We start from the raw sequence: 72,089 nt of genomic DNA, 5'->3' as shown, positions 1-72,089 counted from the left end.
GTTTTATTATTGATTTATTCATTATTATTAATGTTATTATTGCTGTTTTCTTTTTATGTTAATGGGCAGGCTAGAATTAGCAGAGGTAAGTCCCATTTGTACAAATGTAAATACTTGTGTGCACTTCTTTTATTCATTAAACTTCATTGAACTGATTATACAAGATAATGAAACATTACTAATAAAAAATACATGTAAGTAATCAAGTTTTTCATTTACCTTTTCATGAACAGAGGCGGATTTAGGGGGGGGGGGCAGGGGGCCCGGGCCATCCCTTTTTCAGAAAAAATTTTGGTTGGTTATATAGGGAATCACTGAAGCGTGACAGAATCGGCCTCCCTTAGGCAGTCAGTGGGCCCCCTCTTATGAAAATTTCTAGATCCGCCACTGATGAATTCTTCATTTTTCAATATACCTACTGTTTTTAATGAGTGATAGAGAGCAAACATATCAATTCCGTACATAGAACGTTTTTGTATACTGCTCTTTTATATTCAATTAGTCCTGAAACATCACGTAGCGTTTTTTGAAAAAGTTAATACTTCACAATTCTGAGAATAATATTCATGTTTTGTATAGTATCAAAATGGAGTTTGTATACAGAAAGTGCAAACTTATTATTCCGTATATTACAATGGCATTGTTTCTTTCTCTGATATTGTACTTCAAAACATTTAGACACGTTTGTTTATATTTGGCCAGAAATTGTGTACTTGAATCGTGCTGCTTCTCAATTAATAGATTGAAGATACCAGGATTAACATTTTGTACGCTAGTCAATGTTTTGGTTTACAAAAGACGAATCAGTGACGCGCAAATAAAAAACAATTATAAACCCAAAAGAGTACGAAAATTGAGGAGCATGTAGGACTCAAACTTGTGAATGATTTTTAAAATTGTTTTATTATTGATTTATTCATTATTATTAATGTTATTATTGCTGTTTTCTTTTTATGTTAATGGGCAGGCTAGAATTAGCAGAGGTAAGTCCCATTTGTACAAATGTAAATACTTGTGTGCACTTCTTTTATTCATTAAACTTCATTGAACTGATTATACAAGATAATGAAACATTACCAATAAAAAATACATGTAAGTAATCAAGTTTTTCATTTACCTTTTCATGAACAGAGGCGGATTTAGGGGGGGGGGGGGGGCAGGGGGCCCGGGCCATCCCTTTTTCAGAAAAAATTTTGGTTGGTTATATAGGGAATCACTGAAGCGTGACAGAATCGGCCTCCCTTAGGCAGTCAGTGGGCCCCCTCTTATGAAAATTTCTAGATCCGCCACTGATGAATTCTTCATTTTTCAATATACCTACTGTTTTTAATGAGTGATAGAGAGCAAACATATCAATTCCGTACATAGAACGTTTTTGTATACTGCTCTTTTATATTCAATTAGTCCTGAAACATCACGTAGCGTTTTTTGAAAAAGTTAATACTTCACAATTCTGAGAATAATATTCATGTTTTGTATAGTATCAAAATGGAGTTTGTATACAGAAAGTGCAAACTTATTATTCCGTATATTACAATGGCATTGTTTCTTTCTCTGATATTGTACTTCAAAACATTTAGACACGTTTGTTTATATTTGGCCAGAAATTGTGTACTTGAATCGTTCTGCTTCTCAATTAATAGATTGAAGATACCATGATTAACATTTTGTACGCTAGTCAATGTTTTGGTTTACAAAAGACGAATCAGTGACGCGCAAATAAAAAACAATTATAAACCCAAAAGAGTACGAAAATTGAGGAGCATGTAGGACTCAAACTTGTGAATGTTTTGCCAAATACAGCTAGCCTATATGGCAATCTATTCCTGTAATATTGTGTACGGTAAAAAGGCGAAAGATCTCAAATGGACATGCAATCTATTAGGTCGAAAGCGAACGTACAATGATACCGTCGAAAAATAAAGAAAAAGACAAACGAAAAGACAAACACAGGTAAACAAAATACAACAAAGAAAATTTAAGAATAAGACGATCCTCACTAAAACCCGGGATAATTGCATGTGCCCAATAAGGATAAGAATGTTCCTCATTTAAGTACAAACCCGGTGATGACTGCAATGTCATTTGATATAATGGACAAGTATGTGCACCATTGATGACAATGTATGTTCAAATCCCTCGAAGTCAATCATAGAGAGAATGAAGGCTTCGATCTGTTGATACGTCAACTCATATTTGTATAACCCCATGGTTAAAATGTTCGGGAGTAAATAGATTTCTAGATCATAAAACAGGAAAGCTCTAACTGGTATCAATTGATAATCGGCAACTCATGGTAGACATGATATGATCTCCACAGAACTTCCTGCAAGAAAACAGGAAAGTAAAACCTAAATTGATCCGATTTAGAACACATAAAAAAAAATGTTACCCTTTAATTTTGCCAGATCACCATGTATGCTAGTATATACACACACATGGAACGTCCAAGCAAAATACGAAGTTGAAGAGCATTGAGAACCTAAAATTCTGATAGATTTGCCACATATAGCTAAAATAATATATTCCTATATATTCGTTAAAGTAAAATTCGAGCAAGTTAATGTATCGGCTTAGTTCTTTCCTTGAGTGAATTCAAATGTCATATTGATACCAGCTTTCTTATTGACTTACCAAAATACAAAAGAGCAGCTGAAAAAGAAATATATTGAGTTGCCAGGACAGGAGGGAGAAATTTTGAAAAATCCACTTAACCTACAAGGGTAGTCAGATCAATGCAAGTGTAACGTGTCACGGGACATTAGTTGGAAAACAACAAAACGGAACCTAGTGCATTTAGTTTTTACGGAAAACATATAAGAATGTATCACATCTCTATTATCAAATTCGTGCATCTTATATATAGAAAAGAAATAACAAAAAACTCCAAGGAAAATTCAAAATTGAATGTCTTTTATCAAAATGGCAAAATCAAAAGCTCAAACCCAAAAAACTAATGGAAACAACCGTTTTATTCCTGACTTTTAACAGACATTTCTTTATGAAGAAAATGGTAAATATAAAACATATGAGATACTAGTAGATCGTATAAATAAAAAAATATGACTAGTCTGTGCACCATTGTCGACAACCGAAGCCCAAGTTCCTAAATAAGAAAAGCTGTTCAAGAAAATGAACAATAATAAATACTAGTTCATAAAACAAACAAAAGAAGCTATCAACAGAACTTTCTGCGAGAACGCAGACAAGAGAATTCAGAATATAATCCGACGTAGAATACAGGAAAAAGAGTGTACCCTTAAGTCATGTGAGTCTTAACACACCAATGAGAAAGACACTCTTAAAGTTTGGGAGGTAATGACTAATATTAAAACCTCAGGAAAAGAGCGAATTTTGTCAGATTATAACTGTGGACACATCGGATTTGTATCAATGCCTTGCATTAAATCAATTGTTTCATTGTACGCAACTAGTTGGAACCCACTTCAATGATTTTCATTACCTGATTAGAAACAAGCAGTTGAATATTTGGGTGATTCCATAACATAGCCCTTTTTGAAACCAGCATATGTAGGCTACTCTGGTCACGGAATGGGTCCCATATCTTAATTTTGCATTTATCTGACCCTAGTAAATGATTGATGGTCAGAAGAAACTATTCCTCTTGAATCTAAATTGAGTCATATGGATTATCATATAAAACGAAAAATGTGTGTTCGTAATAACAACAATAATAACATCAACGATACCAATGTTACTGCACCATATGCGCATTTCGACAATACATGTCTCTTCAGTGATGCGTGTGGCCAAAATATTAGAAATCCAAAGCTTATATAAAAGATGAAGAGCTATAATCCAAAAGGTCCAAAAAGTGTAGCCAAATCTGTGAAAGGAATCAGAGCTTTGCATGAGGGAGATACATTCCTTAAATTATATTAATTTCTAACATTTCGTTACAGCAAATTTTAATAATACAAAAAATCCGTATTTTCACGTAACCTATCATAGACAAAAGGCATAAATACGATTAAAACGTAAAAATGAAACGGATATCCATCGACTGCACTGACCGATAAAGTTATCTTTAACTTAATACTTTACCATATCTGTAGATCGTCATATTCTTGAAAAGTGGAAAGGAAAGGAAAAGAAAATATTACAAAAGCCCAAACATTTTTGATGGAGAGAATAAAACTGATGTTTTGTTTAGATATGGCCTTAAAATTATATAAACAGTTTATTTGAAACGACCAAGAAGAATCTTGTTGAATTGGACCAATGAACGTGCCTTCTTGTTGCGATGCATCGTTTCTGGAACTCACAACTATAGAGAATGGGCGTCAGCTAGAGGATTCTAATGACATGGGATATGCTTGGTTGAATATGACACATTCCAAGCTTGTCAAAAAAGTTTCCTCACCAGAGGATTGGACGATTGTTAATTATAGATACCACGCCTTGAATCTAAGTGAATTAAATCTTCTAGCTATAGTTACATTAATAGAATTCCAACATATTTTACACCATAGGTATCGGGTAAAATTCTTGAAAGTACCTACTTGCAAGGCCGACACGCCTATGTTTATAGGTAAATCCCAAAAACTGTTTTCGATACAACTTGAAAGGTCAGTGCACAATTTGAGATCAGAATACGGTGCCCAGAACTTGTCAGAAATTACAGTTGAACCGTTGCATTTCGCCAGTAAAAAATCAGATTTATGTCTTCTTTTACATCTCTGTTTCTGTAATATGACAAGCGCAAAATGGTGCAGAAAAATTTGTACCATTAATGTTATTACTACAATGTATCACTGTTACGGCACTGTATCACTGCCTATGCTAGTGGACTTGTAGTCCCTCGCGGGTATCACCAACCAGGTATCGAGTATTTCGGTACTGGCATGAATATACGGATATTGTGTTATTCAAATTTACTGTTAACAAATGTTTGAAATTGTTTTGAATTAAGGAATGTATATATGTCATGCAATGCTCTGATTCCTTGTCTGGCTTTTGCATACTTTTTTGTCCTTTTTGGTTTATAGCTTTCATCTTTTAAATAAGCTTTGAATTTTCAAATAGTTTTGTCTCGAGCATCACTGAAGAGACATTGATTGTCAAAATGCGCATCATATGCAGAACAATTGGCACCGTTTCTGTTATCGCGAGGGAATCGACGACAAAAGAATTCAGCCTTGATATGTGCAATTGAACATACTATTTTAGTAATTAGGATTTCGATAAACATAGCTGTATTTTGATTTACTTCAGGATGATAAAATGCTGGTTTTTGTTCTACCAGTTTCTTTTTATATAGTCACACTAAGTGTACATGTGTAATAGTCTATACCTAGGAATAACGTCTGTGTTTTGTTCTACTTAATGGTCAGCTACAGTTTACAAGATTTCTGATATATCTTCAATGAGCCATGACACTGTGAGGTTTGGGCTTCTCCGTCAAAGAAAACCGTCGTCAAAATAATGTGAAATACTATTGGACTTTATTTAAACAAACCAATGCAAATAAGAGGAACGTGATTCTATTACTACTAATGCTAGCGCCATTCGGAAAGCATTTTAAAAGAAGTATTTTAGAAAGTCAATATAATGTCGCATTTATAAAGGAGCATATTTTCCCCAAATCATAGTAACTATGTCGTCTCTGCTGGAGTACAATGTATATCACCGAAATTCAGTGTTTGTCAACAAATTCATTCACCAAATTATGTAAAGGAAAGGACAAATATGAAGCATCATGACTTCGAATTTATTTTTAAGGGATAACTGAAATGGGGGGAAACCGAAAAATTCGAAAAAGAGGTGTTGAAAGAAGTGTATCTGTTTCAAGAATTTGTCTTAGGCAATGGCAGCTTTATGTCTTCAAAAACTTCAATATGCAGCAAGAATAAAATTGAGAAAGGAAATGGGGAATGTGTCAAAGAGACAACAACCCGAATACATATACGTGAACTATGGAGTAAGGGAGATAATACTAATAAATAAAATATACTGGTGCAACTTCTTTTCTCCTTTTAAGTCTATATATCTAAATTATATGCCCTTCATTGCTATTAGCAATGTCAGTTATCTTAAGAATATGAATGAAAAAAATGTAATCAATACGAATAAAATAAACACATTGGTGCATTTCAAAACGTTTTAATCCGCTTCATTTGTTTGCACCTGTTCTAAGTCAAGAAGCTGTTGTTTAGTGGTTGTCGTTTGCTATCATGGTTATGTGATTCATAATAGTTTCTCTCGTTTTTCCTTTTTATCTAGATTAGACCGTTGATTTTACTGTTTAAATTGTAATGATCGAGTCTTTTGGTGTCCCTTTATAGTTGAATGTTCGATGTGAGCCATGGGTCCATTTTTACTTTGACCTATACTTGTTTACTGTTTACATACACACTGTGATTATGATGGAGAGCAACTAATTTGCACTCATACCACATCTTCTAAATTCTACAGAATTATTATTAAGAATACAAAACAATTCTTACATTTCTTTATTATTTCAAAGTCCATATCTATATCAAATGAGATATATAGGTTTTAAACAAAACATATAAACCAGTGAAATATGTTTTCAACAATTGCAAAAGATATAAGTCTTGAGTCCACGCTTCGTTGTATACATTGGAAAAAAGGACAGTTTGAAGAGGTCATACGAATAATTAAATTTAGTTCCGACAACTACTATTTGAATAGTCACGAGGCGAAGATATATCGGGTCAGTGACTGTATATGACATAGAAATATACATTCAACGCATTTTAACTGCTCAAATGGAGAAAGAACAATTTAATAACAGATATCTTACCTACAAATATATTACATCGTTAAAATTTTAAACTACACAGACATAAATTTCGAAAAGACAATATTTCTATATTGAAATCCACATGACAAGAGCAAACAGGTGTACTCGAAAACTAAAGAATGAAACATATGTATATTTTCGGAAAAACGTGGTCAGGGCTATTTAGAACACTCTTAAAATTGATGACATGAAAGATTTTTAGAGTTTGTATCTTCAAGAACATCCTTTTTCAATTTTTTTTTGTCAATATGCAGCGAATACATTTTCACAAGCTTCTAAAATCGATGCAGAAAGAACATTTAATATCGTGTATTTATATATATATATATTTCTGAATACAGTTTAATACATGATTTCTTTAAAATTTACAATTGTCGTTAAGAAATAACTTTGTCACTGGTATCGTTGTATTCATGATTTTCTCGAAACTGAAATGTTTATCAATCTTATGTCACATAAAAGCGACATCTCGATGGTTGACAGGACAAGCGTTTCATTTTGTCATTCTAAAACCTCCTTGTATTGCGAACTCACATTCACAATATTTTTTCTGTCTAGAAAAAAATAACATAAAAACATGTGATGTACACTGAATAACGCGCGTAGCGGGTTATTTAACAGTGTGTACCACATTTTTTTATGATATTTCGAATAGACTGACAAAATATTACAGTTATTTCTCTAAATTCCATTTCAAACCAGTGTAAATCATGAGAAAACGTTGATGACGTCATGGTCACATGTCAAAATGTTGTCTATGATATGATAAACAAAACGACGTCAACCAATCAGAAGACGCGTTACATCCAAAATTAAATCATTGTGATATGTTATGTAGATATCTAAATAGTTGTCTGATCTGTGCCAAGTGTTTCCTATTCCCAGTTTTGACATTTTTAGTGTGAAACTTCAATAACAGGGATCCGTTGCATTACAAGAAAAATTACGTACACACTCTTCCAATCTTTTGAATTCAACAATCTTGGTTTTTTTTTATTTGAAAGGTTCTAATGGAATTATGAAAATTGAACATTAATACAATAATAGTTATCAAAGGTACCATGCTTATATTTTAATACGCCATATGCGCGTTTCGTCTCCATAAGACTCATAAGTTGTCATAACCTTTGTTGTTCTATTATAATACGTCGTGATAACAGTGCTTTATATTATATTAATATTTTTAAATTTTTTTGTAAGTATAAAAAAAAAGATATGGTATGATTGCCAAGGAGATAAGAGACCAAATGACAAAGAAATTTACAAGTATAGGTCACCGTTCGTCCTTCAACAATGATCAAAGCCCATACCGCATAATCGGCTATAAAAGGTTTGTAAGGTTTGCTCAAAGCAACAATGCATAATCTATTATATACGCAATACTTTCATCTGTCGCATGTTTTCAAGTACACACATGTAGCTAAAATAGTTTTGTTGAACTTTTGATGTCTTGATCTACTTTTGAGAAGAAATACAAATTTATTCACGCAATATTTTCAGCTGTCAACGTTAACACATTAGCGTTTTTTTTTTCTTCTTTTTTTAGCCAAACATATTCATTCATTTTAACGTTTTTCTTGTTTTATTCTGCTTTGTCTAAGCAATAAAAAAACTGCTCAGCCTACCTGAAAATAATAGATCTATCAGTTATTGATAACACTCGAGTACAAGCCCCGAGGGGTAGTTCTTGATTTTACAGAGGCATCAATAGTCAATTAGAAAATGTGCTGACCCCGTTATGGTTATATGCGTTATATAGACATGGCAAAGTACAAAGAAATTCAGTATTTAAAAAAAAAAATTGAATAAATTAATTCGACCAAAGGGATTTTAAATAAATATCAAAAGTATTCTGAGGGAGTACCAAACTTAAGTATCTTATTAATTTCAGAATTTATAACAAAACATGAATAGCGAAAGCGCTGACCCAACGCATGTTGATATCCTCGGGAACACACAATCTTCTAACAGTGATATCGACCTAGTTCTAGTAACTGAAAATAAAACTTACATAAATCGTTATTAACACAATTATATTCGTGACAAAATTTAACTTCATTGCCTGTTTAGTATAAAAGAAATAAAGAAAAAAATATACAAGACTAACAAATGACAGAGGCACCTGACTTTGGACAGGCACACAAATGCAACGGGGTACGTTAAACATGCTTTGTGAGATCTCAACCATCTCCAATGTAGATTGAACACACAGAATAGGTAACTGAAGAAACTGAACAAAATGACAATAATACATAAATTTACAAACGACTAGTAGCAGTTACTGATTATGTATTTGATTTTTGTCGAGCCTTCGACTTTAGTCGAAAAAGCGAAACTAAGCGATCCTACATTCCGTCGTCGTCGGCGGCGTCCACAAATATTCACTCTGTGGTTACAGTTTTTGAAAATTTAATAACTTTCTTAAACTATACTGGATTTCTACCAAACTTGGACAGAAGCTTGTTTATGATCATAAGAAAGTATCCAGAAGTAAGTTTTGTAAAAATAAAATTCCATTTTTTCCGTATATTACTTATAAATGGACTTAGTTTTTTCTGCGAGGAATCATTACATTCACTCTGTGGTTAAAGTTTTTAAAATTTTAATAACTTTCATAAACTATCCATGATTTGTACCAAACTTGGACAGAAGCTTGTTTATGATCATAAGATAGTATCAAGAAGAAAATTTTGTAAAAATAAATTTCCACTTTTCCGTAATTTACTTATAAATGGACTTAGTTTTTTTGCCAGAAACAAAACATTCACTCTGTGGTTTAAGTTTTTAAAATTTTTATAATGGCCTTAAACTATCCTGGATTTCTACCAAACTTGGACAAAAACTTGTTTCTGATCATAAGATATTATTCAGAAGTAAATTTTGAAGAAAAAAAATCCACTTTTTCCGTATTTTACTTATAAATGGACTTAGTTTTTCTTCCAGTTAACATTACAGTCTGCAGTTAAAGTTTATAAAACATTTATTAGATTCATAAACTATCCTGGATTTTTACCAAACTTGGAAGCTTCTTTCAATCAAAAGACAGTATCGAGAGGGAAATATTTATTGATGTTTTTCCTCATTTTTGTTGAGTCTGCGATTAACAGGAAAAGTAGGCGAGACACTGGGTTCCGCGGAACCCTTACGAATTGTTTTCTTAATGAGTTTATGAGGCAAAGTGGTATATAAGGTAGACAATTTTTCACAGATTTGTAATAACTTATATAAAAAGTAAAATCACAAAAATACTGAACCCCGAGGAAAATTCAAAACAGAAAGTACCTAATCAAATTGAAAAATCACGAGCTGAAACACACCATACGAATGAATAACAACTGTCATATTCCTGACTTGATGCAGGAATTTTCTTATGTAGAAAATGGTGGATTGAACCTAGTTTTATAGCGTTTAACCTCCCACCTGAACGACAGTCGCATTAAATTTCATATTAATATTCTATATTAACACGATGCGTGAACAAACTAGATAGACATAATGGGTAATAAAGTAAAAATAAGGGTTACAGCAGTCAACACAAGTCTGGCAATATCAATTTCTTCCAATTAATGTTTGAAACTCCACTATTTTTAAAGGCCTTATTTTAACATTTTATTATCAGGTTTTTGGTTGTACCAATTGTTCTCGTAAGCTAGAATAGACAGTTTGGTAGTGGAACAATGATGAACTAAATCTATATTTGTAAGGTGTTTTGTGTGCAGCTAAAGAAGCAAGTTCATAGTTAGAACTTTCATTTTATTTGGTTCTGCCTGTGAAGATATGAAATAAGTAATTAAATTACAGATGTTATTTTCCGAAAATGGAGTCAACTGGAATGTAGGTGAATTCGTGATTTCCTTTTGAGGATTCAAATCAAACATTAAGATATTATCAGCCTTGCAAATAAATTACTTTGCAAGTTCTTTTTATCTTGTGTTTGATACAAGTAATAGGGCTATTATGGTTGGTGTTAGGAGTAAAATGTTATTTAAATTGTTTAATACGTTTACATATGTTTATTTATGAATTTAAAAGGAATACAAATATCTTTGTCAGCAATTTTGCACAGAACGTGCGTAGTGAGTCATGGATGATGTAAAGTTTAGATAAACAATAGACGGGGGCAATATTTAAGTTTAAGTCCTTTACTGAGTATTGCTTTCAACACTCTGCCATGAACGATGTTGAGGTCTCCTGTTATAAAATGAGGACATAAATGTATTCTAATACGGTGAGGTTTCATGACGATGGTGAACTGTCACCGATATTAAATTTTGTACAAACTTCCCTATAATTGAACACATATTTAATTTTCCCGATATAAAATTTGTAAACATATTAAAATAATCAGACGCTCAGTATTATAAAAAAAAAGCCAGGAAGTTGTTCTTTAGGACTCCAATATGGATTTGTGTTGCTGTCCTCTTGTACACGATGTAGTTTATTAATAGGCAAAGAACAGAGCTGATATCTACCCTTTTTTTATATACGTTGATTAGGTGTAGAATATCTTGTTGCAATGATATTTTCTCTGATTTCGATAAATTCTACGCCCATGAGAACGTTTTTTTATTTTACCTAAAATTGTTTACTTTTTACATATTGTGAACATTATTGGCACTCACACAACATCTACTTATTTCTAAAGAAAAACTATAACCAAAATGTTAACAGAATCGGTCCTTGCTATTTTACGTATTCCCATGATATTATCATTAAGACCGAGAGTATAGACTGTTTGTGACTTTTAATTTTTATCCGGTTTAATTATTTTAAGTGATCGAACAAACTTTGAATGAGATTTCCCTAGGCTCCTTATTTACTTTTTCTAAACTTTGGATTGTTAAATATTCAAAAGGATGAGTGTGCCTCATAATGATGTACGTAGTTGAGGTGTTGGAATTTGTTTCAGATTTTCTGACTCCTTGGTTTTATATTATGAAACAGGGAAACACATTTTGCCCCATTACAGCCATTTTTCTTTTTCAGATAAGACTGCAATAGCTCATGAAAGATCATTTACTAAAATTTAGGCAACAGATTTTGTTTCTTTCGATTTGATATCCAAATACTAGTAATACCAATGTAAGTTAAGGTAAAAAGCCGAGCTAAATAAACCATCAATACTTTAAGCTTATTTTCTTCCTTAACAAATGCTTTGACGACTTATAATATGAACATTTTTTCACCTTAGTTTCGTTGTTTTCTTCTTAAAGTTGATGCATGTGTTTCCCTCAGTTTCAGTTTGTAATCCGGATATGTTTCACTCAATCAATTTATGATTTTCGAACCGGGGTATACTACTGTTGCCTTTATTTAGTAAACATATACTAGTTTTGTTTAATTGATATCAATTTTGCGATGCAAGAAAATGTGCGACCATTCAATGATGACCTTATCGTATTGCGAAAAGACGGAGATATGCAAATATTTTTTTTGACATAAGGTAGAATTGAAACCATGATTTTTATTATCAAAATGTGAACAAGTGTAATATGTATTTAGATAAGTGATTTAGAAGATTGAGACGTTTAGAAACCATTCTAACGAGTCTAGTGTTTTCTTTTCAATTCTGCAGTTTCATTTTGTTATCTATATTTCCAATTGAAAGTAGAAAAGACTGGCGTCCAGAATATGAACCAGCACACAGGAATTTAATAATCTAAAAAGGTAAAACTGTTAGACTAAATAGAAGTTCTGGCTCGGACACACACACACTCCATTTTCTTGTATATTAAACCTATTGCCATCGACTGAAGTTTGCCCGACAACAGTTTGCAATAAGAGGCTACTCGCCCTGGGTTCATTTTGGTTTCTTTTTAATACTATATTTATAATTATGTCACACTCTCTGCACGTTGAAGAATTGTGGCAAAAATTCTTTGCATGGCTTTTTCTGCATCTGTCCAACATAAAAAGAAAAAAGAAAGATGTGGTATGATTGTCAGTGAGACACCTCACCTAGAGATCAAATGACACAGACACATTTATGGGTCATCGTCCGGCCTTCAGCAATGAACGAAAAGCCTCTTCGGATTACTATATAAAGCCCGGAAATGACAAATATAATACTAACTTGCAATATAAAAAAAAAACAATGAAAAACGAACACAAATATTTTACACAGCAACAAAGGCAACCTTTTAAATACAGGCTCCGGACTTGTTATAGGAACATTAGAATGTTGTGGGGTTAAACTAGTTTAAATTCGCCAATCCACTCCTTATCTAGGACAGTAGTGTAACAGTACAACATAAGAATAAATTATAAAAATCAGTTTAAAAGGCTTACTCATCATATGGATACAAATAGAAATACATCTAACAAAAACACAGAGTGGACATGGATGGGTACGTACAAAAGTATTAACAAAAAAGAGATCTGAGAGTAAATCCTCCAGAGGCATACTAAACTATTGGTTAAGTGCAGTTACTGACAGCTAGTTCAAAGACGTTACGCTATGTTTTATGCTGCATGCGACAAGCTTCATTTAAAAAAATACCGGCTATTTTTAGGCTGTCCCGCGTAACATATTTCATTTATTGTTACCACTAAACTATGATTTCGTCTAAACTATTTAATATTTTGAAAAACTGTTTTTTTTTCATTATTTAACAGACGTCATAGGGAAAAAAAAACCGTTCCATACTACAAGGGCAAATCTTTCCTACGGGAAAAAAATTGGGATTGCAGATTTTAGAACAAAAAACACTTATCTAACATAAAAAAGTTAGTATATGTATTTACTACATCAATGTTAATTGGCTTAATTTTATGAATTTAAAGACAAATATCCTGAATGAAAAATGAGATATGTTAATTCATGAGCGATTTTTAAAGGCTTACAAGGTTGTCGCATCTCCATTTTTTGACGTAAAAACGACCTCAACTCAAATTTAAGTCAATTGTTTGCTTATAGTGCTCTTATAAATGGTAGAATTTTATGATGTTTTAAAATGTTATTTTTCTTAATTTTTCAGAAACCTAAAATACATCGATTTCCAATAAGTAGTTAAAAAGCACCGTCGATTTTGCGGAGTCTTACAAGAATGTCGCACTTTCTTAAAAACAACGTTTCAGTCAAAGAATTGGTTTGAACGTTACGAAATATTGTTTTAATTATTCCAGAAATTATGAAAACGGTTATTATATGAATATTTGTCATATTTAAATACTTTCAGTTGATATTTGTATAAATAGATGTAACTTTGACCGAGACTCTATAAACTTTTATTTACAGAAGTAAAGATGTCTGCCGCAGATAGAATAAAACTTCAAATCGCGACGTTGTGTTACTCTTACATGTACGAACATCGCGCGTAACGTCAAAGCCAATAACAACAAAAATAAAAGTCATGCATCTAAGATTTAAAAAAGGGGCGAAAGATACAAGAGGTACATTCAAATTCATAGATCGAAAATAAACTAACAAAGCCATGGCTTAAAAAGAAAAAAGATAAACAAACGAATATTAGTACACAAGACACAACATAGAAACTTTGAGAATAAGCTACACGAACCCCCCAAAAAACTTGAGGTGATCTCAGGTGCTTCGAAAGGGTACGCAGATCCTGTTTCAGATGTGGCACCCGTCGTGTTGCTCATGTTATTACGATACCGGTAAATAGTTTTATTCGGTAGGTCGCATTCGTGAAAAGGTAGGGGATTGTAGTTACCACATAAGGTATAGAATTACTTATTCAGGCCCGGTTGGAAAGAACATACAAGAAAGAAGCACATATTTTATACTAAATAGGTACTACAATAGCTGTATCTTTGCCAATAAGTGGAATATTTTGGTAGTTTTTGTATCAAATGAAAGCTTGGGCACTTAAAAAAGTCACTGTAGAACCTTGTTGAAAGTTCCTTTTGAATAATAAATAAGTTTATGCAATTTTAATTGGAGGTCATATTTGCCCCTCAGAAGTAACGGTTTTGTACTGTCAAACTTCCGGGAATCTGTACGCTTTAATATGCAATTAAAGGTGTGTCGAATTTTTCAGCACACGTCATAAGGTATAGTTCTGACATGAAATTACTGCCAATTTATTTGAACTTAACCATTAGTGCTTGAAATTGCAGAATTTAGCAGAAGTGGTTTTATATCACAAGGAACATATCCGATATCATATGTAAAACGGATATTCCATAAGATATCACTAAGTACATATTCAACATCCAATGAATTAAGTGTAAAGACGTCATAAACAATCAAAGAGAAATCATGACCTTGTTCAATCCCACGATACAGGTTTAGACAGATTGTAGAGCCATACATGAACATATGTATATGACATTAATAGTAAGTGTGTTTTTTTGTTTACTGATAACTATATCAACATAAACCCCAATAAAACAATATTCAAAATATAATTACAGTATTGAAGTGGAAACCTTTTATAATAAGTTATCTTTATTTCGCGGAGCACTCCAAATTCTCCGCCTTTCATCCTACTTTACAGAGTAATATTTATTTGTTGAACTTTCTCAGCCTTAGCTGAAATTTTCATGAAAAATTTGCAAGCTGACGTAACGCAAAAAAATAAAATAATAACAAACAAACAAACATGCACATATCGATATGAATTATTTTCGAGCATAACATGTACAAAGAGAGAGCAGTGGCATACACACTTATCGAAAACAAACTGACCATGCCATGACAACTAAAAAATATCGAAAGGCAAACAACAGTACTCCAAAAATACAACATAGAAATCAAAAGACTTAGCTAAACCCAAGGGTGCTCTCAGATACCCAGGACAGGGAAGCAGATCATTATCTAAATGCACGAGAAAAGGGGATCTGGAAGTCATTAAATATTCGCAATAAATGAAAACAATATGTAGACTATTTTCCAAGTTTTTCAACTTGACTTCAAATTTAATTGTTTCTGATGTATTCACTACAACACATGCATTTAATTGATTTTGGTATTATTTTTAGGTGCAACTAAAATAATATTTTACTGATTTTAACAAGTAGGTGAAACATGACATTTGGTTTTCTGTTAGTTTATTATGTAAATCAACACGTACTAGTGACATGCTTGTATTCAAATGAAATCGATTAAATGTTTGCAAGTTCGTAAATATGTAAAACGTGCTCCTGTTGCATACTCAATTATTGGTAAAAAGTGAAAACAAAAATACTGAACTACGATGAAAATTCAAAACAGAAAGTCCCTAATCAAATGGCAAAATCAAATGATAAAACACACCAAACGAAAACAACTGTCATATTCCTGAATTGGTACAGGCATTTTCAAACGTAGAAAATGATGGATTGAACCTGGTTTTATAGCGCTAAACCTCTCACTTGTATGAGAAACACAAAAGTACCGAAAAAGAGGGACGAAAGAGAGACAGTCGATGAAATTCTCCTTTACATTATGTAAAAATAAAAATCTCATGATGTATGATTCTCACATACATATTTGAATGCAATTTGGTGACAATGATAAATGTTTCTCATACATGTTTCTCGCATATATATTTGGGTTGCAATGTCTTGCAAATATTTAATGTTTTAATAGTTACTATTTAATATAAAAATTCATTCTTCGCAAATTAATTTCATGTAATTCAGTAAATTGACGTTTCATATTGTTGCTTTGAAAAACACATGACTCCCATTAAATTTAACATTGTACATATTATTTAAAGGCACTGGCGGCGGTTACATGGAAACGAACAATAATTAAAAAAAATATTGTTACATTGAAGACAAATTGCCGGAATTCCGGGATGGGAAAGGAACCGATTAATTACGAATGTAACAATAATATGTGTCTACGGTTACATTGAGTTATTGTGTTACATTGAAGACTACAATGTACGCAACTTACTTACATTAACCTTCTATAGTATTGTTGCTTAATTCTTCGATATGTACGAGATAATATTTGTAATAATGATAATAATACTAATATTATTATTCAACAAATAGAAGTTGAGCGTTTGAATAGTTTTAAGTATTAATTGTTTTGGTGTTCTTAAAGATACTCCTACAGTTGAGTAGTGGCAAGGGCGAAACATTTAGCTCAATTGTTCGTTGTTAGGAAATTGGGCTGAGAAAAGTGTTCACTGACTTATATGTAATTAACTGCACACATACCATTTTTACCCACGGTCATTTATGGATGAAGTGATGCCTATTACCAAATTTTATACAGTTATACAAACGTTGTTCTAAAAAATTTGATACATCAAAAGAAAACAGCTTGCTAACAGTGAATTAAAATTAATACTGTGAACTTCTGAATACATGTATTCATGGAGGACATAATTTCGTTTTAAAATCTTTAACTTCAAAAAGGAATAGTGCAGAATGGAATTGTACAGTATGCAATACACACGTGCGCAATGCCGCATCACTGGTTTGTGCCGATGGCAGCTTTGAGTGGTTTCACCAAAACTGCGTCAAACGAAAACATGCTTCAAAAACAACATACTGAATTTGCATAAACTGTCATTGTACATAAAAAAAAAAAATTGTATGCAATACTTTAATTATCAAATATAGTTTTCAAGTTTTATTTTAATGCATATTATTTACTAGTCTCATCGTACATTGCAGTGTAATAATAAAAAAAAGCAACAAGTGATTAAAAATTTTACACATTTTATACATTTGTATGGTGTCAACTGATCTCTAAAGGTTTCAACTGTTTGACATGCTACCACAACTTGTGGTAACATGTTCCATTGGAATATTGTTTGTGGAAAATATGACCATGTGCAACTGTCTTTTGAGGTGGATATTTGACGAAATGATTGAGTTTGTAATTTTCTTGCTCTAGTATCTGCTGTTATAAGGACTAGTGATGGAATTGCAATGAGTCCATGGATGACTTTGTAGAACACAATTAATCTGGTTTTGAGGCAACGCTCAGATCGTTTAACATGGATGTAGCACTACTGGTGTTGTGGTAGTTGTAACATACATAGCATTCGTAATTAATCAGTTCCTTACCCAACCATACATTCCAGCAATAAGTCTCCAATGTAAGAATATATTTTTTTTTATTATTGTTACATTTCCATGTAACCGTAGCCAGTGCCTTATATTAAAGATTGTAAAGGTGAAATTCAGAGATGGCTTTTTCATCTCATTTCTCTTCGTATTTATTATGCGCAAACAGTTTATACAGTGGACGCATTGTACACAATTGGCACAGCAAAAATGCAGATATGTAAACATTACCTGCATGGAATGATATAAAAACTACATAGATGAAAGTTCGATTGTAATATTGGATTTCCTACTATTTAGGATACATTCGCAGTCTACTTTGCATTAGACAAGTCTTACGTTGAAAATGAAAATGAAAAAATCATTTTTAACAAGTTTAAGAGGTGTTCCCGTAAGGTCGAGAAGATATTCGAGCTTATGAAGTCAGTATAACCACTGGTAATAAAGAGATAATCGTAACTGGAATTACGACTATCCCAATATGGCGACGGCAGATATAGGTAAAATCTTTACAGTCATGTTTCTCAAGTTTAGAATTTTTGTCAATAGTTACTCAGCTGCAAGGTTTTTTCTATACCATTGCATCATATTTGAATCGTAACGGTGCACTGGAATTGACTAAGCGCTTTGAAAATTGCCGTTGAAAAATTCGGGATGATAATCGTTACTCTATGGAATTTTTCTTGTTTGATAATCGTCATTTCTTTATCGGATAATAGTAACTGAAAAATAATAAATGTGTCTTTCAGAATTTCAATGGTATTTTGTGTGTTAAAATGCAAATGTCCAGTTAATTGATGACATTAAAGGAAAATAAATATAATTGAAGAAACTTACAGGTTAATATGTAGGACAATTTACTTATATATCTCGATAAATGGGAGTTTTTCAATACAACCATGATTTTTTTTCCCAGCCACTTTAAAAAAAATGTGTTTGATCTTTACACGTGAAGAAACATACTATTTTTAGAGGAATTATTAGAGAAAATATTAATTCCTGAATGATTCAAAATAACCAAAATGGCATGTCCCGAGACGCCCTGTTCATCATTCATACTCATTGTTTGCAAGAGATATCAACATAAGGGTCTTACAAAAGAAGTTATGATTTCATAACGGTAGTTGAATTGTTGAATAAAAAAGAGCACATCAAATGGACAAGAGTGATACCGTATTTTTGTTAATTTCCACTACGAAACGGTTCAAATCTCCTTCAGTATCTGGTTTTAAAATTGTGAACAAAATATCAGTGTACAGCTAAGTACGTGCTTTGATGAATAGAATAATTTTTGTTACTATTGCAATATAGGGATTGTGGGGAAAAATAAAACATGTAAATATGTCCACTACAAAACGGTTACCTCCAAAATAATATTGGAGATTTTGTCTTTTTTTCAATTATATTCGTGCAAAACAAATAACAAGGATTAATTTCATGTAATTTTCAGTATGTTTTTTATCAACATAGAATAAGGTTGATGTCAACTACGAATATTTTTGTCCACTACGATCGAAACGGTTTTGTCCACTATACGACACTAATCAAAATGTCCACTACATAACATGAGTTTCACGTTCATATGTGAAGTACTGTCTAATCTTTATCGATAGAAAATGGTTCTCAAATTCAGAAAAAATGAGATCTTTCTAGTTTATAAAGTAAAACAAACTGGAATGTCTATAGGAGACATTGAAATGCAATAAGATGTGCGTTTAAAAGCAGTTTCGTAGTGGACAAATGATCCCTACGAAACAGTTCACAACTTACAAACAGGTCTATAATAGAGGTATTCAAAATAACCCTAGAAATTTTGTTTCGACAAGTTGATTTTTCATTTTTTTTCGGTCTAAAATTCACACTTTTATTGATAAACGCACTGACAACAATATGCATAACCTTTTAATATATATACATGTATATACAAAAGTCATGTACCTGTTAAAGATATGGAAAATGAAGCCGCTGTCGAGTCAGGTATTGCGGTAAGTATATATTTTAATTTCTTTCAAAGTTTCAATGTTATGTGCGCGTTTAAGGGTTTTTTGTTGATAAAATGGAGGAGGATTAGCAATATCCCATATCCCAAAAGTGCAAATCTGTAGTTCCTAATTTCTTGTCAAACTGTCTCTGGCGAATACTTAACGTTTTTCCTACTTCATTATGGCACAATAGAGTATGGGCTAGAATTGAATCAGCAGTGAATTCCTGGGGACAGAAATAGCACATATAGCCACCTGCAATAAATGATTTAAAACAATATGTTCTACATTTACTATGTTTTTATTCAGGACAAATCAATGTTTTTAACAATCTTAATCACAAATCTGATGTAGGGTGACACATGCATTTCGCCCGACAATTATTGTCATATATATATATGTCGTGTACATGTTATTATTTTGTACAGGTTATTACTTGTACAAAATTTTTATACAAGTAATTACTTGTATGATGCCATCACACAGGTTATTACTTGTATAAATATAATTGTACAAGTAATAACCTGTACAAATTTTGTGGAGAAAAAGATTATAACTTGTACAAATCATTATTTTACCTTGGCCTATTTGAAGTTCACAACACATCGTTTCCCTTTTAAAATACAGTTCATTACTTTGCCTAAAGGTATAAACTCTCAATATGTGAGTACATCTAATATATCAAATATATGAGCAAAACTGTTCATTTAAGCAGTCAAAACTAAAGTGTTAAGATGGAAAACAGTATAGAAAAGAAATTTCATGATGAAATAATTAAATTGTGTGATGACAATAAATCTTCTAATAATTCAATATTTACACGTGAAAGATACAGAGAGACTAGTGGGAATGTAAAGGAAGCAAAATCAAGCTCCAAAAAGACTGCTCTTCAAAGATATTCATTAAGGCAATATGATGTTTTGAGTGTAGCAGGCATTGAAAAACTCATTCACAAAGGTGACGAAATTATTTACTATTGTACAGTAGATGAACTTTATCCGTTGATTAGAACTGCACATTCTGGAGTTGGCAATGGAGGCATCCACAACACATATAAGGAGTTAAAAAAAAAGAAATTATCAGACTTTTCATTCAGATGTGTGACCAGTGTATTTTGAAGAAAAGTCGTACTGAAACCACAAAATCAGTTGTTCGTCCTATCACTTCTACAGACTTTAATTCCCGTTGTCAAGTAGACCTTGTTGACTATTAGTCATGTCCAGATGGAGAATACAAGTGGATCATGCACTACCAGGACCACTTAACCAAATTCAGTGTACTGCGCCCTTTAAAGACAAAAAGAGCAGCTAAAGTGGCTTACCAACTCACTGACATTTTTCTACTTTTGGGAGCTCCACATATACTGCAAAGTGATAATGGAAGGGAATTTACGGCTAATGTAATTACAGAACTTAATTTCCTTTGGCCAGGGCTGAAATTAGTGCATGGTAGACCACGTCACCCTCAAAGTCAGGGGTACGTCGAAAGAACAAACGCTGACATTAAGAGTATGATGATTTCTTGGACACACGAAAACAACAACACACACTGGTCGGAGGGATTAAGATTTGTGCAATTCCATAAAAACAGGTATATATTTTATAAAAGAAATGATTAAAAAAAAAAATCAAAGTTATAAATTTTTGTTTAATAAAAAGAGCCCCCCCCCCCCCCCCACCCCCCAAAAAAAAAACAAAACAAAAACCCCAACAAATATTTCACGGCTAATGTAATTACAGACCTTAATTTCATTTGACCAGAGCTGAAATTAGTGCATGGTAGACCACGTCACCCTCAAAGTCAGGGGTCCGTCGAAAGAACAAACGCTGACATTAAGAGTATGATGATTTCTTGGACACACGAAAACAACAACACACACTGGTCAAAAAGTTAAATTTTTGTTTAATAAAAAGAGCCCCCCCCCCCCCCCCAAAAAAAAAAAAAACAAACCAAAAACAAATAAAAACAAATAAAAACCAACAAACATTTTAAAAATAATATTAATTTTTTCTAAATAAATTTTTGACACAGAGATATGTCTCACCTGTTTACCCAAAATTTAGAAAGGGAATCTGATGCATCATTGCTTATTTATACAATGTTTGATATTGAACTATTGGCATTCCCTGATTATTTTTTAAAATCATTCCATGTTTTTATTTTTTTTCCGCAGGTCACACCATAGAACCATTGATCAGTCGCCGTATAAAGCTTTTTTCGGAAGTGACCCTAAAGTTGGCTTGTCATCGTCAGCCCTTCCAAAAGAATTACTTGTCACTCTAGAAACTGAAGAAGATTTAATTGCATTGACAACAGCTACTAGTGACGACAATGTCAGAACAAACATTGAGACAGAAACTGATCTTGACACAAACACTGAAACGGAAACCGATCTTGACACAAACACTGAAACGGAAACCGATCTTGACACACACACTGAAACGGAAACCGATATAGAGACAAACACTGAAATGGAAACCAATCTGAACACAAACATTGAAACTGAAATTAATGTGGACAAAAACACTGAAATTAATGTTTTAACTAGTTCGAGCACTGAAACTGATGTTGACACAGACACAAATTTCAAAATAATACGTGCGATAAAACGAGCCCCGTCAGGCCAACAAATACAAGCTGATGAGATAATGTCTTCTTCCAAAAAAAGATTAAAAGATTTAGAAATTGGAGACAATGTCATAATACGAGTACAAAGAGTAGAACGTGGTCCGATGAACTTTAAAAACATCAAAGGTGTTGTGCTTGATATTGCAGAAAATGGATATAAAATAGGTACAAAAGTTAAATTCATGATCGGTTTCATGAGTAGAAATCAAACTGAAAAGATTCAGAGAAGGGAATTGACAATATTGGACATACCGGATAACACAGAGGTGAACGTCAGGAAAGCAGTACAATTGCTTTCTTTAAATGGTGGCCAAGGTCATGTTTACTGCAGCTGTCGGGTGGCTGTAAAACAGGCAAATGTAAATGCAAAAAAATGAACTTATTGTGTAATTCAAGATGCCATGCTTCCTTGCCTTGTGCAAACACATAGATTTTTTTAATCCATTAGGCTTCACTTATATTTCCAATGTATGATATTATGTATGCATTTTTTTGTCATGATATATGTTTGAAAATAAATTGATGAAGGGTACCAATTCAATCTTGCTTTTAACGACCATTTCACTTTGCACCAGAAGTCCGTATTTACGTGGCATCTAGCTGTATAGCTGAATTTGCACAAGGTGTCACGTTAGCTTATGTTATTACTTTGCGTCCTTCGTTTATCTGTAAACTTCTAACTTTTCAAAACTAATACTGATAAACACTTGAAAATAAGAACAGAAAAACAAACACAATATAAATTTCAAAAAAATACGAAAGATAGTGAGTTGTACAAGTTATTATCTTTTTCTCCACAAACTTTGTACAGGTTATTAGTTGTACAATTATATTTATACAAGTAATAACCTGTATGATGGCATCATACAAGTAATTACCTGTAAAAAGTTTTTGTACAAGTAATAACCTGTACAAAATAATTAAATGTACACGACATATATATTATAACTTCCTTTAAAATTGCCTCTTCGCTCATTCCCATATTTTGTGACATTCCTACTTCTTGGAGTTTTCTGTATTTTAACATAGTTCGTGTTTTTCACATTTCCAAATTTCTTGAAGCTTGTTCACCCTTCTAATTTAATGATATAATAGAATGTAGCTGTTTTCATTAGAACTATTAATAATATATGCACAAAAAGAAATGTCATAAGATGTTGAAACGTGATTAATTCATCTCCATAATTTCATCATATGCTATAGGATATACGTTTTTAGTGTCAATATCAATAAAACACTATCCAGTTACGATTATCTTCTCATTTTTTAATACCATAATTACGATTATCTTTTTCCCGAGTTACGATTATCATCCCGAATTTTTCAACGGCAATTTTCAAAGCGCTCAGACAATTTCAGTGCACCGTTACGATTCAAATATGATGTAATGTTATAGAAAAACCTTGCAGCTGAGTAACTATTGACAAAAACATGCTACATTTGAGAAAAATGACTGTAAAGATTTTACCTATATCTGCCGTCGCCATATTGGGATAGTCGTAATTCCAGTTACGATTATCTCTTTAATACCAGTAATAACGTTACTTTAAATCAATATTACAAACAAATCATCATAAAAAACAACGCAATATCTCCAAAGAAGTGAAGCTGGTCATGCGAAAACTATTGAAGACCTATTGGTGACCTTCTGCTGTTGTCTATTCTATGGTCGGGTTGTTGTCTCTTTGACACATTCCCATTTCCATTCACAATTTTATCTCAGTAAAAAGTGTCACAATCGGATATAATTAACACTTTCGTTAAAATAAAAGATTAATTTCATATATCGGTTTCTGAAACTCTAGGATAAATCTACTGTTTCTGAAAAAGAAAACATTTTCTCAAGGTAAGGATATTTATAAACATAATTTGCACCAATTATCGATTTTTATAATGCACAGAAAAAAATACATCCGATCAATGTTAATTTCATCTACATAGAAGTTATTTTCGTCGTAAAGTACTACATATACAACAGCCTGTATGACAACTGAATTACAAATAAGAGGTTTAGAAAAGTAATGAACATCGAAAATGTCTAGCTAGGACACATACTTCATTATTTATTATTTTAAAAGAGCATAAACCTATCTCCATTAATTAATTTTGCCCAACAACAGTTTGCCCACAGAGTCTGCTAGTCTTGGGTCCATTTGATATCTTTTTTGAATTCTACAACTCTGTAAAAATGTTCATTTACTGCACATTTTTGAATCTTTGTATAAACTAAACATATATATGTTATCACTGCATCTTGTGTGATACGATATCTATCAACAGTTTATATACAGTTTTACAGATGTAAAGTTTATATACAGCTTTACAGATGTACAGTTTATATACAGCTTTACAGATGTACAGTTTATATACAGTTTTACAGATGTACATTTGATATGCATCTTTAGAACTGTACATCAAGATTACTTATACTAAAGTAGCTGTGTATGCCTTGTGTAAAACTTGTGTCACAATCTCTGCATGTGAAAGAACCCTAGTAATAATTTTTTACAATGCTTTTTGCTCTGCATCATTACAATATATAAAAAAAGATGTGGTATGGTTGAGATGAGACTACTCAAAACAGATCAGCAAAAGTGTCATTAACGGCTATTATAAATATTGTCCGTAAAATAATAGTTTTATCTAGTGTTATGGTTTCTGGATATAAGATAAATCTACCGTTTTTGAAAAACATTGTCTCAAGGTAAAGAAATCTTTAAAAATAATTTGCACCAATGATCGATTTTTAGAATGTATTATAAATGCAAAACATAAAATTGCACCTAATAAATGTTAATTTCACCTACATAGAAGTTATTTTCGTTGTAAATTACTACATCAACAACAGCTTGTATGACAACTTGATAAAGGTGTAAGAATATAAAAAAATCCCTCTTACCTTATAAAAGTCTTACTCGCATTTATCAGACCATTCTATGGTAAAGCAATGGAACGACATATCTCAATAATACGCTTCGTCCTGTGTTACATAGTATTTGGTAAGTATAATGATTCTTAACTCATTAAACATTTTTACACGATATGTTCAACATGTTCAACTCAAATGCACGACTGATGCAGTAAAAATCGTTCCGATAAAAGCTATTCTGAATTTATGATAAACATTTAACATATATGTATTATCAAAAAGTGTTGTTTTGAATTTGACAACAATTGTAATTTTATTTTACACTTGTTGATTCGATCGTCACTGATGAGTCTTTTGTAGACGAAATTCGCGACTGGTGCAAATATAAAATGTCACTCCTGCTATCTATAATGAGTGTATTTACACCACATATGCATAGATATATTCTCAATATTACGCACGGCCTTTTATTAAGTTTAAATCGAATTCTAGATACCTTTACTGATATTGTGTTTATTTGATTTTAAATATCCCTTCTACATCACGAATCATTATCTCAACTTATTTAAAGTTTTAATGTGTGACCAGCAGTTATATGAATAAAAATGATTTGTTATTTTTTTTTCTATTTCATTTTATCAGTGACTGCTTTAGGAAATTCGATGTACTCCAGATATGCACCAGGAAAGAAAGGTACGTCGTGTAGTATTCTGAATTCACCCATTTTTATTATGCCCCACCTACGATATTAGAGGGGCATTATATTTTCTGGTCTGTGCGTCCGTCACTTCGTTCGTTCTTCCGTTCGTCCGTTCGTCCGTCTGTTCCGCTTCAGGTTAAAGATTTTGGTCAAGGTAGTTTTTGATAAAGTTGAAGTTCAATCAACTTGAAACTTAGTGCACATGTTCCCGATGATATGATCTTTCTAAATTTTATGCAAAATTAGAGGACAAGGTACGATAAGGCCCGTTTTTGGCCCCCCTATTTTCTAATTTTTCAAATTCTGTTTTGGAACGTTTGTTTGGCTGAACTTCAAATCCATTAATTTCAGAAAATGGGTGAGGTTAGAGGGTTTAAAGGGCACAAAAAACGCAAAAAGAAGGAAAAAGTACGATTTTTGGTCATTGTTTCTTACAATTTAATAGGGTGGGCCTACGTGACCCGGAGAAAATTACGTCGATTTAGACAGCAAAAACAGTGCTAATGACATTCGAATAAAAAAATTCACGGGTCACGTTGGCGCAGGCACTTAAAAACTAAAAAAATATTTTACAAAACACCTGACAAGTGAATAATAATTACAATTTTTGAATAACAACAGAATGTTAACCCCTCACCTTACCCAGTTGGTAAAATTAGTGGTATTGAAGTTCATCCTAACAAACTTCAAGCATTAGGGAATATTTTAACATAAAAAGCAGCTTTCAAAAACAGAATTTAAAAATGAGAAAATAGGGGGGCCAAAAAACAGGCCTTATTGTACCTTGTCCTTTCATGGTCCCCTAAACATAGAAAATTATAGTGCAAGTGGGGCAACCGTGTACTGTGGACACATTCTTGTTATACTTAACCTCATCCTGGATCGACATTTTATTGGGGTTAATATAAAGTTTTTATAATTAGCCTGAATATGTTTCAATTGTATCTTATTCGTAAAAAATGTATGTATCAAAGCTGAATCTCGTTGTTAATATCATAGAAAGCTGATTGACAATCTATTTTGCTCACACATTGTTGTCAATTTAATGGAACTATTTGCGACTGTCATTAACGTGAGAGATTTAATTAACTATAAATCATGACACAATCCACTGTTCTATATAAGGAAATGCAGGTACCAAGTCAGGAATAATATTACAGTTGTTTTTGTCATGTATTTGAGCTTTAGATTTTGCCATTTGATATAGGACATTCTGTAATGTTTTGATGTTTAGTATCTTTGGTTTTTGTTTGCATAAGTTGAATATGTTTCATTCCGTTGAAGCCTAGACAGGAAGCAGCGTTGAACTCTAATCTAATGTTCTTGAAAGTATCAATTTGATGTTATCTATATAGTTAGTAGTCTTATCTGTTATTGCCGTTGTTTCATTTTGATCTTTTTCATTACTTTAAGAAATGATTATCAATATTTGATTGTTGATTGTTATTACATATTTCTTTCGCATAGATCATAGACTATTTACGATTTAGAAACAGGCATAACATGCATAATGTTTGATACTAGTATGTTGCACTTTAGATGTCTCTTAGTTTAAACGATGTGTTGTTGTTTCATTGGCGTATATCAAAATACTTAATCAATTTAAATTTCTGAAATTTTTTTAAGTTGTCAGATTTTTATTCAATGGTAAAACGTTTATCTTATATACTAGTGTATATCAGTAATACATAACGTTACTTATACATGTGTTTCTCATGTCGTTTTAGTAGTAAGTAAAACAGTTATTAGTCAATGTGTTGATGTTTTCTTAAAATGTAATCTATAATTCTTTTTAAATAACTGCATTTAATATTGTTCGGAATATCGACAATTTCAAAAAAATAATCAATAAAATAATCCATTGCTTTTAAAACCATTGAAAGTTTTACATTTTCAATGTAAAGGTAAAAAAACGTAACAATGATTTAATCGGAAATACCTATAAAAAGTAATATAACAAAAAATACTTAACTCCGAGGAAATTCTAAAACCAAAAATCCCCTAATCAATTGGCAAAATCATAATCTCACACACAACAAACAAATGGAAAACAACTGTCATATTCCTGACTTGGTACAGGCATATTGTTATATAGAAAATGATGGATTGAACCTGCTCCTAATGCTTGCTATAATTCTCAACTGCATGAGATTCAATTATATTTACAACAATGTGTGAACAAAACAAAGAAACATTTATCAGAAAAAGGACGAGACGTTCTTTGAAATAGCCCTTGATCATCAACGTTCTGCTCAGACACTGGTGACGTTTTACAAAGTCTACTTAGCAGATGCAATCTCTTGAATACCAAATAAGCTGGGCAATATATATCCCATATGCAGATTATATATTTTACTAAGGTGGCTAAAATTGATAATTTTAAAAAAGAAATAGTCTTGTTTGTCATTGATTATGGTACTGAAATGACCGCGTATGTCAATTTCGATGTATAAGTCTTAAAAAGGACCCAGAGGAAGCCGCGTGTCTTTTGTTTCTTTAATTTCTATTTCTGGAGGACATGTTAATGGAACTCAATCAGAAAATATTTTTTTTATGGATATAACATCATAAATATATCTGAATGTGAAATTAAATGACCTGGCTTCTTTAATCTTCTTGTTTTTGACAATTGTTTGAATGAACTATAATGTATAATTTGCAAGTTTTCTGAAGTGTCAGATAAATAATTCTCTTTTTTTCAGGGAAAACTGAATTTCCTTGTACGTTGCCATGCCCATGGAGAGGGAAAACCTTCGACACTTATAACCTTAACGGGGTCAATAATTTTCCTAATTGGACCATTGATGCTTCTGGAAAATCAGGAGCTATACCAATAGGACTTGTATTCGAGTGTTATCAAATTAATGATAGATTTATTATTTTCAGGTAGGCTAAAAACATAATTATTACTTATACAAAGCAATTTTTGAAAAATTTGTAAACAAGCGATAGATGGCATGAATAAATTAGGCATAGATTTTTTTAGCAAATTTTACAAAATAAAGTAAAAGAAGTATAAATATGATATAAAGAAATGTTACGACGACTTATCATAATAGAAAAACAAAAGTTATGACGACTTATTGTATGAATGATCAATTATAATAATTCCATTAATAGCTTTGAAATCAGAATGAAAACAAGTCCTATGCACTTCAAAGATTGGACGATCGTGTGCGTAATTGTTCTTGTAATGCAAAGCTTCAATTTAATTGAAGTTTTACACTCAAAATATCACAATCGGGAATAGGAAACACTAGGTGAAGACAACTATTTAGATATCTATATCATATATAACATGCCACAATAAAGTTTAGACACAGTGGACTTTTGTTTAGTTTGTGAGTTAATCGTCCCGGTTTACACACCAATAACCTCTAGCAAAAATTGTTTAATCCTATATTGAACGAGAATTGCTTGTACATCCGTGACACATGTACACATGATGCCTTTATATTTTATCATTTAAGTTTTGGTTTACTTTTTCATCAATGACACACATAATAGATTTTGCATTGCTTTAGAATTCGTGGTACCGACACATTCTTTTGTTCAACCTTTTTCTATGACGGAAGTACGGACCCGGTGACATTTGCTGTAAATGATGTCGATCCAGGTATGTTAACGCAAGCGGTTATCAAAATGAATAATATGTATATTTATTAAAGATACACGAAAGCAGAAAAAAGGTCACTGTTAATTGAGAATTGTAATTGATATCCTCAAAAAAGAAAAAAAATGTTATTCTCCATGTACTCATGAAGTTGTTAATTGATAAACAATTTATAGTTACATTTTTCTCATTGTTCAGTTACTTAAATTTACCAAAAACAAATACATGTGGTTCCGTAATATTGAAAAAAAACCAGCCTTTTCAACTTGAAAAAAGAAAATAATTGAAATATATAAAATCAAATGTCTCTGATGAAAAGAATAAAATTATTAAATAGGTATACGTCAAATGTGACAAAATATAATCGAAACTATAATTTGATCATTCAGATAATGGTCTTATCACCTTTGAAAACAAAACGGACGAATTCAAAGATATATGTGAAGTTTGTAAATTTCCATCAATTGCAAAGCTACTTTTTGTAGGTAAGTGTAACATTAACGTAAATTGTACTCTATCAACATATTGATTTTTTGTTTATAAATAATAAAAAAAAGTAAAAGGAAACAGGTCTCATTTCCTTTTGGCAATGTAACGATGTAAAGTCCTTTTTAGCTCACCTAGACCGAAGGGCCTAGTGAGCTTTTCTCAACACTTTGCATCCGGAGTCCGTCGTAGTTCGGCGTCCATCGTCGTCGTCGTCGTCGTCGTCCGTCGTCGTTAACTTTTACTTCTCTTCTGAAACTACTGGGCCAAATTAAACCAAACTAGGCCACAATCATCATTGGGGTATCTAGTTTCATGTGTCCAGTGACCCGGCCAACCTACCAAGATGGCCCCATGGCTAAAAATAGAACATAGGGGTAAAAGGAGTAGGTTCAGTAAGACCCCTTTTTGTCCCCAAAATATAGCAGTTTTAGAAAAATGTGAAAATGTAATCTTTTAGCTTTATTTCAAAAGTAAAATGCTTCTGCTACATAACTATGAGCTGTTTTTGACAATACAATGCACAAATATCGCGTTCTAGCATCAGTAAGTCATGCTAAATTACTGAAATCTTCAAAATTTTAGCATATTGGTTAACTTTTAGACGGTTTCCGTCTAAAATGAAAGTGGCCACATTCGTGTTAATTCATAATATTGAAATGAAAGTTGTATTTGATGATAATACAAAACATATATAAAGGTTGAGGATGAACACGGATGCGGCCACTTTCATTTTTGACAAAAAACCATCGGAAAAGTGACGTTTTCTTGGCATATTTGATAGATTTTTCATATTGAAGCTTGAATCAGAGCGTTTTTAATGACTAAATCAGTTAAAATCTTTCACATAAAATCTTTCACATAAACCCTTCGAATCAATTGGAATAGACACTTAAGTGTTTAAAAAGTGTCCAAAAACTTTCGTTAGATGAACCTGAAATTTGAAGCCAAAATCGGCCCTTACCGGACCTACTCCTTTAGATTTTGGCTTATAACTCTGAAACCAAAGCATTTAGAGCAAAAAATGATAAAATTGTTTATCAGATGAAGATCTATCTGCTGTGAAATTTTCAGATGAATCAGAGAACCCGTTGTTGGTTTGCTGCCCCTTAATTGGTAATTTTAAGGAAATTTTGCCGTTTTTGGTTAATATCTTGAATTTTATTATAGAAAGAGTTAAACTGTGAACAGCAATAATGTTCAGCAAAGTAAGACCTACAAATAAGTCAGCATGATTAAAATGGTCAAATGACCCCTTAAGGAGTTACTGCTCTTTATAGTCAATTTTTAACAATTTTTCGTAAATTTTTGTAATATTTTACAAAAATCTTCTCCTCTGAAACAACTTAGGCAAATTTAACCAAACTTGTCCACAATTATCATAAGGGTATGTAGTTTAAAAAATGGGTACGTTGACCCGGCCAGCCAACCAAGATGGCCGCCATGGCTAAAAATAGAACATAGGGGCAAAATATAGATTTTGGCTTATAACTCTGAAACCAAAGCATTTAGAGCAAATCTGACATGGGATAAATTTGTGTATCAAGTCAAAATCTATCTACTCTGAAAGATTCAGATGAATCGGACAACCTGTTGTAGGGTTGCTACCCCTACATTGGTAATTTAAAGGAAATTTTGCCGTTTTTGGTTATTATCTTGAATATTATTATAGATAGAGATAAATGGTAAACAGTAATAATGTTTAGCAAAGTAAGATCTAAAAATAAGTCAAATGACCAAAATGGTCAGTTGACCCCTTCAGGAGTGATTGCCCTTTATTGTCAATTATACCAATTTTTCTTAAATTTTTGTAATCTTTTACAAAAATCTTCTCCTCTGAAACTACTAAGACAAACTGTAACAAAACTTGTCCACTATTATCATAAGTGTATTTAGTTTTAAAAATGTGTCCGATGACCCTGCCCGCGAACCAAGATGACAGACATGGCTAAAAATAGTACATAGAGTAAAATGCAGTTTTTGGTTTATATCGCTGAAACTGAAGCATTTAGAGCAAATCTGACTGGTAGCAAAAATGTTCATCAGATTCAGATATATCTGCCCTGAAATTTTCAGACAAATACGACAACCAGTTGTTGGGTTGCTGCCCTTGAGTTAGTAATTTTATGGAAATTTTGCAGTTTTACTATCATTATCTTAGATATTATTATAGTATCTAATGGTATCTTATACTATAAATTATGATTTTAACCTTATTTTACATGATTTACAAAGCATCAGTAAATACAGGTGAGCGACACATGCTTTTTAGAGCCTCTAGTTAGTCGTACTGGTCTTCAACTGTCTTGGTTGTTATTGTTATACAATTAAGCCTTCAGATATTTTCAAGCCTTCCTTATTTAAGTTACAATCGTCACAACTCGGCCGATTTTGTATCTTCATCTAGAAGGAGATAACATGATTCACCCGAGTATAATCGCTTGATGATTGTCATTCAAGAAAAGTGCTTCGGACGAACAGAATGAATGCAAAGGTTGCTTTCATTTTACAGCAGTTGGTCAACATCACTGACTTTTAGTCCACGAGAGTATTTTTAATTCAGTAGAAAAGTGTTTGGTACCGATATGATTTAAAAAATCTTTTTTAAAAACCTCCCCGTTTATAACCATAAAAATAACTATTACACTTAAGGTTCAACTACCTAAGACAAAGTTGACCTGAGATGGATTTTGTCAAAGGTAAAAGTCATCAATACTAATTTTTATACTTTAGAAAAAAAACACATTTTTAGGAGAAAAAAAAGATATTTTTATTAACAGATTAAAAAACAGTATTTTGATGAAAAAATTATAAAAACAGCTTTTTTAAACCATAATTTACTGGTAAGATACTTAGTATTTTGTTTACAGTTTACAAGTTCATACGATAATTACTGTGTTACAGTTTATTATACATCAATTTTTATGTCTCCATACCGTCAAAGATATTTTACTTTGTCAGAAGCTTGTTAAATTATTGAGAAATAATGACGGCAATTTTCTGAAGTAAAATTTGGAAAATATTTTCTTTGATTTTTCAGTTATTGCTTGAGATTGACTTAGTTTTATTACGTTTATATATAGAGAGAGTCTGAGGGTGTATCCTTCTAACATGGTAAAGTTATAAACCTTAATGTATTGTTATGTAACTTGGGCATAAGCTAATCGTTCATATCAATTAACATGGTTTTTAATTTTAGTTCATTTAAATACTTCGAAGTTTCGTATGACGAATATTATCACTGTACTAGTAAAAATTTATATTTAGGGGCCCCCTGCAGCCTATTTCAGGTTGCGGGATCTTTCCCCTGTGTTGAAGACTCATTGGTGGCCTCTGGCTGTTTTCTGTTCGTCGGTCAGGTTGTTTTTTTTTTTCTCTTGAACACATAATCCATTTCCATTCTCAATCTTAATTTATTGATATTTAATGTTTTGTATTTCACTGATTTATGGACTCATTGTCCGTTTTGAATTTTCCTCGGAGCTCAGTATTTTGTTTTTTTACTTTTTGACCGTCAACAGGCAGCAGCAATCGCTTTCTTAACGTCGTCATTGTAACGTTGTGTGGACCTATCAGTGATAGCTTAGCACAAGCAAAATATGTATTGTTTCGGATGTTTGATAGCTTACTGTCACATTGTATTCTTTCTATGCTTCTTCTTTCCAGAATCTGGAGCACCTCGTAAGTATATATCATTTATTTACATTTCAGGAATTTTAATAACGTTTTTCAAAAAAATATTTATATAGTTTACCCTGTAATTCTGTGGAATATAGATTTATTGAACTTTAATTAATCATTGAAATTCCTGATTTTGAATGGCTAGTACAATTGCAATGATTTGCTTTATACAATGTCTACGCGGGAGTCAATTTCTGAATGTCACCCTAGTCTAATCAATAGTCGACAATTTATAGGACACTAGATTGAATTTACATCAATGATTTAACAAAAGACATTGCTCAAGTTTTTGCCTCAGATTTTTTCATAGACAGTTTAGTAAAAAAATCACATCTTGCTACTCTTCTGTTGTTTTTCTAATAACTGTAACAATTCTATGTACCTCGCATAATAGTTATGTTCTGACTATTTGTAATAAAAAGTTAATGAACTTATCATAAATACCACTATGAGCATTTGTACGCGCGTTTCGTCGAAAACAGTTGCTTGAATTTTTGTTGAATTTTGTTTTGGCCATGTCAATGCATGTTCTGTCGCGCTGTCTATAACACTTCTTAGCTCTTATCTAAATTACATACCACGACTTTGTGACGTCTAATACGTTGACCCGGAATATGAATATTTGACTCGGACAAATTATCTACGTTATAATATATGAACCGACGTTGATAAGTTTGATCCGAACCAATCAAGTCATTTCCCGTTTTGCTGGTGAAACTAAAATACACTTTTCTATCATACCAAATACGCAAATTGCCGATTCATAGATTATCTGGTTTTCTATATATTTATTTTGTAAACCAACAGCTTCTAGTCACAATTAATATGAAGTATTTCTACGCTCACTTAAACAACAAGTTTCCTATTGTGACTCGCAGCTGATATTTAACGATATCAATATGCATACAACCTGATAATCGGTACCTCTTTTGATTTACAAAATAGTTATATAGTTTTTATTCATTTATTTTAGGACCAAATGATCCCGACGTCGACTGCAATCTACCATCTTACTGTGAACCTTCTGAGTCATGTACTTCATGTGCTGTATGTAAAAATGATGGTAATGTTCCAAAAGTGTGTAAGAAGAAAAGATGTAGAGATTCCTTCAAAAGAAAAGGATTTAATAATAAGAAAACATTCTGGAAGCGAAGATACAGAAAAAGTTTGAAAATGAAAGGGAAAAGAGCGAAAAGTTGGTTATATGGCAAAAGATACACATGAATTTTTCCGTAACGAGCGGATGTGACAATAAGGAAACTTTTCTAGTGAACAATACACATCAATAAAACAATGAATAATATTTTTGAATACATCTTTGCTTCATATTCAGTTGAACAATTAATTCTCTCATTTCGTGGTACATTTCTCCATCTTCCTGTTTCGATGGGATTTTCGAATATTACATTCCCTTAATTTACATATGTTTACTCTATGACCAGGCCTTAATTTTAACAGGTAAGGTTCTTAGCAAAACTCTTCTTTAAAGTGTAGATAAAATTCACCCCTTGATGAGTTGTTTATATCTGAGAACCATTTTTGAATAAACTGGTCCTGGAGACGCTGCCTTACATTAATTTTAATATAATTATAATCAACTTGCTCCGGGAAATTATATAGTTCACAAAAGCCACAGTCATTAAACACAGATTTTGCATAGTTGAACCACTTAAAATTATAACCTTCATGCTCATGCATGTACCAAAGTAACTTATAAAGTTTACCCGATAGTTTTTTATCATTTGTTGCTAGCTTGTGCCAAAAACATACCATTTTTAACTTGATCTGCAGTTCAAGTGGAAATCTTCCAAGTTCCCCATACACAATAAAATTTGGCGTAGATGATCGCACACCCAAACTGCGCTTACAAAACTGTAGATGTAACTTTTCAGTATTATTTTTATTTTCAAACCCCCATATTTCCGAGGAATAGGTCAAAATAGGAACCACCAATGCAACAAATAATTTTAGCTGTAGATCAATCGGAAGTGAGATATTTTGTATCTTCTTGTAAAGAACATAAAGTGATGTTTGAGCTTGGTCTACCAATTTTGTACGAGCTTGAAAGAAATTTCCGTTGTAATTAAACATCAGACCAAGATAAACATATGAATCCTTAATTTCAGTAGTTTCATTACATAGTGTAAAAGTAATATTCTTATTAAACTTTCTCTTTGAAAAAATTACAATCTTTGTTTTTGTTACATTAACAGTGAGTTTCCAGTCAAAACAATATTGCTCAAAAACATTGAGAGCCTTTTGTAACCCTTCTGCTGACTCCGCAAAAATAATTGTGTCATCGACATACAGAAGAATAAATAACTTGATATACAAATCAAGATTCTCAGTAAATTTTCCATTCATAAATTTTAGACCATCCACAGAGTTTTCATCCAGATATTTCTCCAAGTCATTAAGGTATAAGGCAAAGAGAAAAGGTGACATTTTTTTTCTCCCTGTCTTACACCTACCTCACACGGGAAAAAATCTGTCTTTAGTTCTCCATTTTTAACACAAGACTTAATATCTGTATACATGCTCAATATAACTTTAAACATTTTCCCACCAATGTTATATTTTAATAGTTTAGGCCATAGTCCCACCCTCCACACTGTGTCAAACGCTTTCCTAAAATCTACAAAAGCGCAAAATAATTTCTTTCCCGAATTCAAATAAAGTGAAATTAAAGCATGCATGATAAACATACTATCTTGGACAGAATAACCCTTACGAAAACCACCCTGGGCATCAGTTATAATCCCGATCTCGTCTGACAGAGCATTAAGTCTTGAATTAAGTATAGAGGTGAACACTTTTCCTAAATTCGATGTAAGACAAATAGCTCGGTAATTATCAAAATTATTTGGATCCCCTTGTTTTATTACTAAAGTATATTGTAACAAGCCAGAAATTAAAAACATAAAGCTTATGTTGATTAATAATTATTCGTTGGGATACCAATTTTCGTGCATTTTTTCGGATTCATCTGAATAACGAATAACACCTCTGCAATAAAATTGTATACACACTTTGACAAAATCACAAAAGTAAATATCTAAGAATGCTGAAAGATACAGAAAATTGTGTTTGAAAGCATATTTGTCATAATTGTTTCAGTAGTATATGGTTTTGTGAATAGTATTTGCTATAAATGATAGATTAAGTGCAAATGTTATAAAATATCACAATAAGATTTGAACAATGGTTAAAACACATGTAAAACTCGTCGTAAAAGAGACAAACAACTTTATGCTCAAAATACCAGTGAGCACACTATATCACAGAAAACTACAGATTAAGCTGCACGATTATAACTAAATAATGTGGATTCATTATTTTTCGTTGGATACCAATTTTCCTGAATTTCGTAGATACAGATGAACAAAGAAATTAAATGATCAACGAATAGCAAAATGACTATAGGCTTGTATGCAGATTTCTTCGAAAACGGGAAATTATATATCCACGAACATGATATTCTTCCTTAATCCACGGAAACTGGTACCCATGAATATAAACGAATCTTCAATACGTGTTCTTTAGAAAGAATAATCAGTTACTGATCCACATTTCTCCCCAGTCTTGACAATCATGTAAGTACGTAAAAATCCAGTGATGAGTCGGGTACTAATTAAAAAAAATTCAAAAGATCCAAAAGTGACATCTGAACTTATCAATTGCAAAACCAAACAGAGTAGGCGCCTTTAAACGAGTTTAACACACGTCACATTCTGCACGTGCCTTTCCCAGGTGAGTTGATTTTTACCAAAAGGTTATTGGTCATTATTTTGTACTTAAGTAAGGCCATAAGTTTTCTCGTTTAAATTGTTTCACATTTTTCGTTTTGGGGCCTTTTAAAGCTGCGTACGCGGAAAGGGATTTGCTTATTGTTGAAGACCGTACGGTGACATGAAAAAACTCAAAGAGAATCGAAAGTCAGAAAATCTTTTGATATTGTTTTTTACTGTATTATAATGATGTCTCTTTAGTTTTTATCATACAATAACAAACAAAACAGAACTCAAAGGTTGCACTACCGTTAATATAGACAATGCAACAATGATTCTGTATAACTATTTATCAATCTAAACTATTCCATTTTATCCATAATGTTCAGTAAAATTAATATTCTGAAGAGGAAAGTTTATTTTCACACTATTCTTTTAAAAGTTATATCATAGGGTTGTGCGGATCTATTTCTACATTAAAATATGCATTGGAATTCTATAAAGGTATTGTACAATTCTGTACAACCCCGTCCGCTACTTTGAGAATTTAATTATTCCGCTAAATAACAGTAGTTATACTTAGAATATTCTCCAGTTGTTTCTCTTTGAGTGTACATATTTTTTTAAATGGAAATCGTATCTAGGAATCAGTTGTTAAACATATCTGTTAAATATCTCCCCAAAGGAAGCGTGTTTAATCATGTCGATGTACACCTCTATTCATGAAGTACAACCTAGTGCTTTAGTTATTCTAAATTGATTGATTGATTGATTGGTTGCTTGCTTCACGTCCAGTGGCAAATATTTTATGCATATTTAGTAATTTTAGATATACAAAACTATTTTTTATATCCTACATATATGCTGATATTATATATCAATTCATAATTCACGCTTTGTCAGACTTGGGCGGTTAATTCTTATGCATCGTGTACTTTGCCGTTTCTCAAGCAATCGGAAAAACATCGAAGTAAATTCGACTCGTTTTTTCCAGAAATTTTTGCATAAACTCAAGTCGAAAACTCCATTCCTGTAACAAAAAAGTTGGGTTAAAAAATCTGCCAAATTCTTTTTAAGATTTGCATTTTTCCCACAAGAATAACAAAATCTCTGTTATTTTACTACCTTAAGGCTGAAACTTTGTTGTATACCTAAGGTGACAAAAAGCGGCAGTAATTGGTGTATATAAGACGTGTATATCTAGCGGGGTTATTGAGTAACAACATGAAACGTGTTTGGACAAAATCGACGAAAGAAGAAAAACTCCGGCTATTTGACACGGTCCAAAAGAGTTTTTCATCGTTTCTCACTCTCAGAATTAGGTGTGTGAAATTTAAAATGTGTGGCTCACTTGCAAAGATGAAATCAATATAGTTAAAAAAAAAAAAAAAAAAAAAAAAAAATATATATATATATATTACAAACGTTTGTTCAGTGAGATAGGAAAGTGCGGCCGTACACTTCAATGATACCAATAACTTTTCATCCTGTAGATCGCCTTGTGTCATCTTTTCGGAACAGTTCATTTTAAGAAAATATCTCTATTCAAATCCATTCTACACCTGTTTGAAGATTAAAGTCAAAAACTATTCATACTCTGTACATAGAAATATTTTTTGGGGTAAAAAAAAAAAAAATTTAGGTCAAACACTCCAGCATGTGGCATTCAAGTCCTCATTTATCAGACCAGAACTTAAATATCAAATGAAAGAAGAAATATTGGCACTTTTTATTTCTGTCGACAAAGTTTTTAGTCTCTGTCGACTCAAAACTATGGTCCAAAAAGAATAAAATAGGATGCCGGTATGGAATCAGCAAGAAAAAGGTCAATGTTGGCACCCTATATTGATGAGAACAACACATTTTGCCATTTGAAACTTTAAATCCTTCACTTCAATGTCTAACATTCAATCTTGAGGTACAAAAAGTACTCAATTACCAAGCCGGTACAAGAATATTAATCAAAATAAAAAAATTATGTCGCCTTTTATTGTTATCGACACAAATAAAAGTAACCGTAAACTTATAGAGCTCTCATTTTATCGTCAAATTATGCATCAAAAGAAGAAAATGTTCATGCCGGCACAGAAGTATCACTAAAAAGGATAGATATTGGCACCATTTATAGATACAGCCAACAAATACAACAACCAGAAACCTTCATTTCTTCACTTTTGTGTCTGAGAATCCATCTAAACTCATAAATATTACATCATTGTCAGAATATCATGAAACATATGAAATTGTGTCGCTTTAAATTGTTTCGCGACATAAATATAGACTTAAAAACCTCAAATTATGCATTCTTACTGTTGTCGACAAAGCTTTTAGTAACCGTAGACACCCAATCATAATAAAGATGAAATATTGTCGCTTTAAACTTCTTTCGCGACATAAATATCAGTAACCGCACACTCTTAATTTGGGTCAAACTATTCATTCTTACAATGAAAGAATGATGCCGGACCAGAATAATCAGAGAGAAGGGAAGACATTGCCACCCTTTGTTGATACCGACAACAAATTTTGTGATTTAAACAGGTTTTCATTCCCATTAATGTCAAAAATTCCATCAGGATGTTTTTAAAAGTACTCAATTATAAGGCCAGTACCAGAATATCATTCAAAAAGAAGAAATATTGGCATTTTCTATTCTTGTCGACAAAACTTTAGTATAACCGTAGACTTACGAAGCGCTTAATTTTTGGAAAACTTTTCATCCCGACGTACATAAAGTACTAAATAATTATGTCGGTAGAGAATATTCAAGAAATAGGGTAAATATATTGATGAATCCAACAAACACAACAACTTAACACTTAAACTCCTTCATGGAAGGCTATCATTTATTAATTAATTAGGTGCAGCACATTGGACTGTTGTACCAGCAATTTCTGACATAAGCCTTAATAGATTATCTCCCCTGAATTTCAATATGCAGATTTTGTCATACCTTCTTGAGGAAATTGTTACAAAAAGCCTATTATATAAACAAAACAGTAAATGTATCCCTTAACTCTTACCCTAACCCTTAACTCTAACCTTAACTCCAACCCTAACCCTTACCCTAACCCTTAACCCTAACTCTAACACTAACCCTAACCCTAACCCTAACCCCTAACCCCTAACCCTAACCCCTAACCCTAACCCTAACCCTTCTCGCGCATGCGTAGTCACAAAAAAGGTCAGACATGCGCAGAAGTGAAAAAGGTCATCTCACAAATCTCGTCAAAGTACCCTAACCCTAACCCTAACCCTAACCCCTAATCCCTAACCCTAACCCTAACCCCTAACCCTAACCATAACCCTAAACCCTAACCCTAACCCTAACCCTAACCCATTTTAATATGTTCTAACCCTAACCCTAACCCTAACCCTAACCCTATCCCAAACCCTAACCCTAACCCTAACAATTACATCTTCATGCCTTATATATCATGTACTGCAGTACGCCGCTAGATTAAAACTGACGTGGAAAGGTAACACACGGCCAGCGAAAGCTCTTTTTTTGAGAGCCCAGGTGGTCGTGTGGTCTGGCGGGACGGCTGCAGTGCAGGCGATTTGGTGTCACGGTATCGCAGTGGCATGGGTTCGGGTCCCGGCGAGGGAAAAACCAAAAATTTGCAAAAGCAAATTTACAGATCTAACATTGTTGGGTTGATGTTTAGACGAGTTGAAAAGCCTTCTTTTATTCACAAACAAAAGCCCTGCTGTAAGTAAACATTTAACTTGCATAATCTTTGCCCAAAATGTTCCAATCAAAACCAAAAGAATTTGGGACAAAGTAAAATTTTAAAGATCTTAATTTTATGATGAGGATGGGGTAACAAAATCTATTAGGTATTGGAGTTCCCCCTGTAGGGAAGTTATCAGTTTTTCTTATGATTGACTTGTGAAGGCCATACAGTGATCAATATTTGTCTCATTGACAAGTAGGACATACATGTATATATAAATTCAATTATGCAGTACAAAATTTGTCAATTTACATGTGATGGATCCTTCATACCTTCCTGAGCATCAAGGGAACCAAATTACGTGGCCTTTTGCAGCTGACTTTGTGGTATGGACTTTGTTCATTGTTGAAGGCTGTACATTGACTACTATGAACATATAAAAAGCGTTTTTTTTCAATTTTCTTATTTAGCAATAATGAACACAACTATTCAAAATATTACTAACTTTTTAATTTAAGAAATCAAATTAAAAAGATAATTAAACTAAATATACCTTGGACTAGAAATGCAGGACATAATATTGTCAAAATAATCAGATTCTCATTTAATAAGGCAGTTATATTTTGACCATGCATTCCAAATTATCCATGTATTAAGGGACAGTGGCCAATTAAGGCGCTGCAGGAATTACGAAAATATTTTTGAAGGCACTGCGAGACCCATCGTCATATCGGCCTGTGGAGAAAGAACACTGCCAGTCTTGTTTTCCTTAGGCCAAATAAAATATTTATGTGGTTGCAGTTACCCTCACTACATGTACCCTATACTTTTTAGTCTTAATAATAGACTATCATAAAGATTATTTTTGCTTTTTTCATGAAGCAAGTGTTATGTTGTTCCCATATAGACTTTAAAAAATCTTTAAAAAAAAATCCCCATAAACATGATAAAATCAATGAAATAAAAACACTACCTACATGTACCTACCTACCCTAAATTTTCTTTAGATGTAACTGAAAGCACACATACTATTTTATTTAACATACAAAATTTAGCATCCGTAATAGCATACATGTATGGTCCAAAAAGGTGGGGGGGAAAAGGGAATAGTATGTGCATGTTCTACTGGTTTAACCACTACACATCATGGATATGTACCAAGTCTAACTAGTTTTAATTGATTTTGAGATATTGTATATATATTAAGGTAACATCATCAATGGCCAACATGGTCTAGACTAAACTTTAAATGAATCAATAGACACCCTAAATACATAGATGCCAACCATTACGGTTTGTCCGTAATTGTTGCGATTTTTTGGCGTAAATTCGGTGTTACTGTGCGCAACAGTTTAGGTGGCACGGTAGTATTTGCATTCCAGAATTTAGGTTGCTCTTTTGTGTACCATACTTAGGTAAATGTATCTAAACAGTGTGATTGGACAAAAAATACAGTATCAACTGAACATACTTTCTCAAACTGAGGGATGAATCAGGTGTAGAAAAATATGAAATAATTTTACATACAGATGAAAATGAATTTTTGAGAATTTTTTTAAATTTTGTATTCACTGCACCATAAAAGACCTAAAATTACTAGTGGCCTTAGGTTTCTAAAAATAGCAAAAAAAGTAAACGGTCATGATACATATTCAAATTCATTTCTGAATAGTAAAATGAAAGTACTTCAGTTAAGTGTGAATGTAGATTTTTTTGCAGTGTTAGAAAGTGGTGAAAATTCTAAAAAGGCTATCATTATCCCTATGGGCCAGGAAATACTACCGTGCCACCTTAAGGGGGATATATATTTTTACACTAAATCAATGAAGGAACTTTGTTTTTACCTATGCAATTTGTAAGTTTATCAATAAAAAGTTGATTAAGGGCAACTATGATAAAACAAGCCGTAAATTCCACCCCTGAGAGTAAAAATTGATGATTCAGCAAATTTTGCCTGATCTGTAGGTAATAATGTAAAAATTTTCATAGAAAGTAGAACTTCATTATTTTTATGTAACTTGCAATACATTTTTAATTATAAATGCTCGCTTTAACTTTTCGCAGTGTCTGACACATGTGCAACCACTGAAATTTGAGACGCGACATTCTACGGTTGCATGTTCATCCTATTATTTTCACCAATATAAATAAATTGCATAATTTCTTATTTTTTTCAACATAAGTACAGCTATACTAGCTTTCTTAAGGTTTAATTAGTAGTTCTGATGTAACATGACACCAGTAGGAGCTTTTGGGGAACCAGTAAGTGGATAAGGGGTCCTTACTTATTCATTTAGCTCTCATATTGGTATGAAATAGAGATAGAAATAGGGGTTTCTGTACATTGAATAGACAATATTTTTGACAAAGAATGTATTTATGATGCTATATCAGCAAGATTAAATGGTTTATTCATTTTTCATGCAAATACCATTAGTTGTTAAGATTTTCTGACAGTGAAAAGCACAATAAATGCAAATTGATTATGTAAGGGGACATAATTTAACTTAATGCATACATGAGAAATAGACAAACAGTCAACTTAGAGATGTATTCTAGTACATGTATTGTCAAACAGGTTACGGAATAATAGTTAACTGCAATCTAAAGACTCTTGTTGTATTGCCCTCATAATCTGAAAATGTTTAAAGTAATGTAAGGCATGCTGTAAAATGTGGAATGGACTTTAATATCAGTTTTCATGATTTGGTGATTAAACTGTTTCTTTTACTCAGATTAACCATAAACAGAGTTGGCAATCCAATAATTCCTCCTAAATCACCATGTTTGACTTCTGTGTTGATTTGAAACATCATATATTTGGGTTTTGTTCACTTCTTAAGTAAAAATGGTAAGATGAAAAAAAGTGAAAATCTGCCAGATGGGGTAGGGATGTAATGTTTCATTTTTTTTTATAAGAAATGAGTGCAGACTAGTATTCTTTATTGTAATATGTTCCAAAGTAAGAAGTCTATGCATCATAGGTGTCATGACTGGTTTCAAGTTTGTTATGTCTTGGTTAAGGTGGCACGGTAGTATTTGCATTCCAGAATTTAGGTTGCTCTTTTGTGTACCATACTTAGGTAAATGTATCTAAACAGTGTGATTGGACAAAAAATACAGTATCAACTGAACATACTTTCTCAAACTGAGGGATGAATCAGGTGTAGAAAAATATGAAATAATTTTACATACAGATGAAAATGAATTTTTGAGAATTTTTTTAAATTTTGTATTCACTGCACCATAAAAGACCTAAAATTACTAGTGGCCTTAGGTTTCTAAAAATAGCAAAAAAAGTAAACGGTCATGATACATATTCAAATTCATTTCTGAATAGTAAAATGAAAGTACTTCAGTTAAGTGTGAATGTAGATTTTTTTGCAGTGTTAGAAAGTGGTGAAAATTCTAAAAAGGCTATCATTATCCCTATGGGCCAGGAAATACTACCGTGCCACCTTAAGGGGGATATATATTTTTACACTAAATCAATGAAGGAACTTTGTTTTTACCTATGCAATTTGTAAGTTTATCAATAAAAAGTTGATTAAGGGCAACTATGATAAAACAAGCCTTAAATTCCACCCCTGAGAGTAAAAATTGATGATTCAGCAAATTTTGCCTGATCTGTAGGTAATAATGTAAAAATTTTCATAGAAAGTAGAACTTCATTATTTTTATGTAACTTGCAATACATTTTTAATTATAAATGCTCGCTTTAACTTTTCGCAGTGTCTGACACATGTGCAACCACTGAAATTTGAGACGCGACATTCTACGGTTGCATGTTCATCCTATTATTTTCACCGAAATAAATAAATTGCATAATTTCTTATTTTTTTCAACATAAGTACAGCTATACTAGCTTTCTTAAGGTTTAATTAGTAGTTCTGATGTAACATGACACCAGTAGGAGCTTTTGGGGAACCAGTAAGTGGATAAGGGGTCCTTACTTATTCATTTAGCTCTCATATTGGTATGAAATAGAGATAGAAATAGGGGTTTCTGTACATTGAATAGACAATATTTTTGACAAAGAATGTATTTATGATGCTATATCAGCAAGATTAAATGGTTTATTCATTTTTCATGCAAATACCATTAGTTGTTAAGATTTTCTGACAGTGAAAAGCACAATAAATGCAAATTGATTATGTAAGGGGACATAATTTAACTTAATGCATACATGAGAAATAGACAAACAGTCAACTTAGAGATGTATTCTAGTACATGTATTGTCAAACAGGTTACGGAATAATAGTTAACTGCAATCTAAAGACTCTTGTTGTATTGCCCTCATAATCTGAAAATGTTTAAAGTAATGTAAGGCATGCTGTAAAATGTGGAATGGACTTTAATATCAGTTTTCATGATTTGGTGATTAAACTGTTTCTTTTACTCAGATTAACCATAAACAGAGTTGGCAATCCAATAATTCCTCCTAAATCACCATGTTTGACTTCTGTGTTGATTTGAAACATCATATATTTGGGTTTTGTTCACTTCTTAAGTAAAAATGGTAAGATGAAAAAAAGTGAAAATCTGCCAGATGGGGTAGGGATGTAATGTTTCATTTTTTTTTATAAGAAATGAGTGCAGACTAGTATTCTTTATTGTAATATGTTCCAAAGTAAGAAGTCTATGCATCATAGGTGTCATGACTGGTTTCAAGTTTGTTATGTCTTGGTTAAGGTGGCACGGTAGTATTTGCATTCCAGAATTTAGGTTGCTCTTTTGTGTACCATACTTAGGTAAATGTATCTAAACAGTGTGATTGGACAAAAAATACAGTATCAACTGAACATACTTTCTCAAACTGAGGGATGAATCAGGTGTAGAAAAATATGAAATAATTTTACATACAGATGAAAATGAATTTTTGAGAATTTTTTTAAATTTTGTATTCACTGCACCATAAAAGACCTAAAATTACTAGTGGCCTTAGGTTTCTAAAAATAGCAAAAAAAGTAAACGGTCATGATACATATTCAAATTCATTTCTGAATAGTAAAATGAAAGTACTTCAGTTAAGTGTGAATGTAGATTTTTTTGCAGTGTTAGAAAGTGGTGAAAATTCTAAAAAGGCTATCATTATCCCTATGGGCCAGGAAATACTACCGTGCCACCTTAAGGGGGATATATATTTTTACACTAAATCAATGAAGGAACTTTGTTTTTACCTATGCAATTTGTAAGTTTATCAATAAAAAGTTGATTAAGGGCAACTATGATAAAACAAGCCTTAAATTCCACCCCTGAGAGTAAAAATTGATGATTCAGCAAATTTTGCCTGATCTGTAGGTAATAATGTAAAAATTTTCATAGAAAGTAGAACTTCATTATTTTTATGTAACTTGCAATACATTTTTAATTATAAATGCTCGCTTTAACTTTTCGCAGTGTCTGACACATGTGCAACCACTGAAATTTGAGACGCGACATTCTACGGTTGCATGTTCATCCTATTATTTTCACCAATATAAATAAATTGCATAATTTCTTATTTTTTTCAACATAAGTACAGCTATACTAGCTTTCTTAAGGTTTAATTAGTAGTTCTGATGTAACATGACACCAGTAGGAGCTTTTGGGGAACCAGTAAGTGGATAAGGGGTCCTTACTTATTCATTTAGCTCTCATATTGGTATGAAATAGAGATAGAAATAGGGGTTTCTGTACATTGAATAGACAATATTTTTGACAAAGAATGTATTTATGATGCTATATCAGCAAGATTAAATGGTTTATTCATTTTTCATGCAAATACCATTAGTTGTTAAGATTTTCTGACAGTGAAAAGCACAATAAATGCAAATTGATTATGTAAGGGGACATAATTTAACTTAATGCATACATGAGAAATAGACAAACAGTCAACTTAGAGATGTATTCTAGTACATGTATTGTCAAACAGGTTACGGAATAATAGTTAACTGCAATCTAAAGACTCTTGTTGTATTGCCCTCATAATCTGAAAATGTTTAAAGTAATGTAAGGCATGCTGTAAAATGTGGAATGGACTTTAATATCAGTTTTCATGATTTGGTGATTAAACTGTTTCTTTTACTCAGATTAACCATAAACAGAGTTGGCAATCCAATAATTCCTCCTAAATCACCATGTTTGACTTCTGTGTTGATTTGAAACATCATATATTTGGGTTTTGTTCACTTCTTAAGTAAAAATGGTAAGATGAAAAAAAGTGAAAATCTGCCAGATGGGGTAGGGATGTAATGTTTCATTTTTTTTTATAAGAAATGAGTGCAGACTAGTATTCTTTATTGTAATATGTTCCAAAGTAAGAAGTCTATGCATCATAGGTGTCATGACTGGTTTCAAGTTTGTTATGTCTTGGTTAAGGTGGCACGGTAGTATTTGCATTCCAGAATTTAGGTTGCTCTTTTGTGTACCATACTTAGGTAAATGTATCTAAACAGTGTGATTGGACAAAAAATACAGTATCAACTGAACATACTTTCTCAAACTGAGGGATGAATCAGGTGTAGAAAAATATGAAATAATTTTACATACAGATGAAAATGAATTTTTGAGAATTTTTTTAAATTTTGTATTCACTGCACCATAAAAGACCTAAAATTACTAGTGGCCTTAGGTTTCTAAAAATAGCAAAAAAAGTAAACGGTCATGATACATATTCAAATTCATTTCTGAATAGTAAAATGAAAGTACTTCAGTTAAGTGTGAATGTAGATTTTTTTGCAGTGTTAGAAAGTGGTGAAAATTCTAAAAAGGCTATCATTATCCCTATGGGCCAGGAAATACTACCGTGCCACCTTAAGGGGGATATATATTTTTACACTAAATCAATGAAGGAACTTTGTTTTTACCTATGCAATTTGTAAGTTTATCAATAAAAAGTTGATTAAGGGCAACTATGATAAAACAAGCCTTAAATTCCACCCCTGAGAGTAAAAATTGATGATTCAGCAAATTTTGCCTGATCTGTAGGTAATAATGTAAAAATTTTCATAGAAAGTAGAACTTCATTATTTTTATGTAACTTGCAATACATTTTTAATTATAAATGCTCGCTTTAACTTTTCGCAGTGTCTGACACATGTGCAACCACTGAAATTTGAGACGCGACATTCTACGGTTGCATGTTCATCCTATTATTTTCACCGAAATAAATAAATTGCATAATTTCTTATTTTTTTCAACATAAGTACAGCTATACTAGCTTTCTTAAGGTTTAATTAGTAGTTCTGATGTAACATGACACCAGTAGGAGCTTTTGGGGAACCAGTAAGTGGATAAGGGGTCCTTACTTATTCATTTAGCTCTCATATTGGTATGAAATAGAGATAGAAATAGGGGTTTCTGTACATTGAATAGACAATATTTTTGACAAAGAATGTATTTATGATGCTATATCAGCAAGATTAAATGGTTTATTCATTTTTCATGCAAATACCATTAGTTGTTAAGATTTTCTGACAGTGAAAAGCACAATAAATGCAAATTGATTATGTAAGGGGACATAATTTAACTTAATGCATACATGAGAAATAGACAAACAGTCAACTTAGAGATGTATTCTAGTACATGTATTGTCAAACAGGTTACGGAATAATAGTTAACTGCAATCTAAAGACTCTTGTTGTATTGCCCTCATAATCTGAAAATGTTTAAAGTAATGTAAGGCATGCTGTAAAATGTGGAATGGACTTTAATATCAGTTTTCATGATTTGGTGATTAAACTGTTTCTTTTACTCAGATTAACCATAAACAGAGTTGGCAATCCAATAATTCCTCCTAAATCACCATGTTTGACTTCTGTGTTGATTTGAAACATCATATATTTGGGTTTTGTTCACTTCTTAAGTAAAAATGGTAAGATGAAAAAAAGTGAAAATCTGCCAGATGGGGTAGGGATGTAATGTTTCATTTTTTTTTATAAGAAATGAGTGCAGACTAGTATTCTTTATTGTAATATGTTCCAAAGTAAGAAGTCTATGCATCATAGGTGTCATGACTGGTTTCAAGTTTGTTATGTCTTGGTTAAGGTGGCACGGTAGTATTTGCATTCCAGAATTTAGGTTGCTCTTTTGTGTACCATACTTAGGTAAATGTATCTAAACAGTGTGATTGGACAAAAAATACAGTATCAACTGAACATACTTTCTCAAACTGAGGGATGAATCAGGTGTAGAAAAATATGAAATAATTTTACATACAGATGAAAATGAATTTTTGAGAATTTTTTTAAATTTTGTATTCACTGCACCATAAAAGACCTAAAATTACTAGTGGCCTTAGGTTTCTAAAAATAGCAAAAAAAGTAAACGGTCATGATACATATTCAAATTCATTTCTGAATAGTAAAATGAAAGTACTTCAGTTAAGTGTGAATGTAGATTTTTTTGCAGTGTTAGAAAGTGGTGAAAATTCTAAAAAGGCTATCATTATCCCTATGGGCCAGGAAATACTACCGTGCCACCTTAAGGGGGATATATATTTTTACACTAAATCAATGAAGGAACTTTGTTTTTACCTATGCAATTTGTAAGTTTATCAATAAAAAGTTGATTAAGGGCAACTATGATAAAACAAGCCTTAAATTCCACCCCTGAGAGTAAAAATTGATGATTCAGCAAATTTTGCCTGATCTGTAGGTAATAATGTAAAAATTTTCATAGAAAGTAGAACTTCATTATTTTTATGTAACTTGCAATACATTTTTAATTATAAATGCTCGCTTTAACTTTTCGCAGTGTCTGACACATGTGCAACCACTGAAATTTGAGACGCGACATTCTACGGTTGCATGTTCATCCTATTATTTTCACCGAAATAAATAAATTGCATAATTTCTTATTTTTTTCAACATAAGTACAGCTATACTAGCTTTCTTAAGGTTTAATTAGTAGTTCTGATGTAACATGACACCAGTAGGAGCTTTTGGGGAACCAGTAAGTGGATAAGGGGTCCTTACTTATTCATTTAGCTCTCATATTGGTATGAAATAGAGATAGAAATAGGGGTTTCTGTACATTGAATAGACAATATTTTTGACAAAGAATGTATTTATGATGCTATATCAGCAAGATTAAATGGTTTATTCATTTTTCATGCAAATACCATTAGTTGTTAAGATTTTCTGACAGTGAAAAGCACAATAAATGCAAATTGATTATGTAAGGGGACATAATTTAACTTAATGCATACATGAGAAATAGACAAACAGTCAACTTAGAGATGTATTCTAGTACATGTATTGTCAAACAGGTTACGGAATAATAGTTAACTGCAATCTAAAGACTCTTGTTGTATTGCCCTCATAATCTGAAAATGTTTAAAGTAATGTAAGGCATGCTGTAAAATGTGGAATGGACTTTAATATCAGTTTTCATGATTTGGTGATTAAACTGTTTCTTTTACTCAGATTAACCATAAACAGAGTTGGCAATCCAATAATTCCTCCTAAATCACCATGTTTGACTTCTGTGTTGATTTGAAACATCATATATTTGGGTTTTGTTCACTTCTTAAGTAAAAATGGTAAGATGAAAAAAAGTGAAAATCTGCCAGATGGGGTAGGGATGTAATGTTTCATTTTTTTTTATAAGAAATGAGTGCAGACTAGTATTCTTTATTGTAATATGTTCCAAAGTAAGAAGTCTATGCATCATAGGTGTCATGACTGGTTTCAAGTTTGTTATGTCTTGGTTAAGGTGGCACGGTAGTATTTGCATTCCAGAATTTAGGTTGCTCTTTTGTGTACCATACTTAGGTAAATGTATCTAAACAGTGTGATTGGACAAAAAATACAGTATCAACTGAACATACTTTCTCAAACTGAGGGATGAATCAGGTGTAGAAAAATATGAAATAATTTTACATACAGATGAAAATGAATTTTTGAGAATTTTTTTAAATTTTGTATTCACTGCACCATAAAAGACCTAAAATTACTAGTGGCCTTAGGTTTCTAAAAATAGCAAAAAAAGTAAACGGTCATGATACATATTCAAATTCATTTCTGAATAGTAAAATGAAAGTACTTCAGTTAAGTGTGAATGTAGATTTTTTTGCAGTGTTAGAAAGTGGTGAAAATTCTAAAAAGGCTATCATTATCCCTATGGGCCAGGAAATACTACCGTGCCACCTTAAGGGGGATATATATTTTTACACTAAATCAATGAAGGAACTTTGTTTTTACCTATGCAATTTGTAAGTTTATCAATAAAAAGTTGATTAAGGGCAACTATGATAAAACAAGCCTTAAATTCCACCCCTGAGAGTAAAAATTGATGATTCAGCAAATTTTGCCTGATCTGTAGGTAATAATGTAAAAATTTTCATAGAAAGTAGAACTTCATTATTTTTATGTAACTTGCAATACATTTTTAATTATAAATGCTCGCTTTAACTTTTCGCAGTGTCTGACACATGTGCAACCACTGAAATTTGAGACGCGACATTCTACGGTTGCATGTTCATCCTATTATTTTCACCGAAATAAATAAATTGCATAATTTCTTATTTTTTTCAACATAAGTACAGCTATACTAGCTTTCTTAAGGTTTAATTAGTAGTTCTGATGTAACATGACACCAGTAGGAGCTTTTGGGGAACCAGTAAGTGGATAAGGGGTCCTTACTTATTCATTTAGCTCTCATATTGGTATGAAATAGAGATAGAAATAGGGGTTTCTGTACATTGAATAGACAATATTTTTGACAAAGAATGTATTTATGATGCTATATCAGCAAGATTAAATGGTTTATTCATTTTTCATGCAAATACCATTAGTTGTTAAGATTTTCTGACAGTGAAAAGCACAATAAATGCAAATTGATTATGTAAGGGGACATAATTTAACTTAATGCATACATGAGAAATAGACAAACAGTCAACTTAGAGATGTATTCTAGTACATGTATTGTCAAACAGGTTACGGAATAATAGTTAACTGCAATCTAAAGACTCTTGTTGTATTGCCCTCATAATCTGAAAATGTTTAAAGTAATGTAAGGCATGCTGTAAAATGTGGAATGGACTTTAATATCAGTTTTCATGATTTGGTGATTAAACTGTTTCTTTTACTCAGATTAACCATAAACAGAGTTGGCAATCCAATAATTCCTCCTAAATCACCATGTTTGACTTCTGTGTTGATTTGAAACATCATATATTTGGGTTTTGTTCACTTCTTACGTAAAAATGGTAAGATGAAAAAAAGTGAAAATCTGCCAGATGGGGTAGGGATGTAATGTTTCATTTTTTTTTATAAGAAATGAGTGCAGACTAGTATTCTTTATTGTAATATGTTCCAAAGTAAGAAGTCTATGCATCATAGGTGTCATGACTGGTTTCAAGTTTGTTATGTCTTGGTTAAGGGGGATATATATTTTTACACTAAATCAATGAAGGAACTTTGTTTTTACCTATGCAATTTGTAAGTTTATCAATAAAAAGTTGATTAAGGGCAACTATGATAAAACAAGCCTTAAATTCCACCCCTGAGAGTAAAAATTGATGATTCAGCAAATTTTGCCTGATCTGTAGGTAATAATGTAAAAATTTTCATAGAAAGTAGAACTTCATTATTTTTATGTAACTTGCAATACATTTTTAATTATAAATGCTCGCTTTAACTTTTCGCAGTGTCTGACACATGTGCAACCACTGAAATTTGAGACGCGACATTCTACGGTTGCATGTTCATCCTATTATTTTCACCGAAATAAATAAATTGCATAATTTCTTATTTTTTTCAACATAAGTACAGCTATACTAGCTTTCTTAAGGTTTAATTAGTAGTTCTGATGTAACATGACACCAGTAGGAGCTTTTGGGGAACCAGTAAGTGGATAAGGGGTCCTTACTTATTCATTTAGCTCTCATATTGGTATGAAATAGAGATAGAAATAGGGGTTTCTGTACATTGAATAGACAATATTTTTGACAAAGAATGTATTTATGATGCTATATCAGCAAGATTAAATGGTTTATTCATTTTTCATGCAAATACCATTAGTTGTTAAGATTTTCTGACAGTGAAAAGCACAATAAATGCAAATTGATTATGTAAGGGGACATAATTTAACTTAATGCATACATGAGAAATAGACAAACAGTCAACTTAGAGATGTATTCTAGTACATGTATTGTCAAACAGGTTACGGAATAATAGTTAACTGCAATCTAAAGACTCTTGTTGTATTGCCCTCATAATCTGAAAATGTTTAAAGTAATGTAAGGCATGCTGTAAAATGTGGAATGGACTTTAATATCAGTTTTCATGATTTGGTGATTAAACTGTTTCTTTTACTCAGATTAACCATAAACAGAGTTGGCAATCCAATAATTCCTCCTAAATCACCATGTTTGACTTCTGTGTTGATTTGAAACATCATATATTTGGGTTTTGTTCACTTCTTAAGTAAAAATGGTAAGATGAAAAAAAGTGAAAATCTGCCAGATGGGGTAGGGATGTAATGTTTCATTTTTTTTTATAAGAAATGAGTGCAGACTAGTATTCTTTATTGTAATATGTTCCAAAGTAAGAAGTCTATGCATCATAGGTGTCATGACTGGTTTCAAGTTTGTTATGTCTTGGTTAAGGTGGCACGGTAGTATTTGCATTCCAGAATTTAGGTTGCTCTTTTGTGTACCATACTTAGGTAAATGTATCTAAACAGTGTGATTGGACAAAAAATACAGTATCAACTGAACATACTTTCTCAAACTGAGGGATGAATCAGGTGTAGAAAAATATGAAATAATTTTACATACAGATGAAAATGAATTTTTGAGAATTTTTTTAAATTTTGTATTCACTGCACCATAAAAGACCTAAAATTACTAGTGGCCTTAGGTTTCTAAAAATAGCAAAAAAAGTAAACGGTCATGATACATATTCAAATTCATTTCTGAATAGTAAAATGAAAGTACTTCAGTTAAGTGTGAATGTAGATTTTTTTGCAGTGTTAGAAAGTGGTGAAAATTCTAAAAAGGCTATCATTATCCCTATGGGCCAGGAAATACTACCGTGCCACCTTAAGGGGGATATATATTTTTACACTAAATCAATGAAGGAACTTTGTTTTTACCTATGCAATTTGTAAGTTTATCAATAAAAAGTTGATTAAGGGCAACTATGATAAAACAAGCCTTAAATTCCACCCCTGAGAGTAAAAATTGATGATTCAGCAAATTTTGCCTGATCTGTAGGTAATAATGTAAAAATTTTCATAGAAAGTAGAACTTCATTATTTTTATGTAACTTGCAATACATTTTTAATTATAAATGCTCGCTTTAACTTTTCGCAGTGTCTGACACATGTGCAACCACTGAAATTTGAGACGCGACATTCTACGGTTGCATGTTCATCCTATTATTTTCACCGAAATAAATAAATTGCATAATTTCTTATTTTTTTCAACATAAGTACAGCTATACTAGCTTTCTTAAGGTTTAATTAGTAGTTCTGATGTAACATGACACCAGTAGGAGCTTTTGGGGAACCAGTAAGTGGATAAGGGGTCCTTACTTATTCATTTAGCTCTCATATTGGTATGAAATAGAGATAGAAATAGGGGTTTCTGTACATTGAATAGACAATATTTTTGACAAAGAATGTATTTATGATGCTATATCAGCAAGATTAAATGGTTTATTCATTTTTCATGCAAATACCATTAGTTGTTAAGATTTTCTGACAGTGAAAAGCACAATAAATGCAAATTGATTATGTAAGGGGACATAATTTAACTTAATGCATACATGAGAAATAGACAAACAGTCAACTTAGAGATGTATTCTAGTACATGTATTGTCAAACAGGTTACGGAATAATAGTTAACTGCAATCTAAAGACTCTTGTTGTATTGCCCTCATAATCTGAAAATGTTTAAAGTAATGTAAGACATGCTGTAAAATGTGGAATGGACTTTAATATCAGTTTTCATGATTTGGTGATTAAACTGTTTCTTTTACTCAGATTAACCATAAACAGAGTTGGCAATCCAATAATTCCTCCTAAATCACCATGTTTGACTTCTGTGTTGATTTGAAACATCATATATTTGGGTTTTGTTCACTTCTTAAGTAAAAATGGTAAGATGAAAAAAAGTGAAAATCTGCCAGATGGGGTAGGGATGTAATGTTTCATTTTTTTTTATAAGAAATGAGTGCAGACTAGTATTCTTTATTGTAATATGTTCCAAAGTAAGAAGTCTATGCATCATAGGTGTCATGACTGGTTTCAAGTTTGTTATGTCTTGGTTAAGGTGGCACGGTAGTATTTGCATTCCAGAATTTAGGTTGCTCTTTTGTGTACCATACTTAGGTAAATGTATCTAAACAGTGTGATTGGACAAAAAATACAGTATCAACTGAACATACTTTCTCAAACTGAGGGATGAATCAGGTGTAGAAAAATATGAAATAATTTTACATACAGATGAAAATGAATTTTTGAGAATTTTTTTAAATTTTGTATTCACTGCACCATAAAAGACCTAAAATTACTAGTGGCCTTAGGTTTCTAAAAATAGCAAAAAAAGTAAACGGTCATGATACATATTCAAATTCATTTCTGAATAGTAAAATGAAAGTACTTCAGTTAAGTGTGAATGTAGATTTTTTTGCAGTGTTAGAAAGTGGTGAAAATTCTAAAAAGGCTATCATTATCCCTATGGGCCAGGAAATACTACCGTGCCACCTTTACTATTTACGTTTTTCTATTCATTGTTGGTCCTGAACCGCTTTTGTCCTTTAAATAATCTTGTGATCATTTTGACGCTTTATTGTATGAATTGTTACGGAGGTGTAAGCGTGTGAGTGATTCAGAATATAAAACATATTTAGGTTTCTCAGGACTTTGTACATGTAAAGTATGATTTATCTATTTATTGTTAGATTCCCATTGATAGTTAAGTAAAGCATTTGAAATGATTTTCCTTTCCCCTACTAACTACCCTGTACATGTTGTATTTGGTTTTTAGGATCTCAGCAGAGCAAGTGCTTATGCTGCAAATAAAAGAAATTTGGGACAATCTTTTGGTCCTGAAAATTTCATTGAGTTTCCTTAACTTGAGTCTTACTGTCTTATAAAATCAATACTGTAATAATATGGGTATTGTTAATATTGTAAACATAACTTCAGGCAATTGAGATTTGCATTGACAGTAAGTTGAAACAGTTAATTTACATATGTAAAAATAAACAAACAGGTATTTTAATAGAAAACTTTTTGTTACAAGTCTTTGTTCCTCACTTAATTGCTCATCAACTTTGTCTAGTTTTCATATTAAAATAAAGAAAAACATTTACCCATCACTTTAAATCAAGTTTTTTATAGTATGCTTATGTTAACAAAAAATGAATTACTGTGATAACTGAAAAAAAAATTGCATTTGTAACTGAAATGTCAATTTTTTTTAACGCACGATTGCACAAAAAAGGGGTTGGCATCTATGTAAATACACAGTGATAATTAAATATATGGTACAACTCCTGTGTACTTAACAATTTAAGTAATCATTGTTCATTAATTTGATTTTTATCATTTAATCTATGTACTACACTTCTTTTATTCATAATTTCATATTTTTTTTATTGAATTGTTTAACATTAGTCATTTCCATAATCTCAGATCTTTCTTAGCTTATACATTACAGTATGGGTTTTGCTCCATGTTGCAGGCATCAATGACATTTGGTTGCTAAGTTCTTTGTGAATTTGTTTTTGACATTGAGTCGTCTCATTGGCATACCACATCAGTGACATCTTATTTTAATATGCATATATAAACTTCTCTTCCACATGTCTAGTTTATTCTTTCTTTTATGGTGGTTCACTCTGCATTTAGAAGGTCACTTCCATTTATATGTTGAAGTTACCTTCCTTCCAGGCTTGTGACTGGCAAGATTTTCATAATCTTGGCTGCATTCCCCACCCACCACCACATTGCAAATTTCAGTCCAAGTGGATACTTATTTTTATGCTGTTCACTTTAAAAATATTACAGTTTAATATTTAGTTTTGTTTTTATTTATAAATTATGATTTACATATTGCAAAACTTTGCCTTATTTGTTTGCCGACTTTATTTTTTATTTTAAGAAACATTAATCGGTTTACAAATATGTTATGTTAACATGGTTAAGGGTTTTAATAAATTTAATTATTTGAAGAAATAAAGACAGATGACATGCAAACATTTTCTTAAAACATTGACTGTTTAATCTCAAGTATAATTACAATTTTTTTTTAAATGTTTATCATTTACTTATATATAATGTTTGTCCAAATTTAAATGTGCACATTTACTTCGGAAAAAAAGTGAACCAAAAATTTTCATTCAATATAAGAATTTTAACCGTACTTGGACTGAAACTAAATATTGCAATACGGAATACGACATGAAATAAAGTAAGGGGAATTTTACACAGCCAGGGAGTTTGTATACTGAAATTTTATGCAGATTATTTTAAGATAACACTTTGTACATGTGTACATGTTATATGGATAAAATATTTTACCTATTTTTATATGCATGTCATCCATGCCATCATGATTTTTGTTTCACATTCTATTTTTATTTTTTGGTAGAACTGTTTTACAATTTAGAAATAATTTACAACAAAAACTCGTTAGATAAATCTTGAAAGTTCACAAAATATAACTTTTTAGAATTATTTATTATTATTATAAGATCAAAATTTAGAAAAATATTTTATCACATCCTTGATGATAAGTTAAAATACCAGACAGAATAGTTCAAAACTCTACAGATCATAATAAATCACATGACCAACCCTATGGCCAACCTACCATGATACTGTTTTATGAAACACAATTTAGATGTCCAGAAATTCTAACAGTCACCTCGGTATATGATAAAATTACAAAAATAGTCATCTCCGGGAAATTTTAATACTATCCAGTATTTTTATGTCATATCCAGTATTATTATGTCATATCCAGTATTATTATGTCATATCCAGTGAAGATTTTAATGTCATATCCAGGAATTTGATTTGTCAAATTAATACTAGTGTCATATCCAGTACAGAATTGGCTGTATACATGGGTTTGACTCTCAAGTACATGAAGCTGATGCTGTATTCACTGTCTCATTCTAATGATGAATTTAAGATAAAGCTACCTATCATTGAATAAAATTTACCTGGACTAATTTAACTATTTGAATATTGTATTTATATTTGAATTTAAATCAATTTTAGAGGGCCTTAGTACCCTGTAAATTGCAGGCGTTAGACCCAGATCTTAATTAACTATGATGTCAGGTTTTCCTTCTGAAAGTTTTAGGTTCTAAATATCCTGACACTCCAGTTTTCCTTCAACAGTAAAAGTTGGCCCTCCCAATACAACCAAAAGTGCTAGAAGTGGCCTTAAAGTACATCACAAATCAATCAATCAAAAATTGAGATTATAAAGATGAGGAAGAACAGCAATTAAAACAGTCTTTTGTATAATCTTTTTTAAAGTGATTGTCATTTGTTGCTCACTTTATCATGTCTGATGTTAATTATATGTTAACATTGGCACTCGTACCACATCTTCCTATATCAATTCATAGTTCTAGCAGAAATTAAGTCATTGGTTTCCTCATTTATACTGTTTCACAATTTTTAATGCCTTGGCATTTTATACCTTACTATACAGTATTGTTTTTGCTCATGGTTGAAGGCAGTTAAATGACCTACTGTTGTTTCAAATCACCATGATACTAACCTATATAGATACATGTCTCCTTGAAAAACATACCATAACGTTACACTGTATGGATTTTGTTTTAATCCATTCCCCATCCCCCTTTTCCACATTTATTTTTGAAAAAGCCTTGTGATGCAAGCCACTGGAGTTATACAAATTAAAAATGCCCAATGCACCATTTGACAGATCTTAAACTATTGAACGTTAATGGGTTCACTGAATGAAGTTGTCGTTATTAGGCTCATATTATCACATAACACTGTTTTTGTGGTCTCATACATGTATGTAAGGAGCATATTGAAAATCTTGCACTTCAAAAGCAATCATTTTTATACCAATGTAACATGTACTTGATTTTATTCACATTATATTTCCCACTGGACATCCATCATACGTCATATCATACATGATTCTCCAACTTGTGCTGTAGATACTTAACTTTATAGAAAAACTTTATATTTAGCTATAAATAGAGACTATATGATTTAAGCATGTTAATTGATATAAATAAATGTGTTTTCTTGTTTGAATTTTAATCTTTAATATATCATGTATATCTTACTGTATAGTATGGGATTTGCTCATTATTGACAGTTGTTAATTCTCTGCTATGCAGATATTTCATTGACAACCATTCCACATCTCCTTTTATATTTTGTTGGTATGCTTGGTGTCATTTAGTATAATTATGGATTTAGTCCCCCCAAATTTACAGTGCAATGAACATTAATAATGGTACAATCCCCAGTGGTCAAGCAACTTTTGTGCAATCCGTTTGTCAGCTAACAGATTGTCTAGGTTCTCCTTTCCCTCATTATTTTGTATTATGTCTTTCAGCAAATGGTACTTTTTGCTGACCTCAATCTGTAGCCGGGAGAATGATTGATTAAAATTTAATATGAAGGATTTATGAGTGAGATGTTTCATCTTCAATGCCTTATACTTGATGCAGTCATCCACATCGGTTGATGGGCCCAGTAACTGAACAGCCATGTTAAAAGGGGTCTTCTTTCTACTAGATACTGAAAGAAAAAAATGTATGTATATGACATATATCAATGTAGACATATATATATATATGTACTTATTTTTTATTTAAATGAATTGGAAACAAATTTAAACTATATTATTACATTTGTTGCAATGAACTACATGCAATGAGTTTATCAGTACTGTTACAGTGATTTCACAATAGAATAAAGACCAATAGATGCTGTCAATAGAAACAAATTGAAAAGGATGCGTAGAAAAGGAAATATAGTTTCTTATATTTTCTACTTTTTGAACATCAATCAAAACAGTTGACATAAACTTTTTCGCATTTTTAAATTTCATCACTATTTCGTCACAAAATATTGCCAATTTTCTTTATTTTAGCTGAAAAAGTTTACATGATAAAACAGCTACTTACCAGTCTCAGTGTTCGAAATTTCAGATTCGAACAATTTTCTTTTGCACGTTGATGGTTTTTGGTTAACTGAAAATTAAAAATAATGGTTTCATGTATGGAAAAGGGAGATGAGACAGCAATCCAACAAAACAAAGTAGAAAAATATTTGCATACATGTAATTTCCGTTCATTTTTATATATATATAATAATAAGACATTGAAAAATGAGAGTCTGAAGTTTAAGTAAAATAACTATATATACCTGGTAATATCTTTCGTTGGGTGGTAACATTTTCATGGACACTGATGTTGTTAGGCTGTATAGGCCACTTTAAAACTGAAATTAAACATATATTTATTTGGAAACCTGTCAATACATATAACTAAATAGATTCCTTTAAAATTGTTATTAAATTTGTGATATTATTAAGACTATTTCATTAAATGCATGTAGGACTAAGAGGAAGATTATTATGCATAATGGTAATAGAGGCATTCTAAAAAAATAACCATGGCCCACATTCAATAATTAAACTTCTACCCTCCCACCATTTTAATGGAGTAGGCTTTATAGAAACTATACATGCTATATGATGTTGAGTTATGAAGTAATATGAATCCAGGCAGTTTGAACATATATAAATTATATGTCATTAGCAGCTGATTATTGTTTATATATTTGTATAAGAATATAAGAAAAATGTTTTATTAAAGGCGTCATGTATGTATGTCAATGATACAGGAATAGATCCACCAATAAAAAAAAGCGCGGAAAAATTTTAGAAGTCATTTTATGCCACGCCTACACTATTATTAGGTAGGCATGTTCCTGGTGTGGGTGTCTGTATGAAACTGTTCTCTTGTGGTAAAATACAATTTTGTTCTAGGTTACTTAATGGGCACATCAACTTGAACATGTTGAATCTCTACTTGATTTGAATTATTTAATTACCTTTAATATGTGATTTGTACAAATGCTTAATGTTGTTGTTCTCAAGCAGTTTCCTCTCTCTTTCCTCTCTGGTCTCGAGTTCATTTTGTATGTCTGGAATTTGGTATGGATCTAAAATAAATGTTAAGATGAAATAAAATTTATGTAGATTTATACTGAAATAAAATTTATGCAGATTACTTAACATTTTCTGAAAAGAATGTTAAAGTAAAGTGTTAACAAAAAAGGGCAAAATATAATATAACCTGTAGGCTGTACCTTTCTTGCCTGAAGAATCTAAGTATTTATAATCCTGTGTTTTTAATATGCTAAATGAACTTTATTGGTGATTGAATTTATATTAGATAAACAATCAAATGAAGTTAACACACACCTTTTAAGAATATAATCATCATATTAATACATTCTTTCCTTAGTAGTAATATACCTTGTTCTAAATTGTTTTCAGGCGAAGTTGATTGTTGATCTTCGTTGTCAGGTTCTTTGGTGCCACTACTGCCTTGAAATTCTATGGAGAAAAAAAAAATGCAGGTAAAGAATTATAATTATGATGCTTAAGCATACTGAACAGACACAGTCTTTCTGTCCAAAATTGATTTTGTTGATCTTACTAAACTCAATAGACATAATTATATATATGCTATACAATTGACATGAAAGACGGTACACAAATTGGTCAAGCTTACTTTCTCCAGATCAAAATAAGAAGATAAAAAGACACATTCATAACTTATAATACAAAGAACTATTTCTATGTTTGTTTGTTTTCCAGATTCATAAAAATTGTCCATCAACTAACATGAATGAAGAAAAACAAATTTAACTTAAGGTAGATGGGGTGTCTTAATTATAATCCATAGAATTTTTTAGTAATTTGCCAAAATGTTGTTTATATCATCCTTTAAAAAAAATCAATAAAAAGAATGGGTCACTGGGCTTATTTTCAAGCTACATGGTGTTCAAAATTGTTAAAGTACCTTAATCTGAATTATCTGCCCTTGCATTTGAGTTGCCTCCCCTTATGTTGCAAAATTGAAAAATTTAACAAAATTTTACGGTTTTTTGTTAAATACAATCATAAATATGATAAAACATGTCATTTTCTATATTGAAATGAAATTTCTTACACATGAATTACCTACTACTCTTAAAATTTGCACATTCTATTAAAGATCCAGACTTTGTTTTCTGGTATTTCCAAATCCAAGATGGAAGAGGACACCCTATCTACCTTAAGATTAATCATTGATATTAGCATGATTGTTGTAGTATTGAGAAACATTTAAATCTGTCATTTACCTTGTACAGGTATGTTGAGCTGGTAGTTGTCTGTTGACTCAGATGGCAAGTCTACAAAACATCAGTAGTTTATGGTAAGTTTATACAGTACTAAGATACAATTTTTAGGAATGAAATAATTACATCTAAAAAGAATTTTAAGATATTTTTTATTTAATATTTATTACTTTAATGCATAACTTTCATGACTTGACATATTGTCAAACAAGTAAGAATTAAAATTAACCAAATATCAGATTTGTACAAAAAATTCATGAAATTGTTATTCGAAAAAATAATTAGATTTCCAACTATATGTATGATGATGAATATATAAAACACGGTCTTTAAAACTTCCAGCAGCAATTTATTTGCAAATTCAAGGTGAGAACATGCAAAGCAACATTCTAAAGTAATGTACATTGCTTTGTACACGATTGTTATACTGAGCTGGATTTTAAATCATTCCAAACATGAGCAAACGCATCTTTTCTTTATATCCTTTATACTAAAGTTTTTGTGATTATTTAGTAGAGATGCAGCCAAAAAACAAAAGTTTATCAGTTAAGATAGGTATAACAAATAATTCAGAATTTTTGCAAGAGTATTCAGTTATGTCTGGATTCGATTATTAAAAATATTAAAATCTAAATTATGATGTTGCTTGGGAAATTTTCATATTGAATTTCTGATGAAAAGTCTTGAGATGTTATCAATAATATGATATTTTGAAGTTGACATTGGTTTAAACAGTTTATACATACCTGTCTCAGTTGGTGTTATATACACGACTTTGCCATCTTTGTCAAACGTCTTAATTCTTTGAAGTGGTAATGAGATTTTGTTTCCTTTATAATTTTCTATAACCTTTTCCCAGATGTCTTTCAGTTGTTGATGTTGTTCTTTGTAGGAGGATGACCTGAAGTGGTGCATGTCTGGACCTTCATTGCGAAAAGGTTCATCATCAGGACCATCATGGAAGATCATGTTGCCATCTTCCATATGCCACCAAACTCCTTCGCCAGGTAAGATGTAATCACTTATCCTCTCCAGATGGCTTTGTATTAAAATAGGTCTTTTATTGAGAATGGTTGAAGGAATTAAAGTTCTGGGTTTGGCCTGAATTTGTTTCGCGAGCTTTTGAATAATAGATTCTTGAATGTAAATACTGTCTTGCTTGCTGGATTGTTGACAAGTAAATCGAAGAACTGCGTTGTCGCATACGGTTTTTGGTTGACGGTTACTGGTGTTTTCTGAAATTCTTCGCAGATCTCCAAAACATCTTTCTTCTTGTTCTGTTACGAGGGACCTTAGATTAAATATTCTTTGAACTTCTGCAAGATGGATGGATACACTGTGGAAATGACTACCAAAAAATTTCCTTGATGACATTTTAGACGGGACGCCGACAACATTTCTGCAATTTATCGCGAGAAGAAAGCTTTGATTATATAGCCTTAGTATCTGTTTCGGAGATCTGGTGTTGTACTTAGAATACGAAATGTTGGTTATTTCAAGAAGCGAGTCAATCATCTGTCTTATATATATGTTTGGATCAGTCTGTTGTGAAGAAGCTAAAAAATGCGATAATTTTACTAAGTATAGGCGTGCATCGGATCCCTTTATTTGATTTTTATCTCCGATGGTGTGTTTTGAAAATTCCTCTAATTCTTTTTTGAAGTTTTTTGTCGCTTATATGGGATGGTAATTCGGTTATAATGTTCTGTATAAAATTGGAAAGATCATGTAATGGTTCCATGCCAAATACTTCATAGTTGTTTAAGTTAAGATGATGGGTTGAAAGAGTAGGGGTTGTTGTCATTAGAGCTGGTGGTCTGCAAATTCCATGAAGTAGGGCTGATAGATTTTCTTGATTTTCAGGACGTAACATGTTGTGAATATCAATATCTCTGCTTTCTAGTTCTTCTATGAGGTCGTCTTTCTTTAAATTTTGGAATGGATTTAAATTTCCCTTTTTCAGTTCATCGTTCGTCTAGTGTAAGAGGTGAAATGCCATAACAAAGAACATGATCATTCGCGTGAACTCCACATACACAGGGATAATTTCCACCTCTCTGCTGTCCGATTTCAAACTGTCTTGCAGGACCGTCACCGCTGAATACGCGCATTACATCAAAACTTTTAATATTACCATTGTCTGCTGTGATAGGTTCTGATAAAATTTGGAGGTCTTCAATTCTAACTGCAGTGTAACTGGATTGTTCTACGTCGCTGCTACCTGATTGGCCGAAAATATATAACTTTGGTTTTTCTACTATACCTTGAACATTAATTGGCTTACGGTCTTTATACTTCTCTTGTTACTCTAAATCAGTAAAATAGTTGGCAGGATCATATAGCCATGAGATGGTGAAACATACATAGGAATGGTTTAAGATGCTGCTGTGGTCGTGCCAAAGTTTAATTTTTCTCGTTCTTTCAGTGAGTTTTAGATGTTCTATTTTATCTGAAAGAGTTCCTGCTGGTGGTTTTTGTCCGATCCTGATATAACGAGATGTAAGTTGGTCCATGGTTAAGCTGTCATATTCCTGGTCACTAAAATACCGTAATACTCCACTGCTTACCTGTTCCTGCAAAGCTATTCTTCTAAGTCTAATGAGGGGGAATTTTCTACCATGTATAACTGTTGTTTTCTGCTGCAATTTTCCGTCTGTTATTGTCGTTGAAATGATGTCCTTTGGTGCTATTTCTTCTCCTAAATACAAGTCTCCGGAAGCTATCTTTACCTTTATATCTTTCTTTAAGTGGGATGACTGCCTTGGAGTAGGGAGGGAAATTTTTGTTCTGCTGACTGTTACCACTTTTTTTGCCCTCCTTACCCTTCTAAAATATGCCCTTTGGTTTTTATAAACTTTTGACTTGAATTTGATAGTGTTAATTCCTTTGCTTCTTGCATATTCCTGTATAATTTGCCCCCCGTTTGCAGGAAATTTGTCGCTGCAGGTCATTTGATATTTACGGGCTAGAGCTGTCCAGTTGATTGTGTCCCCTTCATTTTTGGATTTAATCTCTGTCAAACATTATGTTCTGTTAAATCTGTAAGAATCAAATTGTCCATGGTGGTTTTTGTGTTTCCTCTTACCAGTTTTCTCTTTCTCTAGGCTCTTATTTACTCTCTGTTGGGCGTTGTCTTTGGTTTCAAAAAAATTGCAGAGGCGAATCCTGTCATGCTCACGGAAGGAAATTGATGAAGAAAGAAAATTGTTAACGTCATTTCCTCCGTCGGTGAAAGATTCATTGATTTTTTTCCTGCTTTCTTGCATAACTTAAATTTTTGTTGATTGCAATTCCTTTGGTGTTACTGGTGGGGAAAGCATGATGGAATCTGAAATGGGTCTTGGAAATTTCATATCTAAACGTTGCTCTACTATGGGTTGGATGATGTTGACGATAGATTTTATTACTTTCATTCCCTTGGTAGTGGTATTGCTGTTTGGTGATGTTATCTTTAAAATGTTTTCCGTCCCTTGTTCGTAAAGCTGGTGTGCATTTTCAAAATTAGGTGATATGGATTTATGAAGAGCTGAAAAGTTGTAGTGAACAGTTGAACAAGGTCTACAGTCGACTAGCTGGTGTTGAAGCCTTTCATTGGAGCTAAGTGAAAGCCAATTTTTAAGAGAAAAATGGCCAAGAAAAGAATGCTGCTGTCCAGATTTGTTAAGATTTTGCCAGTATTTCTTGTCTGAGAGATATGATTGTAGTTTTGTGGTTTTGCTTCTAAATTGATCGAAGTTCAAATACATTTTTGGGTACTTTTCCATAAAAATTGAATAATTGTAGTATCTATCTTTCATATTGATATTATTTGTCAGTCTCTCCTTATTTTCTTTATCTTTTTGGGTATTCCACCAGTTTATTGTCTCTATATCTTTGGTGGATCTGCTGATGATTACTTTTGCAAAGTTACAGTAGTTCATCCTAAAATTAATTTAATTCATATTGTATTTATATATTTTGGGGGGAAGGTCTTGAAGGTTAAGGTTTAATACGCAATGTTTGATAGCTTTTGGTGATAAAAGTACACACGTTGTCCTATACAAATAAAAAAATGGGAATAAGCAAATATTGGCAACTGTATGCCCTTCAACAATGATAAAAACACATACCATATTGTGGGAGGCTATTAAAGGCCAAGAATGTAATGTTTTCTACCAAACATATATATATATATACACTGTTCAGTCCTATCTTTCTCATGAACTACAGTAAAACCTGTATAAACCGGCCGGCTACGGGACTATGAAAATGTATGTATAAATCACTAAATGAAATTTTGTATATTTTTTGATTCATACAACATTGCTATACTGTGTGATTTGTTTAGATTCATCGCTAGGTAATTAACTGTGAACCAAACGCTTCTATTCAACTTGATGCTTTTAATAATTTCATTTGTTATATATGTCATATATATTTTTCTGATTTGTCAATTTCCTTTCTGCACAAATTGTATGAACAAATTTAATCAACGTGTAGTTCAATTGATTTCAGTTCTTCATTGGTTAAAATTCAATTATGACGTCTAATTTTCTTGTTTCCCTCTGAATTTCCTATTGTGACAGCATGAAAAAAGTCTGATGACGTCACATACAAACAACACATCTTTTTGCAGTTCAGTCGCAAAGAAGGAATAAGTTTGCCTGCATATTGTTTGAAAATCATCAGAGAAACAGATTCCACCTCCAAATCTTGTGAAATACGATATTTATCCACTCTCAACAGTTAAATTTTAAATATTTAAAATGCTCGGCGAGCCTCACGTTTTAAATTTGAAAATTTAACTGTCTGGAGTTGATAATTATAGTATCACACTAGATGCAGTGGTAGAATCTATATATATATATATATATATTTCATGAGATCGTCCCTGATTTTGGGTTCGGTTCGTGTTTTTCAATCTTTAAGTTATTTATGATGTCTTTTGTTGTTATTTTGGTTCTTTGGTTGTTTGATTGTTGTCTTCTAGTAAGTTGAATTTCCCTTTTGTATTTTCAGTCTCTCATTTGCTTATTTAAAAATTGCATTTGTGACTTGGGATTGGCACTAGAAAAAAGGATGCAGTAATTTCTTGTGAAGAAAAAATCAATTTACCAGCCTGTATTATTAATTCAATTTGTAGTTTTAAAGCAGGTTCACAAGGAAATATATTAATGAATAAAAAAGAACCTGTGGGGTGATTGCTAATGAGACAACTATCCATTTGAAACCAAATCAAGTAAATGAAAGTAACTGGTCAATATGACAGTCCTCGACAATGAGCAAAAGCCACACTGTATTTTAAACTATAAAAAACCTGGACATATTATGAAAAGATTCAAACAGTTACCTCCAGGAAAAAGCCTTTTTTATCCAGAATTATGAATAACATGTTTCTGGGAAAACGTTAAATTACATGATAAAAACAATATTAATACATTGTAAATGCCAAAAATTATTTTGAGAGTATGTTTTCCAATACAGTAGGAACACTGTTAATCATGTTAATTAGGAAATTAGAGTTTTATGTCGGCAAAGATGAAAACTTTCATTTAATAAATTTATGTTTGCTATCACATTAACTAGATTATTTGCGATTGATAATGCTCTTAAAACAAATGCTGATCCATACATGGCCAACTCCATATTAGGAAAAACTTACTATTAGTTACATAGTGTGTTAGTGACCTAATACAATATTTATGGGGTCAGTAAATTTCATATGGGACGAGTGCAAAGCTGGAATCCCCATATGGAATTCACTGACACCATATATATGGCATTAGGGTAGCACATTATGTAACAAATTTATCTTAACCGACTATCTTAACATGTGGTATCTAGACTAGCTTATAAAAGTGAGCAAGTCTTTAATATCGTTATTATTAGGGACCTACTTGTATTGGTCTATACAAAAAAAAAATCAAACAATAACAATTTGTTAGCTTTAAATTTTTAATTATAGATCTATTTCAATTGTTCATTATCAATTTAATTGTCTGTTGTGGACCTTTAAGACTTTTCCTCAACACTGTGTTGTTTGTGTAAACCACGATTATAAGATGAATGGCATGCAATTTGACTGCACAAATAGCATAGAATGATGATGATAGATGCAGTTTATAAAATGTTATATTTACACTGCTATACTTTGTATTTTATGTATTATACAGTATAGCTTGAGGTATTATGTTATTCACTCAATTCTGTAATTATTTTATTTCTTATTTCAGACTTTCTCAAAACCAGAGCGTAGTATTTATGAGTTGCAGCCAACAGAGAAAAGTAACAAAAGGACCAAAAACTAGCACTACAACTGAATTGTTTTAATCCGACATCAAAGTTTCCATTTGATGTACATATATATTGCTTTATAGCTTTGTGTTACAAATTTGGTAATACAATTTCAGCGATATAGGAAATAATTTTGATACATGTAATACAATTTTAGTGAAATATAAAATGAATTTGGTATTAATACAATTTTAGTGGACTTGTGATATAAAAATATGAATAAAAAATTGTATCTCAAAGATTAAATTTTCCACAATTGCTATAATATTATGTAAGCAAATGACGGAGAAAAACAGTGTTTGTTTGTTTTCTTTAGAAAAATTGTGTTTGTTTGTTTTCTTTAGAAAAATTAAGACTAAAGTGAGGGATATGTCCTGGAATTGCTATCTCAGACTCAAGTTGTTAAGAAATAAAAATAACTTGTAAGGCATTTATAAAAATTTTAAATGATATAAATGCCAATGAACATGATAAACAACTTTTCTGTCAGTTCTATGGTGGGGTTGTTGTCTCTTTGACAGATTCCCCATTTCCATTCTCAATTTTATCTTCATTTATATGACACAGAAATTAGCTACTAAAGGTATGGACTTCAAAAATGAGAAAAAAACAAAACTGCATAGTCTGCTATGCGGAAAGGCCCAGAAATGACAAATAATGAATGAAAAACAAATATGATGTACAGCAACAAAAGACAACTGCTAAATTACAGGCTCCTGACTGAGAACAGTCATACAGAATCATTATGTGGCAGGGTCAAACCTTCAACTCCTTTATTTAAGGAATGACTGTTATATTTTTTCTGTCTATGAAGAAATAACATAAAAAATGTGGTGCACACTGAATAACACGTATGATTTAAAGTGTGGACTTTTTAATAGCAGAAAATAATAGTCATTTCCTATAATTTAATTCTTAATTCAATTTTAAACCAGAGTAAATCATGAAAAGATGATGATGTCACAGTCACCTGACAAAATTATGTCTACGGGCTGATTAACAGAACAACGTCAGCCCATCAGAAGACACGTTACATCCAAAATTAAATTATACAGAAATACAGTTGAAAATTTACAGCCACTTCTTTTTAGAGAAACATTTTTCAGAAAGGAAGGTTGGTTGTATTTTTAAAAGAAAATGCAAACGGAGTATTCTTTTAATTTATTATTATTTCTGTGGGTGGTGGGGTGTAAAAGTAGTGCTGTCCCTGGTGGGAACATAGTATTTTCTGAAGCAACCCTTAATAGGAATTAAAAATCAAATCATGTTTGTATTCTGTGATTCTGGAACACGCACACACACCCCCTGTTTTCCAAACAAACATTTCCCGTGTTTTAATTCCTGATTTTTTTATGAAATATTCCACACTTTATACTGTAGAGTGGATTGTTTGCTAAAGATTTTTTTCATTTGATTCATTTGAAATATGCAGAACATTACCTTTCTGTTGGTGATGCAGGTAAACTTGATGTTCAGGAATATATGAAGGTATGGTTGGAAAAAGGTAGGTGTTTCTCCACAAATGATGGAAAACTAAGCCAAATATAAATATTTTTGTGAAATTAAGTCGATAAATTAAACTTTAAAACACTGAAATTTAAACAAAATATGCTGGTGGAAAATTTCAAGGTGTCCTCTTCAAAAATGAATCTGGAAATAATATTCTATTCTACAAGGGGGGGCCAAAGGTAGCAAGGGCCATATGAAGGAAAGTTTTAAAAGTGGGCAGTGAGAAATGAGGGACAATATAATTTGTACATCCGAATATTCGTGCTCAAATTTATCAACTTGATGCCTTTTATATCACAAAATCTGGTATATTTTACAAAGTATTGAAAGATCGCACCCCTAAAAGCGTACTTGGACTTGACAGAAAAAAACATTTGATCACAAAAATATTTATTTTTTCAATTCTGGCAGTAGTAAAAGTTTAATACATCAAATGAATAAACAGAAAAATATATAAACAATAAAAATAAATACAAATAACACATTGTATTAAAGGCGCAAAACTGTCCATCAATTCAAGTTTTCGCGGTATTTACACTTCTCCGGAAAATTGGATCTGTCCGCACATGTTCAAGCCTGTTCAAGGAGTTCTCAAACAACGTCTTCAAAGCGTTTGATAATGGCCCTGAAATGATACAAAATAAAACTCGATTAATAATATTGAAAAGTCCAGCGTGTTCCTGGAGACAGAACTACTGGATTTTAACCATTCTCAAACAAGAAATGTCTCTTTTAACAGAAAATTGCAATCCAAACACGTAAATATCTTGATATTATTGAAAACGAGTGGTGCTAACGGGACAAATCGTAAAAACATCCCTATTTTCATCAGATTTACACCAGTTTTTACCTTTTGTCAGTATAGCTTAAACTTTGGATAGCATTTTTTCAGAAAATATACATTCAGACGATTTCATTGATGCTTTGTTTTTTGTTGAAAGGTTCCAGCAACACGCTGGACTTTTGAGTTAAAAATGAAATAAACACCTTCAGTAGCTGCTTGGGTCACGTGACTACTTTCACTTTTGATGTAAACAAACCGTGAAAAATTAAATTTAGATTCTAATGATTAACACTACTACCACTGCTAAGAAATCCTTTTCTGGCAATTTTAAGTTAAAATTGTTTAAAAACAGTATGCTTTTTAGCGTATTTTTCTCGTAAAGTGCCTTAATATCACTCCGTAACCCTAACCCTAACCTTAACCCTAACCCTAACCCTAACCCTTACCCTAACCCTAACCGAAGTGAAAAAGGTCATCTCACAAATCTCGTCAAAGTATACTACCCTAACCCTAACCCTAACCCTAACCCTAACCCTAACCCAACCCTAACCTAACCCTAACCCTAACCCTAACCCTAACCCTAACCCTAACCCTAACCCTAAACCCTAAACCCTAACCCTAACCCTAACCCTAACCCTAACCCTAACCTTTACCCTAACCCTAACCCTAACCCTAACCCTAACCCTAACCCTAATCAAAAAACCCTGACCCTAACCCTCTCATTGAAAATATCATAAAACTTTGAACGTTGATTACTTTGACATTTCTTATCCAATTTGAAAGATCTGTAGCGTTTCAGAAAGCCCAGACAGGCCTTTACGTGATGAATCTATTGTTTGGTCGTTCATTGTAAACTCCTCATTTTCCTACCAATCTGTTACATTGCAATGTGGCCGTGTTTGTCGGCTCGTATCTTTGCCGTTTCTCAAGCAATCGGAAAAACATCGAAGTAAATTCGACTCGTTTTTTCCAGAAATATTTGCATAAGCTCAAGTCGGAAACTCCATTCCTGTAACAAAAAAGTTGGGTTAAAAAATCTGCCAAAGTCTT

The 72,089-nt window shown here is 32.0% G+C and overlaps 2 protein-coding genes and 2 long non-coding RNA genes across 4 annotated transcripts; 1 reads left to right on the top strand and 3 right to left on the bottom strand.

Moving 5' to 3' along the window:
* Positions 1-27,065: 27,065 nt before the first annotated feature.
* On the top strand, positions 27,066-34,990 carry LOC143046499 (uncharacterized). The gene is made up of 5 exons (XM_076219656.1): positions 27,066-27,071; positions 29,445-29,553; positions 29,940-30,035; positions 33,703-33,717; positions 34,691-34,990. The coding sequence occupies exons 1-5, from the start codon at positions 27,066-27,068 to the stop codon at positions 34,939-34,941; spliced, it is 477 nt and encodes a 158-aa protein (XP_076075771.1). The 3' UTR covers positions 34,942-34,990.
* A 24,137-nt stretch (positions 34,991-59,127) lies between these two features.
* On the bottom strand, positions 59,128-61,284 carry LOC143044497 (uncharacterized). Its single transcript, XR_012968692.1, has 4 exons — positions 61,178-61,284; positions 60,488-60,562; positions 60,247-60,312; positions 59,128-59,857 (listed from the first exon to the last, which is right to left on the bottom strand). It is a non-coding gene; the product is annotated as an uncharacterized LOC143044497 (long non-coding RNA).
* A 43-nt stretch (positions 61,285-61,327) lies between these two features.
* Positions 61,328-63,903, bottom strand: LOC143046498 (uncharacterized). The gene is made up of 4 exons (XM_076219655.1): positions 63,220-63,903; positions 62,477-62,527; positions 61,605-61,685; positions 61,328-61,332 (listed from the first exon to the last, which is right to left on the bottom strand). Exons 1-4 carry the CDS (start codon positions 63,845-63,847, stop codon positions 61,328-61,330), a joined length of 765 nt encoding a protein of 254 aa, XP_076075770.1. The 5' UTR covers positions 63,848-63,903.
* Positions 63,904-70,628: 6,725 nt separating this feature from the next.
* Positions 70,629-71,268, bottom strand: LOC143046652 (uncharacterized). The gene is made up of 2 exons (XR_012969206.1): positions 71,106-71,268; positions 70,629-70,880 (listed from the first exon to the last, which is right to left on the bottom strand). It is a non-coding gene; the product is annotated as an uncharacterized LOC143046652 (long non-coding RNA).
* Between the last annotated feature and the right edge of the window lie 821 nt (positions 71,269-72,089).

This window comes from Mytilus galloprovincialis, chromosome 9, assembly GCF_965363235.1.
Source record: "Mytilus galloprovincialis chromosome 9, xbMytGall1.hap1.1, whole genome shotgun sequence".
In the NCBI taxonomy this organism is placed as follows: domain Eukaryota; kingdom Metazoa; phylum Mollusca; class Bivalvia; order Mytilida; family Mytilidae; genus Mytilus; species Mytilus galloprovincialis.
The sequence above is the reverse complement of the archived record's forward strand: the minus strand, read 5'-3'. Positions and strand labels throughout refer to the sequence as shown.

Coding starts and splice junctions, on each gene's coding strand:
- LOC143046499 (XM_076219656.1), top strand. Junction 29,554..29,939: donor TGTAAATGATGTCGATCCAG/GTATGTTAACGC, acceptor TTGATCATTCAG/ATAATGGTCTTATCACCTTT.
- LOC143046498 (XM_076219655.1), bottom strand. CDS start 63,847: ATGTCATCAAGGAAATTTTTTGGTAGTCATTTCCACAGTGTATCCATC. Junction 62,528..63,219: donor TATAACACCAACTGAGACAG/GTATGTATAAAC, acceptor GATGTTTTGTAG/ACTTGCCATCTGAGTCAACA. Junction 61,686..62,476: donor GCTCAACATACCTGTACAAG/GTAAATGACAGA, acceptor TTTTCTCCATAG/AATTTCAAGGCAGTAGTGGC.